Source organism: Ambystoma mexicanum, chromosome 2p (genome assembly GCF_040938575.1).
Source record: "Ambystoma mexicanum isolate Mex_15411 chromosome 2p, UKY_AmexF1_1, whole genome shotgun sequence".
Lineage (NCBI taxonomy): Eukaryota > Metazoa > Chordata > Amphibia > Caudata > Ambystomatidae > Ambystoma > Ambystoma mexicanum.
Window position 1 is genome coordinate 1,087,335,160 of NC_090923.1, and position 72,089 is coordinate 1,087,407,248.

General features: G+C 45.6%; 1 long non-coding RNA gene across 1 annotated transcript; it reads left to right on the top strand.

Annotated features, from left to right (window-relative positions):
- Positions 1 to 27,138: 27,138 nt before the first annotated feature.
- On the top strand, positions 27,139 to 58,578 carry LOC138566000 (uncharacterized). The gene is made up of 3 exons (XR_011301771.1): positions 27,139 to 27,223; positions 53,667 to 53,742; positions 57,717 to 58,578. It is a non-coding gene; the product is annotated as an uncharacterized lncRNA (long non-coding RNA).
- The last annotated feature ends 13,511 nt before the right edge of the window (positions 58,579 to 72,089 follow it).

Below are 72,089 nucleotides of genomic sequence, written 5' to 3' on the forward strand. Positions count from 1 at the left end.
TAGACATTTATGTATAATAGATAGAGCTATAAAGATGACGTGCTTTCTGATTGGGATCCAGTGGATATTTTTCATGGTGGCAGAGATATGTTCACATCTTGGGATGTTCAGTGCAGCTTGTAGCAATAGTGAGGCAGCTGGCCTGGGAGAGGAAGGGCCTGGTGGCATTAATCAGCTTGGTAGTGTGTGCCGCAGACAAAGCAATAGAATTCACTTGTCGTGTGAGGGAGAGTGTAGAGTCAAGGTAGACGCTGAGGGTTTATACTGAGGGTGGCACAGGGATTTGGATGCCGTCAATGTGGAAGGAAGAGTATTGGGCATCCAGATTCTTGATTGTGCCCGGAAGACCCATCAGGAGGAGCTCTGTCTTCTTGTGATTGAGACAGAAGTGGTGAGGGGCCAGCCATGCTTAAATTATGACGTAGACATTGTTTAGTGTATCCGAAATCTTCAAGGTAGTTGCCGGAGAGGGGTAGCAGGACTTGGGTGTCGTTGGCGTAGTTAGTGTAGGATATCCCAATAGAGTCAAGGAGATTAGAAAGGGGTTTTGTAAATATGTTATAGAGTGTGGGGGACACACAGGAGCATTGGGGGACCCTGCAAGGTATAGGGTCAGGTGGGGCATTGTGGTTCTCATCACTCTAATAGATCTGTCTTCAAGGAATGAGACCACTTTGGCAGTGGCTTCCCAAGAGGAGCATGCTGTGGTGGTCAAGTGCTGGCAGAGGATGTGGTGATTGACCAGATTGAATGCAGTTGCGAGATTCAAAAGCAGGAGGTGGGCTGAGTTTCCCTGATCTCTGATCTCATCCATCTGTTTTTTTAAGTAGGGCAGTTTCTGTCCCGTAGCCTGGCCGGAATCCAGATTGTCATGCTCCCAGTATGTGGTGTGTTTCAATACATTGTTGGATCTGTAAATATGCCGCTCTGTCTAGGATTTTTACGAGAAAAGTGACGGTGGTGATTGGCCAGTAGTTGTTGGGACTGCTGGATCAAGAGATGGCTTTTTGATCAAAGGAAGTACCCATGCTCTTTGTGGTTGGCTGGCACTAGACCTGAGGAGAACGAGGCATTGATGAGTTTAGTGATGAAAGGGATCAGTTCATCTGCACAGTCCTTAGTGACTGGAGCAGGGCAGATGTCACCTTTGCATCTGGAGGGCTTCAGACTTCTGAGGATTGACGCTACTTCAGAATGTGTGACGTTGGTGAAGTGGAACAGTGGGGGAGGGTTAATCTCGGGCGTGGGCACTATGTCGGTCTGGGCAAAGGGGTGGCTGCATACTTTATCATGGCTAACATATGCCGATTCTTTACATGCAAGGTCTCTATCTTCTCTAACATTGCTGTTTGGATTTTGGTGCACCAATCCAAATCTTTGACAATGGTGGGAGTGGCTGGGGATTCTAATTCCCTCAGGATTGTGAAAATCTCACTGGTATCGGATTTGGTGTTGGCAATTCTCTGATTGTGTATAGCTGATTTAGCTGAGATGATGGCTTCCCAATATTGTTTGGCTGCAGTAGCAAATGTCAATTGTAGAGATGCTGAGGGCATTTTTTCCAACTAATTTCAGCCAGGCATTTGGTTTTGTAAAGTTCTGTGAGTTCTGGGGTGTACCAGGATTTAGCATGTTTGGCCTTTTCGCCTTTTCTAGGTGCAAGTGGGGCTACTGCATTGACTGCTGTAGTGAGGGTGCTTGTGTAGAGGCCAGCTAGTGTGGATGGATTGTTGGAGAACAGGAGTGGAGGTTGAAGAGCTTGAAGTAGAGAAATAATGCTGTCCCTTGGAAGAGTTTGTGAGCTGCGTGTCCAGACTGGGGGCACAATTAAACGAGCATGTTGGGTGGTCTCCAGGGGCGAGATAGTGAAGGAGACTATGTGTTGGTTGGACCATGGGCAGGGCGTGATTGCAAGGTTGGTTACCTGGCAGCTGGGGTCAGCTACCCAGTCAAGTGTGCAATCTATTGTGTGAGTAGGATTATGGACACATAATCCAAAGGCACTGAGCGAGTTGGCTGCTGTTGATGCATGCGAGTCCAAAGGATTGTTAAGACCCAGGTCCAGGTCTCCTACAGGGATAGTTCTGGAAGTGGGCTTGATGTTAGCTCCCACAGCAAGAATGAGGGCCTCTTCGAATGTAAGGATAGGGCCACGGGGTCTGTAGACAACGAAGATGGTCATGGTGTCAGTGTGTCACAATGACACCTTGGCAGAGAGGATGTCACAGTTGTCCACCATGGGTATTGTGGTATGTCTAATGGGGATGGACTCTCTGGCAATTAACACCACACCACCGCTCTATCGGATGGCCTGTCGGTTCTGCATATGACCTATCCTGGAGAAATGGCAAGTGATAAGGCTGGGCCAGTGGAAGGGTGCAGCCAGGTTTCCGAGACGGCCAGGAAATCTACGTTATGGCCGCTGATGAGGTTGGTTATGTCTAGGGCATGTGCAGCAATGGATCTAGCATTGATCAGGGCGTGTTGGAGGGTGTGTCTGACTTGTTGGGTGCCAGGGGTTTGTTAGTGCTAGGGTTAGAAGGAGTCTGTGGTTTAACTTTGTGAGACCTTGGAGGGCCTTTCCCTGTTGACTTGGGGATCTTGGGGCACTTACAAGGGCGTGACCGTATGCCTTCCAGGGGCAGGGTGGTCAGATCCTTGTGTCTGTGCCGGGTAGTATAGATAGACAGAGCTTTAAAGATGACGCGCTCTCTGATTGGGATCCAGTGGATATTTTTCATGGTGGCAGAGATATGTTCACATCTTGGGATATTCAGTGCAGCTTGAACAGCATTGGTTTTTAACACCTGTAACTTGGTAATGTTCTTGCAAGAGGTGGCTGAGAACAGGGCATTGCAGTAGTCCAACCTAGAACCTATGATTGCCCGGTCAATAGTGAGGCTGCTGGCCTGGGAGAGGAAGGGCCTGGCGGCGTTAATCAGCTTGGTAGTGTGTGCCGCAGATGAGGCAATAGCATCCACTTGTCGCATGAGGAGTGAGGGAGAGTGTAGAGTCAAGGTAGACGCTGAGGGTTTTTACTGAGGGTGACACAGGGATTTGGATGCCGTCAATGAAGAAGGAGGAGTATTGGGCATCCAGATTATTAATTGTGCCCGGCAGACCCATCAGGAGGAGCTCTGTCTTCTTGTGATTGAGACAGAGGTGGTGAGTGGCCATCCATGCTTAAATTATGACGTAGACATTTTTTAGTGTATCCGAATCTTCAAGGTAGTTGCCGGAGAGAGTTAGCAGGACTTGGGTGTTGTTGGCGTAGTTAGTGTAGGATATCCCAATAGAGTCAAGGAGATTGGAAAGGGGTTTTGTAAATATGTTGTAGAGTGTGGGGGACACACAGGAGCATTGGGGGACCCTGCAAGGTATAGGGTCAGGTGGGGCGTGTGGTTCTCATCGAACACTGTAATAGATCTGTCTTCAAGTAATGAGACCACTTTGGCAGTGGCTTCCCACGAGGAGCATGCTGTGGTGGTCAAGTGCTGGCAGAGGATGTGGTGATTGACCAGATTGAATGCAGTTGCGAGATTCAAAAGCAGGAGGTGGGCTGAGTTTCCCTGATCTCTGATTTCATCCATCTGTTTTTTTAAGTAGGGCAGTTTCTGTCCCATAGCCTGGCTGGAATCCAGATTGTCATGCTCCCAGTATGTGGTGGGTTTCAAGAAATTGTTGGATCTGTAAATATGCTGCTCTGTATAGGGTTTTTACGAGAAAAGGGACGGTGGTGATTGGCCAGTAGTTGTTGGGGACTGCTGGATTAAGAGGTGGCTTTTTGATCAAAGGAAGTACCCATGCTCTTTGAGGTTGGCTGGCACTAGATCTGAGGAGAATGAGGCATTGATGAGTTTAGTGATGAAAGGGATCAGTTCATCTGCACAGTCCTTAATGACTGGAGCAGGGCAGATGTCACCATTGCATCTGGAGGGCTTCAGACTTTTGAGGATTGACGCTAGTTCAGAATGTGTGACGTTGGTGAAGTGGAACAGTGGGCAAGGGTTAATCTCGGGCGTGGGCACTATGTCGGTGTGGGCAACGGGGTGGCTGCATACTTGATCATGGCTAACTTATGTCGATTCTTTACATGCAAGGTCTCTATCTTCTCGAACATTGCTGTTTGGATTTTGGTGCACCAATCCAAATCTTTGACAATGGTGGGAGTGGCTGGGGATTCTAATTCCCTCAGGATTGTGAAAATCTCACTGGTATCGGATTTGGTGTTGGCAATTCTCTGATTGTGTATAGCTGATTTAGCTGAGATGATGGCTTCCCAATATTGTTCGGCTGCTGTAGCAAATGTCAATTTTAGAGATGCTGAGGGCATTTTTTTCCAACTAATTTCAGCCAGGTGTTTGGTTTTGCAAAGTTCTAGGGTGTACCAGGATTTAGCATGTTTGGCTTTTTCGCCTTTTCTAGGTGCAAGTGGGGCTACTGCATTGACTGCTGTAGTGAGGGTGCTTGTGTAGAGGCCAGCTGGTGTGGATGGATTGTTGGAGAACAGGTGTTGAGGTTGGAGAGCTTGACGTAGAGACATACTGCTGTCCCTTGTAAGAATTTTTGTGAGCTGCGTGTCCAGGATGGGGGCAGAATTAGACGAGCATGTTGGGTGGTCTCCAGGAGCGAGATAGTCTCCTTCACTATGTGGTCGTCGGACCATGAGCAGGGCGAGATTGCAAGGTTGGTTACCCAGTCAAGTGTGCAACCTATTGTGTGGGCTGGATTATGGACAGTGTCGGAAGCCAAAGGCACTGAGCGAGTTGGCTGCTGTTGATGCATGCAAGTCGAAAAGGATCGTTAAGAGCCAGGTTCAGGTCCCCTACAAGGATAATTCTGGAAGTGGGCTTGATGTTAGCTCCCACAGCAAGAGTGAGGGCCTCTTCGAAAGTAAGGATAGGGCCAGGGGGTCTGTAGACAACGAAGATGGTCATGGTATCAGTGTGTCACAACGACACCTTGGCAGAGAGGATGTCACAGTTGCCCACCATGGGTATTGTGGTATGTCTAATGGGGATGGACTCTCTGGCAATTAACACCACACCACCGCTCTATCGGATGGCCTGTGGCATTCTGCATATGACCTATCCTGGAGGGATGGAAAGTGTTAAGGCTGGGCCAGTGGAAGGGTGCAGCCAGGTTTCCGAGACGGCCAGGACATCTAGGTTATGGCCGCTGATGAGGTCGTTTATGTCTAGGGCATGTGCAGCAATGGATCTAGCATTGATCAGGGCCCCTGTTAAGCACTTGGAGGGTGTGTCTGACTTGTTGGGTGCCGGGGGTTTGTTAGTGCTAGGGTTAGAAGGAGTCTGTGGGTTAACTTTGTGAGACCTTGGAGGGCCTTTCCCTGTTGGCTTGGGGATCTTGGGGAGCTTACAAGGGCGTGACCATATGCCTTCCATGGGCAGGGTGGTCAGATCCTTGTGTCTGTGCTGGGTAGTAATAAGTGGGTGTTTGGTTTGGAAGGGGAGAGATTCCTGCAGGGTTTTAGTGACATAGCGCGATAGGAGCGTTCGCCCACATGGCTGTTTCTGAGTTGATTAGTTTGAGGGCAAGATGTGGCAGGTGCACGATTCCAGGTTCTAGAACTGAGCCTGTAGTTCTGATGTGCCAGACTCCAGAGAGGAGAGCCATAATGAGACCCGGCAGTGAGATATTGAGCAGCCAGTCTGATAGACTTTAAAGGGGCCATGCCCTGGTGTCTGGTTAGGTTGGTGGATACGCTGGCGTTGTGAAATCAAAAAGAAGATATCGAGGCTGAGTACCCCAAAAGGAAATACACCAAACGCGGGTTACAAAGAAAGATACAAAGATCTTTATTCTATACTGAACAGTTTCAAAGGACAACGCAACAGATAGCTCTTCGGCCCTCAGAACGACACAGCAAACTCCAGCCCTGTTCGGTGTGCTCAGTGAGTGGGGCTGTACATTAGAATAGTCGCACCTTTTATACATTTTGAAACATGATGTCCAGCCCACCTACAAGTTAATACATCACGGATCTAGAGTTCATGCATCTATACATTTAGGGTTTACCATTAATACATTCACCAACAAGTTACAATGGCAACAGTGTGTCTTCGGATTTCTCGTTGAGCCTTCTCATACATCTTTATACAATGCAGTTAACCAAGTGTTCACCTTTCAGTATTTGAATATATTATGTTTAACATGTGCTCGTGGATTAGCTTCATTAGCGCAAGTAATCCTCTATATACAGGTCAACGAAGGACAAGGTTTCAGTTCATGACTCCAAAATGTGGCCTGCAGGCAAGTTACATATTAGTTTGTACACAGAGGTCAAGACGGCCATGTTACATTCGGAATGACACTGTCCACTATCTTAGAACACAGGGTGACTTTAGAGAGAGAGAATCTAAAAATGGCGGGTGAACCTAAAATGGCGGCTTACACTGATCTATGGTCAAGACCTTGTAACGCGGATTTCTTCACAAAGCGGCTTGGCTTAGCCCAATATACATATATTCATACTGTATAGGAGGCACAATATGATTTCCCGTTTGACAAACCCTCATTTTGGCCTATGCCAAGCGCTAAAACTACTTCTGATCACTTTACGAACAACTCCATGTCTCAACGTCCATACACCCTGAATCACTATCGGAAATATCTATTGCCATTAGATCAGTTATCAAAATTTCTTTCAGCACATACTCATTGGAGTTCTTGTCTGGTGCATATACCTTGCGTCCTAATGTACCCATCGCCAGTGCGCAACATCCTCCCAGCATCGAACATATACCTGGATGAGACTGTATACAGCAACAAAGAAACAACAAAATTCCCAAAATTATCAGCAAGACCGAAAGTACCTTCCAACCCCAAGATCACAAGAAGTCCCAGAACCAAGCGCTAAGATCCCAGTTTCCCTCGGGAACGTGCACTTCTGAACTTAGGACGTGCACATTTTGTATTGCCTTGAAGATAGTTGTGGAGGAATCTGGAACGAAAACGCAGCAAGCGGGCCCCACTAATTTACACACTCCACCACGTTCAGCCAGAATGACATCTAATGCCATCTGGTTCTGAAGTGCTATTAATCTTATTGCTTTCTGTTCTAATGTAATATTATAGAGTATGTCCGTGGTCCGGCTGATGGTTCTTTCCAGTACTCTCGCTAGTCTCCTGATATCTTCAGAGTTCATTATTTATCCCCAAAATGGCACAAAGGATTTCGCTATATCTCCCAGAACTTGTGCTGGAGTTTCACCATCCTCGTCCCGCCGTGGACGAGCTTTTGAAACATCTACAGTACTGGCTATGAATACCCCGAGTAACAGGATACCTACATGTTCCCTGCCAGTCCCTGGGTAACCATGGAAATGCTACATTACCGCAAACAAAGTAGACAGGTTTGCCTACATACAAAGGTCTGTCTTCCCCAGTCAAATCCGCAACGTTGGCACAACCTTTAAAATCTCCCATTGACTGAGTACCATTCCTCTGTATGCAGAAAGAAACTGAATCAGGGCTATGGTTAACAGTGTAAGAAGGAGGCGTGGCATCCTTATTGCCTATAGGAGCCATTTTAAAAGAAATCAAAGATTGGAAAGGACGAGACAGTCTATCAGAAGGCCTAATAGAAGCAACGTTGAGTTTACTCCCATTTGCAAAAAGCGAGCATCCTAAGGGAGTCAAAACACGTTTCTCGAACTGATTCAAATTAGTCCCATCAAAGTTCCCTGAGATGCTGTCGTTCCAGCGGCCAAAGAACAGTGCTCTAAGAGAAGCATAACAAGCAGTTGTCAAAGGTAAAGGATGAATATACCAACCTAGCCCCTTATCCCCATGTTGCGGTATATGTGAACAGACCCAACAGTTGGATTTATTAAAAATAGCATGTGTTGCGTTCATGATGAGCAATAGTGTATTATTGTAGTATCTCTGTCTATGCTGAGAATCCCTAGGATATAGAGTGTGCAGATGCACAAAAGGAGTAGAAACAGTAGGTACATTTTCAGTCCATAACAAATGTTCTAACGGATGTACTTCTTCTAGATACCAGAAGCCTAAAACAATGACTATTATAAAACCAATTAACATTATAAAAAGACAGCAGTACGTTCTCGGGGCCCAAACAGTTTGTTAATTTTCACGGCTGGTCACACGTTCATTTATCAGTCCTGTACGAGCGGTAGCGGTTGCAGGCATTGTAATCTTCAAACAAACACGCCAATGTTATTAGCTGGCGACCTCCAGGCCGAGCGACTTCTTAGTCCTTCCACAAACCCTAGCCAACAGAATCCCCGTGTAAAAAGTAGATTGGGCCAAAAAGGCAAGCCCTTGAGATTTTCCTCGATCGCACAGTCGAACCGTGCAGTAGGTCTATTTCCTAGGTCGCCGATCGTACCTCGTGCTTCCTGGTACTGAGTGATCTGAAAACAACGTGTTGTCACTTCCCATTGGAAGCAACGTATCAAGAACAGGAGAGGGTGCAAGATCCGGAACAACAGCTTCCGGAGACAAAATGGCTGTTTCCCCAGGCCTCACAGGCTTAGAGAGAGTCTCCGATGCACTCTCGATGCTGTTTACTGCTTCGGGATCGTTGATTGCAGTACTGATGAGGGGTTCTGTTTCTTCTGTATCGTATGGCACTGGGTGTGGGACCTTCTTGGTGTGGGTTGCATGGATCCAATTTTTCCTGCCCGACACCCGCACCGCCGTTTGCGTGACCAGCAGGACTTGGAAGGGTCCCCGCCACCGAGGTGCAAGGCAAGACGATCGCTCAAAAGCTTTAACAAGAACCCAGTCACCGGGCCGTGTGCTGTGACCGGGGCCCTCGTATCGTACAGGTAAAGCCTCTCGCACCTGGTGATAAATCAAATACAAGTTTTTAGTCAACTGGCTACAGTAATCTGAAAGAAGTACATTTTCAACATTTCTCAAAGAACAACATTTTGGAAGGTTCCAGATATTAGCAGGTCTCACCATTACCACCTCAAAGGGAGAGAGCCCAGTCTTAGTTTGAGGGGTTGTACGCATGGATAACAACACGATCAGTAAGGTGTCCGGCCATTTTAATTTGGTGCCGGCACACTTCTTAGCGAGCTTGTTCTTGATAATGCCGTTGTGTCTTTCTACTAGTCCAGCACTCTGAGCGTGTTCCGAATGGAACCGTTTGTCGATCTGTAATCCCGCGCATATCTGCAGAATTACAGCAGCGACAAAATGTGGACCATTGTCCGACCAGATGACTCTTGGTAGCCCGAACCTCGGAAAATATTCCTTTAACATTGTCTTTGCAGTAGTCATGGCTGTAGCGTCTTTAACAGGAAAAGCCTCAACCCATTTACTAAAACCACAAATGACAACTAGCACATATTTCAAGTTATTACATCGTTCCATTTTGATAAAATCAAAGTGTATGACCTCGAAGGGGACAGAAGGTAGACCAAAACTTCCCCTGGGAGTTGATGTTCCCTTTCCCACATTATGCTGTAGACAGATCATGCAGTTCTGGACGAAACGTTCAGCTACTTTAGAGATTTTGTCATTCACCCATACATTTTCCAGCATTTTTGTAATCTTGCGGGCACATATATGTGTAGGGCCATGAGCCATAACAACCATCATCATGATGTACGCGTCGGGAAGAAGCCATTTTCCATCAACTCTGTCCACCCAACACCCAGCATCAAGTTTCCCCAAGCCCTCAGCCCACTTTTTAGACTATTCCAATGTGGCATCGGCTTGGATATCTCTCACAGAATCGACACCCTCATCCATTGCATAGGCATTTACGGTCTCCCTTGAAGTGTACATGTCTGCAGAGAGATCGGTGGCAGTCTGTTTAGCTATCTGATCAGCGAAAGCGTTCCCTTTTCCTATATCATCTAAAATCTTTAGATGCGCTGCGCATTTTACAATAGCTAACTGAGTAGGGAGTGCAAGCGCTGAGAGTAGCCGTACTATCAAGGAGCCATCCTGGATCTTTGTACCGTGTGAAGTTAAGAACCCTCTTTCTGACCAAAGTCTCCCAAAGTTGTGAACCACCCCAAAGGCATACTGACTGTCAGTGTATGTATTCACGGTAAACCCTTCGGAAAGTTCGCAAGCTCGGGTCAATGCTATAATCTCTGCGGCCTGCACAGAGGTATGTGTGATTCTCTTGGTCTCCACAACCGTGCTCAAAGTAATGATTGCGTAAGCGGCTATGGATGTACCATCCGGAAGTTTGAAGCAGGAGCCATCACAAAACAGCTCCCCTTGTGGATTGTTCCAAGGTGCATCTTTTAGATCAATTCTGCCCTTTGTCTCTTGTTCGGTAGTGTAAAGACAGTCATGTGACTCTTCGTCACTGCAAGCAGTACCTTGCGGGAAAGGTAAGAGTTCAGCCGGATTAAGAACACAACACCTCTTAATTTGTATGTGTGGTGCAAACAAGATCAATTCATATCTTGTCAACCGTGTGGATCTGAGGTGTTGCGTTTGAGTTCTATTCAGTAGAACATCTACAGAGTGAGGCACCATCAGGGTAAGATCAAGGCCTAGGACCATTCCCTCACTCTGTTTTACAGACGCAGCTGCAGCAGCAGCGACAGCTCGCAAACATCTTGGCAAAGCACATGCTACAGGATCCAGGGCGGAAGAAAAGTAACTGCATGGCCTATTCTTCCCTCCATGTTCCTGCGTTAATACAGCCAAAGCACATCCATCACATTCATGCACAAACAACACAAAGGCCTTTTCATAGTTTGGTGTGCCCAAAACCGGTGCCGAGCACAATGCAGTCTTGAGCAAATCAAATGCACGCTGGTGCTCCATGTTGCACGGCAATGGCGAAGAAATGCACTTCGTCAGAGCCAACATCGGCTTAATCGTTAACGAAAAGTTGGGGATCCACTGCCTACAGTAAGAAGCCATTCCTATCAAGGCTCTAACTTCCTTCTGTGTATTTGGGACAGACATGCTAGAAATGAGTTTTATCCGTTCAGGTGTCAATCTTCTTCCCTCCTTTGACAGGAGATAGCCTAAATAGGCGACCTCCTGGCAAACAATATTGAAACTTTTTAAGCAAAACTTTGTGACCATGTTTAGCCAGGTGAATAAGCAACAACCCAGGGCCCTCCTTACAAGTGCTCTCTGAGTCAGCAGCTAAAAGCAGGTCATCAACATAATGAAGCAGTGTAGAAGTAGAGGGCAATTCAAGAGTATCAAGCTGTTCTTTCAAAGCCCTACTATAGATGCTAGGACTTTCCGTGTAACCTTGCGGTGCACGGGTTAAGGTGAACGAGCGTTCCCCTAGGGTGAACGCGAACAGGTATCTACTGTCCTTGTGTATAGGAATACTAAAGAAAACATTCTTCAGATCCACAAGACTAAATTAAGTAGCTGAAGCCGGGATCATGGTTAATATTGTCGTCACATCAGGCACAATTGGAAATTGTGGAGCGATGATCTTATTGATGGCACGTAAATCAATTATGAATCGAAAAGGAATTGCATTATCGCCTTTTTTGTACACGGGCAAAATCGGACTATTGCACAAACTACCTGCCATTTCCTCAATCATCCCTCGATGCCCAAAATCAGAGATGATGCATTTCAAAGCTTGCTCACCCTCGAATGAAATCTTACATTGTGGAATACGTGGCAGCTTTACTCCATGTTTCAAGACTATTTTAACAGGCTCGATCTGCAAAACGCCGACATCATCGTCATCGATTGCCCATAAACACTCCGGAAAAATACTAAATTCCGGCGGCAAAGGTCTAGTCAAGAATTGAGAGACAGAAAGTTGCTGTGGTGAAATCGTCAAACGCACTCCATTAGAAGAACAATAAATTACTGCATTTAATTCCTTCAACAGATTCAACCCCAGCAGATTCTCTCCACAATTCGAAGTCAAAAGGAATGGACAGTGGTCCGTGAAGGGACCGAAAGAAATAGGTACCGGTTAAGAATCCGACCAGACAACTGGTGTGCCAGAAAACCCTACACAAACATTGGTTTGCCCTGACATTGGAATGTTTGGAACCCGAGAATCATCAATGCAACACTTTTGTGCCCCTGTATCTATCAAGAATAGATGCTTCCTACTTCCCACTATCATTTCAACGTAGGGACCTTTCTGATCAACGGGAATAGGTCGACCGTTCCAAACCCTGCTTCGGGCAATCCTAGCGAAACAGAATATCATCAAAAGGAAGCTCTTCAGAGAGGTAAGCGGCAGAAGGATGATCAAATATGTTTCTAGTATCCACACTTGGTACCCGATTATCCTGTGAAAAAGGTTGCTGTGGATCCTGTGCAAACTGACCTCTACCAGGGCCCACTACACCCGGGCGACCTCTGGGTCGTCTACCCATACTCCCAAAAGTGTTATTTGACCTTTGTCGAAGGACCGGGCATTGTGCACACCAATGACCCTCTTGCCTACAATAGGCACACTGGTTAATGTTTATAGGACCCAAGGGCACATTTCCTACTGACCTCTAATTTGCGAACTACCCCCTCTAGGGTCCCTAACAATTTGCTGTAGTAACACTTTCGTCTTCAAGTCACCTTTTCTTTTTTCGACTCTTTCCTTTTCATTATTGACACGATTCTCATAGTACTGAGCCATGTGCAGTACTTCTGATTGAGACTTCGCTTGCCAAGCGCTCTCAGAAGACATAATATGCGACTGGATGTCAGGCAACAATCCACGCAAAATTTGTCTACGAATAACCTTTTCCCAGACTCTGTGCCTAAGTCTTGTCCACTGAAATCCGAGAATACCTGTTCGAAGCGATTAAAGAACTCGGTAGCACCCTCAGACTTCCCTTGGACACAGGCCGTAAGCTTGTCCCAAATAATTCTCTTTTTGGGAATTATAGTTTTCAATTTTGCAACGATTCTATCAGGTAAAGTTAATATCACCTACGGCGGTCTCTCACCAGCTTGACGTTCTCCATCGAGTCTAATTATGTTAGCCCATGTATCTCCTAACCCTGCTACATCATCTATAGTCCTAATCTGTTTCAACAAATCTACGGGCAGGAGTACAGGAAATAACAAATCAATATCACTTAAGGTGAATACTGAGGATTGCAAAACAGACTATTTCTTTATAAAACCCTATCGGATTCTAATGTGCAGGAATTTCATAGGCCGGCGCACCTGTTCCAACATCTGCCGGAACCTCGACTTTTGGGACAAGTGTCGGAGGAACCTCTCTCATAGGCAACTGAGAAGTAGGCAACTCCGAACGCTTACTAAGCAACAGGGCCAAATCGAGCGCTAAGGCAGCCGAAGAAGTGTCAAGTAAAAAAGCTCTCTTATAAATCCTCAATAACTCTGCGGGACAACAAATCTTTCTATTTACACACTCATCCTGTAGGTACTCTACCATTACCTGTATCACTTTCCTCTGCATTTCTGGTGCATACTGACTATATGTGTCATATACTTCAACTGGAGTTATCGACGTGTCTGAGATCCATCTAATCTTGTCTTTCTTGCAAATTCGTGTTTGCTCAGATATCGATTTACAACAAGGGAGGAATCACTTCTGCACACACATAATGCCCAAACTATCTTCATCTTCATCCTCATTCTGTAACCCTTCCAACTCCTTTCTATACTCAAATACCCTCTCAACATGCTCTTGTACTTTCTCCACAGTGTCTCTAGAAAACGCTAAAGTTTTCAGATCCCTCAACCCTTGTGGGAGATCTGTATTTTCTAATCTGTCCCACATTACACACAAGTGGCGACCTAATCCTTCAATAAAAACATTTTTATCAGGAAAATTGTCCATATTAGAAAGTGTGGCGAAAACATTAGCTTGATCATCCCCCTCCATACAATGCTTATCCCATGCAATTAACTCACGTTTCTTCTCTGGAGGTACAGTATTGCGAGTGACAACCCTCGATCCTGCTCCCTGATCTACTACAAGCGGTGCAGGACCACTTGGAAGAGAGAGAGCAGAAAAGTTCAACGGAGGTGTTATCACTGGTACAAAAGGAAAGTGTGGAGGAGCAGGCGGAGGAGCAGGCGGAGGACCAGCAACAAAAGGAGGAACAACGACTGGAGGAAAAGGAACAACAGGAGGAATGGTAGGAACAGCAGGAGGAGCAGGAATAACAGCAGGAACAGGAAAACCAGCAGGAAGAGGAACATACAGAGGTGGCGCAGTGGCACCAGGCCTTTGTTCATTTAACAATTTATCGATAAATTCTACGGAAATATGAAAATCTTTAGAAGGATAGATTTTCTGAATGCCAAGTGAGACAGCTCTATCCATATTCCTAGCTGACTCAGACGGTTTATCTTGGTCATATAACAATGCTTTTTCGGCATTCGTTTTATGACGGTGCGCATGTTTTTCCCTACTCTTAAGCTGCTGTAAAGCTTCTTTTTTCCAATTCTGTAATACATCGTCTAGCCTTTTTCTGCAGATCTAGCCTTTTTCTTTAATAAAATTGACTCTAAATACTCATTACGAGGGATTTCAAAACTACCATTGATCGGCCACTGAAGTTCGGAAGCATGTCTAGTTTGTCTGTGCCAAATATCATTAAACACTATGCTACCAATGCCATGCTTACAGTACATAGTACAAGGCCGGCGACCCCTCCTGTGGTGCCGGACGGCTGAATTCCAAAGATTGTGGTCCGATCAGATTTACAAAGTTCCTCTCTAACAAATTTTACCTCATGTTTGGTGATTTCGGCAAATCTGCCCGCCTCGATAAGTGGACCCTCGTCAAGATGCCGACTCGGACGGCGAGCTCACCGTCCAGGGATCGGGCCGTGCAACGCTGTTGAGGTGTCGCGTCTCATTCAGAAAGGGGCCCCTTTTTATTTACACCGTCCGATCCCGGTCCGATAGCTTGCGTCAAACTTCAACGAGCTGGCATCAATCTTGAGGGTCCCTATTCGGGTGCCATCTGTGAAATCAAAAAGAAGATATCGAGGCAGAGTACCCCAAAAGGAAATACACCAAATGCGGGTTACAAAGAAAGATACAAAGATCTTTATTCTATACTGAAGAGTTTCAAAGGACAAAGCAAAGGATCGCTATCGGGCCCTCAGTACAACACAGCGAACTCCAGCCCTGTTTGGTGTGCTCAGTGAGTGGGGCTGTACATTAGAATAGTTGCACCTTTCATACAGTTTGAAACATGATTTCCAGCCCACATACAAGTTAATACATCACGGATCTAGGGTTCATGCCAAGTTCATGCATCTATACATTTAGGGTTTACCATTAATACATTCACCAACAAGTTACAATGGCAACAGTGTCTCTTCGGATTTCTCGTTGAGCCTTCTCATGCATCTTTATACAATGCAGTTAAACAAGTGTTCACATTTCAGTATTTGAATATATTATGTTTAACATGTGCTCGCGGATTAGCTTCGTTGGCGCAGGTAATCCTTTATACACAGGTCAACGAAGGACAAGGTTTCAGTTCATGACCCCAACATCTGGCCTGCAGGCAAGTTACATATTAGTTTGTACACAGAGGTCAAGACGGCCATGTTACATTCGGAATGACAGTGTCCACCATTTTAGAACACAGGGTGACTTTAGAGAGAGAATCTAAAAATGGCGGGTGAACCTAAAATGGCGGCTTACACTGATCTAAGGTCAAGACCTTGTAACGCAGATTTCTTCACAAAGCGGCTTGGCTTAGGCCAATATACATATATTCATACTGTATAGGAGGCACAATATAATTTCCTGTTCGACAGCGTGGCGGCTAGTCGAGGTGACGGCTGCCGTGGCTCTTTTCCTGTGGAGGGTGTTGAGGCAGTGTATTTGAGAAGGTGAGTGATGATGGTGTGTGGGTGGGAGTGCCATGCAATGTGTATAATATGTATAACCACATTGGAGAAGACCTTCAGCAGATTAAAAAATTCACTATGCAATTCACCCCTCCTCATTATGCTAGATTTTAACTAGCTGTATACAATTGCAAATGGATGCATCGCGAGTGGAGACGTGGTACTCTTTTTCTCCAGAACATATTTTTCCCGAATCGTCCATCTTGTATATCAGTCAGAAGCTCTTTCCTATAGAAAGGAACCATGATGCCCAAGAGTTAAACTGTCCAGCAATGAAGTGGTCTACTGTTGCCCTAAAGCACTACTTGAGAACCCACAAGTTCAAACTAATTACAGATCATGCGCTCCCTACCTTACTCACAAGAAATACTGGCACAATCACATGACTATTAAGGTGAATGCGTACTTAACAACCATACACTTGTTGCATCACGCAACCCAAACCTTCTTGATGCCCCTTTGGGTGAGCAAGAAGTAGGGACAAGAAATATGACAAAGGGCCCTGTTTGTGCTTGGTGTCGGATGGTCTGAAGGGCTGAGTGCCACTGCCCATGGTGTGAGACAGGGCCTGGAGAGATGGCCCAGATGATACCCACCACCAGTCTCCACAAATCAGGCAGAGGATTACCATTTGGGATTTACTGACTAAAACAGGTCCCTTTAAGAAATGCTCCTGGGTGTAGCTTAGAAGAGAGTCCCAATCCTTTGGGAGGCCATGCTGCCCATTTGAGGTGTATACATACACATGGGGGTTCCACCATGGGGACAAAGAACTTAATTTGCACTTGTTTGTAAAGGTACGGGTATCCACAACAGATATCCCATGGAGCATTTCTTACATGATGATCGAAAAGGACCAGATATTTTGAGCAATTATTGGTTCGGATGTGCTATTATTAATTTTAAATCGCACAAAGTTTTTATAAAAAAGAAAGAACAATTCTTAGGCATGAAATTAGCAAAATACAAAAACAAAGAACAGAGTACACCACATTACGAACACGCTTGACCACATTAGCCCCAATCAGGCCCCGTTCCGTACCTAATAAGGCCCACATTTGTTTTGCAGACGGTTGAGCTTTTCCTAGCTTTCTTTTTGCCAGCCAACCACCTTGATTTGCTCATTTTACTCACAAGTATGGACTGCCCCTCCACCCACTGCCGCCCTACTGGACAGGGAGGTACATGCTGGAGAATACCACTTCCCCTACACTTTAGGCTACTTTGATCATTTTTGCCAGGTGATTAAAACACACACACATACTGGGCCTTTCAATGGGTCCATGAAGAGATGACCTAGAACATTCCTTGCCGAAACGTGACCTGCCATGGATCTAATTTAACCATTACAAGATTCCTGTAGCAGATCACTTAGATTTGTTACTAACACGTTGGCAGACCCCGATTTAGCTATATGGACTTTAGGACTTTCAAGCCCTCACTCAAGACAGACTTCAACTTAGGGGAATAAAATCTTTGAACCTTTCAGACTCCAAGTTAGGCGAGACTCACTAAGTACTAACCATGAGGTAAATGGTTCTGTCTAACCATGAAATAATTATCTCTGTTTACACATACGTTTCACAAAATTAATGTACAATTTTCCTTAATTAAAACAACTTTCTTTAATGTCATCTCTCTGCTCTGCCTTCTTTCGGCATTGCACCTTGTGAACATCTTTAATCTTTTCTATGTAATAACTATGACCTTTTCCTTCAAATGTATTGTCCCATGGTATACACCTACATGGAAGAAAATGTTTTCACAGAAACGTGTATAGTGTCAAATAGATTAATAACTATAGAGGTCTGATCTGTTGGTGTACTCTGTTCTTTGTTTTCTGCATTTTGCAAATTTCATGCACATGAATTCTTCTTTCTTTTTTATGAAAACTTTGTGCGATTAAAATTAATAATGGCGCATTCGAACCAGTAATTGCTCACAGTATCTGTTCCTTTTGGATCATCATGCCAGAAATGCTCCACGTGATATCTGTTGTGGATACCCGTACCTGTACACTTTAATTTACAAACAAGTTTGAAATACGTTTTTCCCCCACGGTTGAATCCACATGTGTATGCATATGTATCTTACTCTAGCCACCAGTGGGAGTAGGGGGTAACCCTACCTATGTAAACATAGTTAGCAACTCAGTTGCTCAGGGATATTCTGATAAAAATTCTAGTGAAGACACAACTACTTGTCTTCTCCACTACTCTAGGGGCCCTCCATTTCTCCCTCTTGCCCCTTTTGGGGTGGTAGCGTGTGCACTGGAGGCAGACAATACGCTCTCCTTAATAGATCCCACAAGATCTCTTTTTCTCTTAAACACCTAACAGACATAGGATGTCTGAAAACACAACCCTAAGCTATACCGAGATACACATCTCAGAGGTTATCAGTGGCCCTTCTCCTTTTTACCCAACGGGTACGAACCAAACATTTACCAGTTCCAATACCAGTGATGAACTACTAAAGCCTAAGAAGAAAAACTTTAGAATGGAATTACATTGTCACTTCTTATGTGAATATCTCAAAGCAAATATTATTCTGGCAGGATTGGTGGCAAGAAATGAATCCTGTTTATTTCTAGGAGACAAACAGTACACAACTAATTTCAGCTACATAGCTACGAAATGCAGCAGGGACCTTATGGTCTTAACCATCACCACATCACAACAAGTGAGCGTAGTGATACAGGGAGAACTAGACACTGAGGAAGAAAAATTCATTTCGAACACAGCGCTAAAAAAAACTTGTTAGCAGTTAAAAGACATCAATAAATTGTTTGATGACTTCAAAGCCTCCACCATAAAAAAAAGACAAGAAAACTGATGAGGGACCTCAAAGAATTTAAATTGGAAGTTATATATCTATATACAAAAGAGAACTACTTGGAAACCCTAAACAAACAAGGGAGGACATCCACACAGCCAAGATTGTTTGGCAGAAGAAGGTGGGTGACATTTTCAGACTCAAGTAATGACTCTGCAACGGAAGACACCACTAGATATAATCAACAACCAATACAAAGTAACTGCCTACTACCACCACCCCCACCCCCTTTTTTAGGCAGAGGAGGGTTTGGCGGAGGCAATTGGGGACCACCACCAAGTGTATTACCATACGGAACCGGGAGGAGACAACCGAGACAGAGGAGACGATCATTCCAGTAAACAATGACCAACAGAATATAGCCATCTTCAATCTCTCTTCTATTGAATTGTCCCCACACAAATATCTATACTGTCAAAGGGCCTTATGTTTGTGCCCTCTAGACACACTGATTGGTTCAACACAGAGATACGCAGCTTCCTCAGGACGATATGTTTCCAAACTTTTTTTAAGGATCACTCTGAACAAGTTAGTGAAATGTACTCAGGACTACACCCACGCCCCACTTTCACGACCCTGGAGATTCAGATACCTAAGGATATTCTTACCTTCGAAAAATGTATTCTGAAGGATCTCAACAAACTGCAACATGAAAAAGTGACTCTCCAACACAACATTCAAAAGAAGGGAAGCCCTGAAGAAATTAGGATCCAACAAGAACCTTATCATCAAACCAGCAGACAAAGGAGGGGAATAGTGATTATGTCTACCCAACAATACCAGAAGATGGTATACACACTAGTGAATGACACGGACAGCTATACACCCCTAAGAAAGGAACCCATTAAAGTAATAAGCCTGAATATTTCAGAGACAGCAACATCTTATGGACTCCAAAGAGGATGGATCTCCAAAAAAGAAGCAGAATTTCTCAAAAGTACTGCAGCATACTTTAGGGACACCACATACACCATAAAAATCTTTATGAAACTAAACTTTGTAATTGTTGATTTGTAAAGCGTTTATACACAAGTGAAGTGCTTCAAAGCGCTTCAAGGCCAGAAGGGAACAGTCAATATTAGGCCTTGAAGATTACAAATGATCTAACAAAACATTACTAGCTTACTAGGCATTATTATTAGTGAAGTGCAAGACAGGAAGGAAGGCAAACAGGGGAGAAGACATACAATCCAAAGACTACCATACTAGGCCAGCGACGTTTCCGATAGTGCAAGTGCATGACAAAATAGCGGGGTGATATGGGAGGGGAGGAGGACATACAGATATACTACTGTACTAGGCCAGGCAAACTAGGCCTAGTGCATTCTATGTAATGTAAGTGCACAGACAGGAGGTGAAGGGGAGCAGGGAGGGGGACAAGTGCACCCAGTCAAGCAGTGCCCAGTGCCCTGGGTTAAGTGCAAAGAGGTTACCCTTCTCATGGAGTGAATTCAAGAAGCACAGTAGTGGTGAGCAGAAGTGCAGAGGTCCGGGGGCATGTGCAAAGACTGGCGGGGGGGGTTGGGACCTGTGAGGCTCTGTAGGTGCACCAGGTGACCAGTCAGCACGAAATGAGCTGACTTAGGGAAGAGAAGGAGGAGGGAATTGAGAGGAGGGTAGCAAGGGAGAGGGAGAGAGAAAGAGGAAGAGAAGAGGAAGGTCTTAAGGAGTTTCCGTAGCTTAAGGAGATCAGGCTCAAGACAGAGAGGGGCAGGGAGGTTGTTCCAGAATGAAGCACCTGCTGAGGATAAAGATCTACCCCAAATCTCTGTTTGGAAAAATGGCTCACCCGCAGAGAGTTGAAAGAAGATGAGAGGAGGGCTCTACAAGGAGAGTATTTAGGGAGAGAGAGTTGTAAATAGTGGGGGCCCGGCCCCAGAAGGCCTTGTGGAGTATGCAGAGTCGTGAACTTGATCCTTGCAGCCACTGGGACAGAGTGGAGGGATTTCAGCACCGGAGAGATGCGGTCCCTGGGCTTGAGGCCAAGAATAAGTCTTGCAGTTCTGTTCTGGATGAGTTGTAGAGGTCGGAAGGTAGAAGTAGGCAGCTTGAGAAAGAGACTGTTGCAGTAGTCCAGTCTAGAGAGGACCGGGGCTCTGGATACGGTAAGCCTCTGGGGGAAAGTGAGAAAAATAAGTATAACTCTTAGGAGGTACAGCTGGTAGTGGAACTTTTTAGAGAAGTCTGAGATGTGCAAGGAGAAGGAGAGAATGGAATCGAAGATGACCCCCGATTTTTTGCCTCACTAATGGGTGAGAGCGCAGAACCCAGGGAGGTCGACCAGAGTGAGAGTGGGAAGGCACTAGTCCCAATCAGGATGATCTCTGTCTTGCTGGCATTAAGACAGAGATCTTTCGCAGCACACCAAGACTGAACTGCGACAGACAGTCAGGAATGAGCGAGGAGGAGGAGGCTGAAGGTAGCATGAAAGAGCTGTGTGTCATCTGCATAACACTGAAAGTTGGAGGTGAAGGCGGAGATCCTGAGGGCCAGAGGTGCCATGTAAACATGGAAGAACCAGGGGGATTGGTTAGAACCGTAGGAGACACCACAAGTAGAGAGAGGAATAGCAGAGAGGAAAGAACCAATTTCCACTTTGGAAGGACGGTCAGGGAGAAAGGAGGCTAGCCACTCCAGGGGCTGATCTGTGATGCCCAGGGTATCACGAGACGGGAGATCAGGATGCTGCTGTTTACCGTAGCAAAGGCAGAAGAGAGATCAAGAAGAATGAGGACAGAGGAAGAGTTAGAATCAAGATTTGAGAGCAGGTCTTCATGGGTGTTCAGAAGAGCAGTTTCTGTGCCTCTGGATGCTCTAAAGCCAGACTGATGGTCATGGAGACAACCAACAGATTCAGTATGCAAGGTAAACTGAGAGAAAACCAGCTTCTCCAGGAGTTTTCACAGGAAAGGAGTGATCGACATATGGCGATGGCTTGCCGGAATAGAAGGGTTGGCGGAAGTTTTTTTGAGGAGAGGGAGCAGAAGAGAGTGCCTGAGAGAAGTAGAGAAAACACCAGTAGTGAAGGAGAGGTTACATAGGTCTGCCAGGGCTGAGGCGAGAGTGTCAATGTTGTCCTTGATGGTTTTGGAGGTGCATGGGTCCACCTGTTTGGAATAGGCTTTCATAGATTGAACCTGTGTACAGATCTCCTCAGGTGTGACGGGGGAGAGGGACGTGAGAAGAGGCGGACGGTTGGGGCGACCCAGGGGGGCCCAAGAAATGTTGGTGCATGAGAGGGTGCGAGAGAGGTCAAGATGTCCTGTGTTTTGGCGGTGAAGTGTGCAGCTAGGGCCGAGCAAGGGCCTGGGTGGGTGCAGTGGAGGATGTGGCTGCAGTCTGGTTGGCCAGTTCCTTGCAGATTTTGAAAAGTTTGGCCATGTTGCTCGATGCAGCAGAGATGCAGGCTTCAATATGGACTCTCTTTTTGGACCAGATGAGGAGTCTGTATGGCCTTTGAAGAAGGCGGCAGGCCAGCTTGTCAGAGGGTGCACCTTAGGATCCCCATTTCCGTTCTGATGCTCTGCACTTGCGTTTAAGGGCAGCCAGATCAGAGTCGTACCAAGAGTTGCACTTTTTTGGCAGACTTCAGTCGGATCCTCATGACAGGGGCAAGAATGTCGAGCGTGTTGGAGATGGAAAGGTGAAGGTTGGAGAGGGCTGTGTCAGGGTGGGAGTCAGCCACAGGAGTTGAAGGAGGAGAGTAGGCGGAGGCAAAGGCAGCAACCAACACTCTTTTCATGGGTCAAAAGACCTTGAAGGCGGTCAGCGGTGCAGGATGTGCCAGTGCTAAAGGAAAAGAGAGCTTCAAGTATGAAGAGAGAAAAGAGTGATCTGGCCAACAGAGTGGGGTAGTGAGAGGGATAGAGAGAGGGATGTCTGTGGAAATTAGAGTATCCAGGATACGGCCTGCGGTGTGCGTCGGGCCTGAAGGTAGAATGGAGAGAGAAAGAGAGTCACATAGGTTGCGGAAAGGACCAGAAGAATCGGCATAGTCAAGGTGTAAGTTAAGATCCCCCAGCAGGAGGAGTTGGGAGGAGGAGGAAAGGAGAACAGAGGCCAGGTCCGCCCATTCTGAGAAGAAGAGGGTAGACTGGCCAGGCGGCCCATAGAAAGTGGCCAAAGTACGAGAGGAGACAGGAGAGAGAGCCTGCAGACCAGGCATTCAAAATTGGCCTGGCTAGGAATAACGGAAACAGGGATCCACTCAGGAAAGGTGAGGGCTACTCCATCTCCTGGCCTACTGGGCCTGGGCTTGGAGAGGTTCTGGTAGCCTTCCTTAAGTGTGTCAAAACTTGTGACAGGGCTATCCTTAAACCAAGTCTCAGTGAGAGCAAGAACATCAAGATCAAGGTGGCAGATGTCAGAGGAGTGCTTGACAGCAGAGCCAGAGTTAAGCGCGGCAACATGGAGCAGGTTGCCATTTTTAAGAGACTTACTTGGGAGTGGAGGGGTACAGGGAACAGAGGTCCCCCTGTAAGTGGCCAGAATGCCTGAGAGATAAAGGAAGGAGGAGGTGTAGGACCAGGAGATGCAATCTGTCCAGCCTAGAGCACACCTTTTTTTAAAAACAGTGTTGTCGGGTGTTAAGATAGTTAGAGGGGTGCGGGGGAGAATATCAACCCTGACCCTGGGTTGTATCTAACAATGTGAAGACAGCAGGTGTCCACAAACTTGTGGAACACTCCCGTCCCCTGCACACCCTAATGTTTCAACAACGACCAAACTCTTGTTAAGTTTTATCACATGAAACTTTATGTAAATTATAAGACCTTTTCCTAAAAAAGGATTTTTCAAACAAACAAAACTTTTTTTATAAATTCATGACAATCTGTTTAAATATCAAATAAACTAAATTTCTTAAAGTTCAGGACCAGGAGATGACAAGGATGTCAGTGGAGTGAGTTCAGGCAAGAGAGACAGGCATGTTGCAGGCAGCAAGGGAGCCATGGTGTGCAAGGACATACTTTCAGGAGGACGTGAGTAAGCCAGGGAGGCAGTGGAAGCAGATGGCAAGGAAGCCCGTGAGGAGGAAGGCATAAAGTTGATAAGGCAAGGGAGGAGTCCATCAAAAAGTAGGAGGTTGGATTGAGGCCCTTGTACCGGGATGGTACCATTCCGATAAACATTTAAGATGACCCTGGAAGTGGAGAAGATGTCAAGAAGGACCTCCCAGCAGGTGCCCTCATTAATGTTTGAGGAAGGGTAAGGAGAGAGCAGAGAAACCATATGAAGAGTCCATAGATCGGGTGAAGGAACGACAAAGGGGATGTCAGTGACAGGCTCTCTGGCGGAGGCCCTGATGTAGGTTTCAGCGACAGGCAGGCCTGGGTTGGAGCCCAGTGTGTCCGTCTTAAGTTTCTTCCTGCCAGACTTAGTGAGAGGTGAAGGATAGGAGATAGAGAAGCAGTTAGAGAAGATACGAGGGATAGAAAGCGCCATAGAGAGAGCACAGGGTGTGGTACACTTAATCATGCAGGGCAGCTGAGGTACTTGGGGGGAGGGTGTAGGCTGGAGGCGCACAGAGGGAATACAAGCAGGACTGGGGAAATAAACAATGGAAACTGAAAGGGTAGGAGAGCAGAAAAACAGAGAGAGCAGGGTCAGAGGGAGTGATCAGTAAGCACAGTCACAAGCAAAGCAAATGAACGCACACCTGAATTCAATTTTAAACTATTCCATCCCAAACAGTGCAATGCAGGGTGGAAACACACCTGAATTTGATTTTAAACTATTCAGTCAAATAGTGCAAGGCAGTGTGAACACACACCTAAATTCAATTTTAAACTATGCAGTCCAAACAGTGTAATTCAGGATAAAAACACACCTCAAATCGATTTTTAAACTATTCCGTCACAAACGGTGCAATGCAAGGTGAAAACACACCTGGATGAGAATAATGTGACACCAGTAATGCAGCACAGCAGTAACAAAATGGTGGCGGTGGAGGTGATGGCTCAAGGAGTGAAATGCAAAGTAATAGTTTGACCATGAAGTACAGTGGATATGTGTCAGAAGAGATAGAACAGTAAAAGTGGCTGGAAGGGCAAGGAAGGAAGAGGCAGGCAATGGAGCAATAGTCAGCACTCACGTGTTGGCAAGAGGGGGAATACTATAGTCCAGAGGAGCAAGGATGAGGCACCCAGTCATAAGAAGCATGACTAGCTGTGACCGCAGTAACAATTAATCGAGTCTGCAATTCCGGTGGCCCAGACAGGCTTAGACAGGGGCCTTGGAAACGGGCCTTTGGAGGCGGGCCAGCCTTTGCCTGCCGGCTTGCCTGATAGGGCCTTAGATGAGAAAGGGGCCCAATTAGCGCTAAGCTTCCCACAGCAGGGAAGGCCCCCCAAGAACTGCAAATGCGCTGGAGACATGATGTACAGATGTCCCAATTCTGTACCACAAAGAAAGTTAAGGCACACAGCAGCTGTGGAATGCTGCAATAGCGTTTAAGTATTTTTTTTCTTTTTTTAAAATATTCATTTTTTTGATGTGACTGTCTCAAAATGGGATTTGCGACCAGTGCGCTTCTTCTTAAAGCACCAAGTCCAGGAGAGCCTACCTTATGTGTGGGTGATGGGAGGGAAGTCCTTGAGGCACTGTGGTGGAAGGGGAAGCCTGTGCTGCTCCGAATGGCTTCGATGGTGAATGGAGCCCAATAAACAACTCTTAAAAGACTATGGACATAAAATCCCTTTATAACAGAATCCTGCAAAACCAGGCAATTGAATGTATACGGCAACATTTGAGCACTTATAATCTGCAAACTAGGGTTCCACTCAATTTTATAGTAGAACTCATGACCTTAGCTTTATGCAAAAACTTTTTTGTATTTAACCAGCAATTATTTCTTTAAAGAAAAAGATTGTGCCATGGGCACGGCATTTGCGCCGAGCTTAGCCATTGTGTTTATGGCCAGCTTTGAAGCAGAACATGTTCTGTCCGATCTGAATCCTTTCCATGAATATATCAACAACTGGAGAAGATGATGAAGTTATATTCATCTAGAACGAAACAGAAGAAAAACTCAAATCCTTCCACTGCTGGCTAAACAAGCAAGATGAAAACATCCAGTTCACAATGGAATACAGCACGTCGGAACACCACTTCCCGGAGGACCTGATAATTAGACATAACAACAAGAGTTTGGAATGTAGCCTTTAGTGCAAATGTAGTGATAGAAATAACTTACTACACTCTCAAAGTAACCACCCTGCACATGTCAAAGAGAATTTGCCTTATGGCCAATATTTTCGTATCAGAAGAAACCGTAGCTCTCTTGAGAAATTGTGCAAACATGCAGAAGAACTGGACACTAGGTTGCAAACACATGGATACCCAAATAAACTACTATCAAGGTCTAAAAAATTAGCAAGCTTCACCGATAGAGAGTCCCTACTAACTACCAAAAACAGCACAGAGGAGGATACCAACAAACAAATGACTTGTGTGATCACCCATGGCACACACACCTTTCAGTTTAAGAAACTAATCAGTAAATATTGGTCACTAATACGCCTCAATCTGCCAGGAACCATTAGCAATATTTGCTTTTAAAATGGCTAAAAAATGATGTGACAAATTGGTCCACTCCCAAATTACCAGGGAGACACTTCACACTAGACTATGGAACCTCTGAGTGGTGACGGGCCACATCCATGCAGAAGCTGTGTGGCCTTCCAATTCACCCAAAAAATAGAATCATTCAAGATAGGAGAAACAACCTGGACACTTCGCAACATGACCAATTGCAAAACTAACCAAGCCATTTATTGCATCGAATGTCCATGCGGACTTCGATATGTTGGTCAAACAATGAGAACAGTAAACAGAAGGATTTCGGAGCCCAGATCTACAATATGCTGCAAAAATGCTTCTGCTCCACTGGTGAGCCACTACATGGAATACCAACACTCGCCAAACGATTTACTCTGGTGGACCCAACGTGCAAAGAAGCCTCTTGGAGAACGAGATCCATTGGATACGCAAATTGGACACATACAATCATGTCCTTAATGAGGAATTTCTACCACTGTTTAAAATGTCCTTCATTGCGCACCAGAGACCCATCAGACGCAGTGACCTCAGACTTAGATGCTAACACCCACATGCGCGCAATACCTCTTGCTAATAATACCACCCGAGTATTCCCAGGAGACACTTGTTACAGTGCACCCCCAGGAACACGCCTGTTTCCTGAAGATTTAGTCAGTGAATGAGCGGCATTGCTCACACAGCATCAAGCAGATTTCCTTATGATGCATCACATTACCTCCAATTGTATCCCTGAGCTATATGCCTTTGGCAGCCGCTTATCTCCAAGGACAAGAAATTCCGAAATGCATAATTGTTCCCATACCAACAGGAAGTTTTGCACACACGTGACACAGCTCGAGCAACACAGCCGTCTCCGACCAATGTGGATACAGCCTCTCCGGGCACACCTCCACACGCAGTAGCTGCACCGGTTCCCATGACGACGACGCACAGACTTTCGGCTTGCATATATTTCTGTGCGGCGAGAGAAGGAGCGTTTCCTACTACATTGCAAACGCACAACTACCGATCCAGGCAGCTTTGGTCCACAGGTAACAACACTTATAGTTTTAATTTATTTATTTAATTTATTTGTAAAGCGCTGGACGAGAGCCCTAAGGCATGCGAGCGCTATTTATTTAATTTATTTGTAAAGCGCTGGACGAGAGCCCTAAGGCATGCGAGCGCTGGAACAGACAAATAACAGAAACACATAAAAAGTCAGAGGAACCCAAGGGTGAACAAGTAAAAGTGTGGAGTTATTGAAGGTTATTCAAAGAGAATGGTGTTCAGGTTCTGTTTGAAGCTGACGAGACAAGGGCAAAGTCTCAGATCAGGGGGCAGGGTATTCCAGAGACGTGGGGTTGAGAATGGGAAGTATCCACTTTCGGTGTTTCCAGTAGGCCGGTGTTATTAGACCTAAGGCTGCATCTATCGGGAACACATTTAAGATGAGCTGTCTAGCAATAGTGCTATTTCACCACCGTTTCATGCTATCATCGGACTGAGTACATCTGACCAGGACTTCTTTCTTCCCACTGCCCAGACGAACAAACTTTACCAGGGAGCTCCGCCTCCAGCATTAACACACTGAAAGAATGTTGGTACGTAATGACCTGCTGCTAGAAATATGAGAATTTTGGCATACACTGGATGCCACGTTTTGTGTTCGTTCACAGGGTCCGGATGTGTGCAGATTACACCTCAATCATCACAGTTCAACTCTGGCCACCTATGCGGCCACTGTACGCCAGGCAGCTCTAGGGACAGTATTTTCAACCTTGCTGCCCTGATACACTCGCTCCTTTCACAAACAACTATGTCAGGGTGCATTCCTGACAAAAAGGGTGGTCTGACTCATACAACACAAGGGACCCCAGCTAAGAAACGCCTGACCACATTAGTCCACGTTCCATATCTAATATGGCCCACATTTCTTTTGCAGACAGTTTAGCCTTTCCTACCTTTCTTCTTTCCGGCCAACCACCCTGATTTGCTCATTTTACTCATGAGTTTTGACTGCCCCGCCACCCATGGCCACCCTACTGGACAGGGACATACAAGCTGGAGTCTACCACTAGCCCTACATTTTTGGGTAAGTGTGCATTTTTAGCTCATATGGCCCCTTAAAAATTATACTTTTATCATTTTTGGCATGTCACTAACACACACATACTGTGTATTTAACAGGGTCCACGAAGATGCCCTGACAAAGGCGCGATGACCTAGAAGTTTCCTGGCCGAAACGTACCCTGCCAGGGATCTCACTGAACCTTTACGAGATTCCTGTAACAGATCATTTTGATTTTTTACTAACACGCTGGCAGACTCTGACCTAGGTATATGGACTTTAGGACTTTGAAGCCCTACATCAAGATTACCTCAACCTAGAGGAATACAATCTTTGAACCTTGGAGTCTCTAAATTTGAAGAGACTCACTAAGTACTAACCATGAAGAAATTGGTTCTGTCTAACCATGAAATAATTAGTTCTGTTTGCAGAGATGTTTCACAAAATCAATGTACAATTTTCTTTAATTCAAACAACTTTCTTTAATTTCATCTCTCTGCTGTGCCGTCTTCTTTCGGCATTACACCGTGTGAACATCTTTAATCTTTTCTATGTAATAACTATGACCTTTTCCTTCAAAGATATTGTCCCATGGTATACACCTACATTGAAGAAAATGTTTTCACGGAAACTTGTATAATGTCACATAGATCAATGACTGTAGATGTTGGTGTTCTCTGTTCTTCGTTTTTTGTAAATTTCATGCAAATGAATTGTTCTTTCTTTCTTATAAAAACTTTGTGTGATTAAAATTAATAATGGTACATTCGAACCAGTAATTGCTGACAGTATCTGTTCCTTTTGGATCATCATGCCAGAAATACTCCATGGGACATCTGCTGTGGATACCCATACCTGTACACTTTAATTTACAAACAAGTGTTTATGCATATGCATCTTACCCCAATCACCAGTGGGAGTAGGGGGTAGCCCTACCTATGATATAATATGATAAGATAGGTTATTTATAACACGCTTAATACCCAGAGGTTTCTAAGCGCGGAGCCGGGGATCGAACCTATGTTGCTCCGTGTTGTCTTGCTTCCAAGGCGAGCACGTTGCTGCTGAGCTATCCTGCCAAGACCTATGTAAACGTCCATGCGAGGTGACCCGCAGGAAGCAGATTACTTGAGAAAATAAGTGTAATTAGGCTAGTTGATAGACCTGGCAAACTAGCAGCATTCGGGCATATGTACCAGCTGGAGAAAGGGACGGGAGAAACAGCCTATGCAAGGGGGGACCGTGTGGCAGCGTCCTGTATGCACATGTGGAAACAAATATGGCAGACAACAGTGAAATAGGCTCCATTTGCATTGCCATATATCTTGGTAGAGGGACATTACAATCAGGTGTTTTCAACTGTCAAAATCTGCCACTCCAATTCTGTTACAACATCAATCACAAGACACATGACTATGCATTTCGACATAGGGCAACTCAATCAAAGGGGCTAGGATCCTAGGAAAGTGTGGGCAGTGTCGGACTGGTTTGAGGAGAAGGAGTTGGAATGTGAGCTGCTGCTCTAGACTGGCGGTTGAGGCAGAGAAAAACCAAGTGCCTGGAGAGAAGAGGAGAGAGGAGTTTTTTCTGGAGACATCAGGTGAAGGCTGGATGAGATAGCAGAGAGGAGGACAAAGAGGATGGCTGGTGACATCAGGGGTAGCTTGGGGGGGAATAGATAGGAGGTAGAGGAAGCTGGAAGCAGATATCAGGAGGAGGTAAGCAGAGTTAACAGAGAGGTGGCAGAATTTGGAAGGTGACATCTAACTGAGGTTGGAGGAGATAATAAAAAAGGAGGATGGGTGGGAAGGAGACATCTGGAGGTGGCTGGAAGAAAGGAAGAAATGCTGCGAGGAAACACCAGGAGAGACAATCAGGAGCATGCTCCCAGGGGAAGTTAGAGACTGCATTCAGGAGAAGGGCGGAGAAGTGTTGTGTAGTTTAGCCATTCATGAGATAGAGCATTATCTCAAGCCATGTAGTCTTTATGTATGATAGCATGTAAATAGTCAAATGCTTTGAAATGTATTCATGCAGTGAGCATTGTGAGAAAAATAGAAGTATTCTCACATGTAGACCCAGAGAATCCTCTATTCAGCTGACCAAGGGAGGGCCATCGCTCTTGGATCCCAACCCTGGGGGTGGACAAGCGTGAGGCGCGGAATTCCAACGGGATGGCATGCAGGGAGGAGAAAGTCCTCGAAGCCTTCATGGGGCATTCAGGTACCAGGATCCCTAATTCAAGAAGGAGGTGGAAGTATCGTAGTAGAACAAAAACAGACAAGGAGGAGGATCAGATAAGACAAACACATAGTCTTCCCCAGGCTTAGGCCAGAGAGAAAGGAAATCACCCCAGGCAAATACAGACAGGGCTATGGGACAACCCTCTTTCCTCTATCGATCACCTTATAATGATGTAGCCCCTAAATATCAATTTCCGTCTTTCCCTGTCACCCCCTCCCCAATTCCCACAAGTACCAAGACGAGGAAGAGGCAACAGAGAATAATGAAGATTACCCATAGAAACAACCTACGGATACAAAGTGATGCCTACCATATAACCATATAACATATGAATTGTCCCACTAATAGAGTCAGGCAAGGTCAGGCACTTTCCCCCATCTGTGCACACCTGACTCCAATTGACTCACCTACAGTATATAAAGGGTGATTCTGCCAAGATCATTGAGCAGGCTGGGGTTGCTGGATGGAACCAGGGGGCCAAGGAGCAGAAGGCTGGCAGGAGAGGAGCCCAGAAGGACCAGTGGAGTACGGGACGCCGGGGTCCTGGCCTGGTGTGTGTGAAGGGCTTCAGTGTGGTGAAGGAACCGTGTCTCCAGGGAGCCAGAGCGGACGGAAGGCAGTCTTTCGGCCTTGTTCAGGCCAGTGCTCATTCCCCTGGGATGTGTGCAGGTCCCAGCATTTCTGAGAGGCAGGTGGTGAGACCCTGACCTCAACCCAAACCCATTTGAACTGATTTGACCTACTTGCCAGTGGCACGCTACTGCTGATGATTTTCGTGAAGTAAAGAGAAACTCAGTAGAGTGCGGGTGGCCGGAGCGGGAGCAGAAGCGCTGTGAAAGGAAGAACCCGGTGAGCAAAAGCGGAAAGAAAGCAAAGCAAAGTGGAAAAAAAAGGTAAAGGCAAAGCGCACTGGGGCGAAAGCTGGAATGCGACAAGAGAAAGAAAGCAGAATGTCAGAGAAAGTAAAGAAAGACAGAGCTTTGCAGCACGAAAGCAGCTAAGAGGGTGTGTGAGTGACCCAAAAATAAGGAGAGGGACACAAGCAACCCAAAACAGAGAGACAGCGAGAAGGAAAATAGACAATAAAGAGAAGGTGAAAGTAACCCAAACATGAGAAAAGGGTGCAAGTGACCCAAAGGAAACACAGAGGGTGTAAGAGAGCACAGTGAGAAAAAAAGAGTATGCAAGAGAGCACAGTGAAAAGTACAGAGAAGTGTGCAAGAGGCACTGAAAGGTGGAAAGAAGGTGCAAGTGTGCACGACAGGAAAAGAAAGTGTGCAGGGCACACAATAAAGTAAAGAAAGGACACAGTGAAAGAGGCACAGAAGAGCAAAAGGGTTAGAGGTCAGAGTGGTGACGTCTGGGAGGAGCAGAGACCCCAGCGTTTTCTCTGATACTTCCCTCATGAAAGAACTGCACAGTGAAAGGTACATCCTGACAAGAGGAACTTTTTTTTGCTTGAGACCAGAGGGGCCTAGACTTGGGGTGAAGGAACCCTAAGAGGCCCATCAGAGACATTGGTGAACTTCGTAAGGGCCTACACTTGGGGAAGGGAACCCTGGGAGGCCTGAATGGAGCTTTGAATCCTCAGTTGAGTTGTAAAGTAAGAAACTGCAAATCTTCTGACCCAGAGGAGCCTAAGCTTGGGGAAGGGAAGCTTGGGGAAGCTTGGGGAAGGAGCTTAAGCTTGGGGAGCCTGTGGAAGGGAAGCTAGGGGAAGGATCCCAAGCTTGGGGAGCCTAAGCTTGGGGAGCCTGGGGAAGGGAAGCTTGGGGAAGGATCCTACGCTTGGGGAGCCTAAGCTTGGGGAAGGGAACCTTAAGAGGCCCACTAAAGACATTGTTGAACTTTGTGAAGAGAGGCCAAAACTTGGGGAAGTGAACCCTGAGAGGCCTAACAGGAACTGTGTCTTTCTGTTTGGAACTGGAAAGATCGAAGCTTGGGTAAGGGAACCCCAAGAGACACAGAAACCTTGTGAACTTTATCGATTTGCTGTAAGAGCCGTAAGTGGAAGCTTCCAAGAGCAAACCTTTTGAGGTGAGTGGAAGGAGGGGATATTTTAGATACCCCAGTGTTAGGGAGAATTCTCATTTATGGCTAATTTCCCTCACCTAGTGAGTCCCCCAGCAGCTTTGCTGGACTTCTGGAGTTTATTTCTTTCACTTGGTAAGAGTGTGAGCTTTTCCCCCACTCTTACCCATGTTTTGCCATGTATCTTTTACCTGTTTTATGATTGTGGACTCTGGAGTACACCACTTCAGTAGCCCCCTTTTGTGTGTTAAACATGCACCTTCAGTGCAGTGACACAGGGTTATCTTTTAGACTTCCCACCGACTCCATTTCTGGGGCTGACTACAGTCCCGTAGAAAAGGGTAAAGTTGCCCTTGACTTTACTTAGTCAAATTACCACAGATCCAGTACACCCCATCTTCCATGAGTACTGAAAGGGTTACTTTGAATCCCCTTGTATCTGTACCTTCTAGAGCATTGTTTCGCTCTATTAACATTTAGACTTGGCTGGTGGCAGTGGTATCTACCCTAACTTTTCTACCGCGATTATATTAGATAAACGTGGTATTGTTTTAGGCTATTATATTAGCCTCAAACTTAAACCCGCTTGACCAAAAACTTTTTCTTTTGGCTCCGGTGGGGTTTATTCGCCATTTCTTTTTGTTAAAGTCCTTCTTGTGTCTTACTTGCGCGGCAAACCAGGTTTGCCTCCTTTGTTCACCGTCTTTTGGCGGGCTTCTGCTCAGAAGCCCTCCTCCAGGCGTCTGGGTGTCTAGGTGGGCTGAATGTGAGGGAGGGGTGTAGTCAACCCCTGCACAGGGTATCCGAGGAAACCCCAGTCACACTTTGCCATGATTGGCTGAGGTGGTTGTCCTGGCTGGACAACCCCCCTGCTGCGTGATTGACAGCCAGGCTGCGTGAATGGGGGTTTTCGCATAAAAGGCAGGTCTCTTGGGCTGGAAGTCAGAGAGTCGCCACTGGAACTACAAGGAACCGAAGAGAAGCAGAGAAGAAGTCGGCTGCTGCAACTACCCCGTCCCGGTGAAGCCCTGCTGCAGTCCTGAGCTATCTACCCTTCGACGACCAGAGAAGATCCAGTCTGGAGTCTTCTTCCCTTGAGCTTGGTGGGGATAACCAGCTCATCTTCTACAGCCAGAGGATCCTCTTCTTGGTCAAAATCGCTGCACACTGCTGTAGTGGTCCGGATAGCCATCTGAAGAGCCTCTCCTGTTTTTAAGGAGCGCACCTTTTATTCATCGTTGCTGCTGCCGGCCTCATCCCAGTGTGGTGCAGACCCCTCCAGACGTCCTCCTTCACATCGAAGCTCCAGGAACCGTTGGTCTGCGGGAAACCAGCAGGAACAACTGCCAGGGCACCAGCTTCTCCATTGAATAAGGTACTGTGTCCTGCTTGAGGAATTAGGGTGAATCCCTTTTCTTCATCTCCAAGGCTTGCCCCCGTCTTCCCTCCTTCTTATAACTTTTGCTTCCGAACATTGACAATATCAAAGTACTCTTGGCTACGTTGAATTGTGAACTGTTCGACCGTGTGATCCTCAACAACAGGTACCAGGTGTCACTTGACCCTGGCTCAGGCCCTTTGACTCTTGAATTCCTGTCTATGAGTTTTCTTCGATTCTGTCTGCCTAACTATAATATTGCCTATTATTTTTGCCTCCAACTCCCTCTGGGTATCTCAGGCGCTAAGTGTGTTTTTGCCCCGGTAGCAATCTAGTTTCGTAACACCGGTCCATTCAAACACAGGTCTTGAGTCATACTGTACAAAGTGAATCGGTTAGTTGTAGTATATTTTATGTGTGGTTTTGAATTTAATAGAAGTTTTGTGTTTATAACAAATGGTTTAAAAATAAATGTACTTATATTTTTCTACCTGAAACCTTGAGTCAGTGTTTGCTTGAGGCACAGTAATTGTGGTCCCTTTGGGCAATCTCTACTACTGCTCATATACTCTTGAGATAAGCCTGGCTGCTCCGCTACTGCTACCACTTTAACATAGTAGTACGGGCTTGTACCAAAGGTAAAACTTGTCTTGCCACCTGTGGTCTTAATTGTGTGTAGTGGTCCCTAAGGGCACTGCACAGGATTCTGCCTAACACCCTCTCCCCTATTCCTGCTCTTCCTCGGTAGGCCCAGTCGCGGCTGCTCTGGGTTCCGGGTTCCAGTCCCCGGCCCCCCCGTCTCCCTGGGGCATTCGCGCGGGAATACCCTTGGAACAGTCTCCCCCACCCCTTTGACGTTCCCCCAAGTAACGTAGAACTAGATGTGGACAGGACTCCATTTTGTAAAGCACCAACTCCATTTTGTAATTCTAAAACAATTGTGTGATTCCAATGCAAGCCTGCAGCTCGCCCAGTTAGGCGCACACCGCGAGCAAGCGCCTCCCCCCACCTCCTCCCCCTGTTCGCCATCCCTGCAATCGTTCAGTTCCCATGAGAAGACTGTCTGCGAGAATGCAACAAAATGTACACTGTATCTTCTGCCTTCCGTCTTACTTCACTTGCCCAGATACAGCCCTGAGCAGAGGCCAGGGCAGAAGTTATTTGTCTCCATAAACCTGACTGACACCCCCATAGACCCTGACCATAAAAACATGATGCCCCTGGATAGAGTCAACAGACAAGAATGACCCCCTGAGGCTTTGATCCATTACAATTATAACAAACAGAGCCAGTACACCTTCCGCGAGCATAAGTATGTAAATTTAACGTGGGCCAACGTGTATATGAGTAACCAACACAATATGCGTGCATAACCAGAAATGTTTATGTTAAACCTTAATAACAAATGTATAACGTACACTAATACAGGTTATAAGGGTACTCATGGAAATCATGTTTTATGCATGCCAGCACAGAGCTACCTTGTGTCCAGTAACCTATGAGTCTTAAGTGTAAATATTTATGTGTCATAGGGCCTCATTACACGGAAGGCGGTAATGGTTAACGGCCACCGTTAATGGTAACGGTGACCGTTAACCATTACCGCCTTACTATGAGGTCCCTTAGCGGGTAGGTGCTTTAACGCCTGCTTTTTGCAGGCGTTAAAAACCAACCCGCTAAAGGACCTCGGAGCTAATTACGGCACCGCAAAATTGCGGTGCCGTAATTAGCGCCTTCCCCATTCCCATAGAGCCCTATGGGGCAGAAATGGGAATGGGGAAGGGCAATGGCGGAAGGGGGATTTACCGCCCCACCAACCTTGGAATGGGGCGGTAAATCCCCTTTCCGCTTTGGCGGTGCCGGTATTTTACCGGCATGAGCCATGGCGCTAATAGCGCCATGGCTCACCGCCTTCCGTGTAATGAGGCCCATAGTCTGCAAGAATAAGGTAGTGGCAAGTTTTTCTAATAAGCCTTAGTATGTGTTAGAGGTGCACACGCAGGCCGCAGGTAGCAAGCCATTCTGTTCTCTTGTATGTACAGAAGATGAACATTGAATTAAGTATGTGTTTTTAAACTTTGATGTTTCTTTGTGCAATGATAAGTACGTTGAGCCAAACGAGTGACATAGTATGCTTTAATCTAGTATGACTTAATTGCAACTCAGCAAGCCACATTTAAAAAGTCTGAATGTAATATCGTGTTTTAAAGAGCCACGTTACATAATGTATCAGAAAACGAACCAGTTTACGAGAAAGCCTCAACTCTCCCATGCCATCAGGGTGTCAAATGAGGTCAGCAAACGAGTTAAAGGTATTTGGACACTTGATCGAACCCGCAATGAAAATGTAATTCCACAATGATATGTGCCTTTTGTGACCCAGCCCTTTTTCAGTCGTATATTCAACATTCCTTTTAGTGCTATCAGGTGGACACCCTAAACCCTGCAATGACTCCAAGGACCCTACCCTTCAGTCAGTATATCCTGAATTGTTTAAACAGATCATGCACAGTGTTTGACAAGCGAAATCAAGTCTATGACCAGTAGTAAATAAAGTATCTTTGAACCATGTTTTGCAAGTATTAGGATACAGGCCTCTGAGGTCACCGGACAAACAAGTCATGGTAGTGAATGGATGAGAATGTGTGGCCAAAGTCTATTGTATTCTGAAATGCACGGAATATCAGCGTTTATTTTACTTGCATCAAAATTGATTAGAAATAGACTGTCAAGTGTACGTAAGCGTGATAGTGCTACATAGCTCATGCCTTCTTTAAAAGACTGTTACCAATGTCTATCAATACTTTGTCTAGGGTAAGACCTTGTGATTTATGAATGGTGACTGCGTATGCAAGAGTTAGAGAAAAATGTTCTCTGCGTACATACATGTCTTTGAAGAGAAGGAATCGAGCTGTTGAGCGTCCTATCCTTTTCACTTCTGAAAGTTTGTCAAAGAGAATATTGACAAACTGAATGTTGTTGTCATGTGGATATGTTTGAAGGCCAACAACTGTACCCAGAGCTCCATTAACTAGTCCTTGATCCACGTCAAGGTTACATTTAAGCATTACTCTGCAATTTAAGGATAATTTTAATATTTTTTCCAATCCAGCTGTGTTGGTGTCAGGATTAGTCAGGCGAATACAAAGGCAGCGAATATGGCAAGGGAAATGTGCACACAGGAACAACGACTCATGTATGCTAGAACCCAGGAGTGCAAATAGAGTGTGACATCAAAAACAATATATGAAAAGGGATGTCGGGTAAGCACCTGACCGCGAGGAAAGTCGGCAAGCGCCTTACCCCCAATTGCTGTTACAGGTACTGACAGCGCTAAACCCACGTGGAGGGCAAGCAATGACAGGATCTGTGAACTAACACTCTTGATGGTATTAAATAAGGGAACTAAAGAACTGTACTCACGAGGACGAGATAAACCTCTTGAATGTCAGCTAGCCCACGAATCCTGTTGATGAAACTGGGACCCCGAAAGGCTAGAACAGCAATGGGAGGAAAACTAAATACCTAAGTTGGAATAGTGATTACAAATTAGTGAGGAAAACATAAGCATTCACACAGGAGCTAGCTACAACCGCACACCACACCTAATAATCAAATGGGAAATAAATGCAGAAGTGCTATGGAAAACATGGAATGGATCCCAATAGAAGTAAGGATCAGGACCAGGGAAAAACGAAATAACCAATGCAAACTTCTCCCTACCCCTCCAAGGAAAAGACAGGAAGCTAATCTAAGAGGAAGGCTAAGGCATACGGGTTTACAGCAGCAAAGGACAGAGTCAAAGAAATATAGAACACAGACAAACTGGGCTGCATCTAAAAGGGGAAAGCACTGAGAAATGCTGCCTGCAAACAGAGAAAGACAAAAGGGAATCAAGGGAGCAGAAATCAATTAGCGCATGAATCCGAGATTCAGGGCGGAGGAACAAGAAAACAGGAACTAGGAACTAGGTACAAAGGCAAGGAACAAGGGACTAGTCACAACAGGAACACTGCAAACGATGACCAGCGCTGGACTGAAGTAAGACTGAGGCTTTTAAAGCTGCTTAACGAGCACACGCCTCAGGTGTGCTGATTGCTGCACCTGCAGCCACAGCTGTTGCCTATCCTCCACCCAACCTTGTCCTGCAAGGGTGGAGGTGGAGCAGTGGGCCAGGCATTCTGGGAAGCATAGTCATTTGGTTAAAGGAGCATGCTGGCTGCCAAAAACCTGGAATGGATCCGGAAGGGAAGTAGCTTGGAAAATAGGGATTTAGCGCTCCCAATTCATCACAGCACCGTAGCATAAGGTTCGGAGGAAAGGTCCAGTAGGGAATATACCCCAAATCATGCCCCCAAGTGGTGGGAACGGGAGCGAAGGGAGCGAGTCGTGACAGTTGGAGATTGAATTTTCTAAACTATTTAGTCTCGTTGTGGCTTGTTCACACATGGGTAGTGTCATGCCATGTATGTCTAGTTTGTCTGTGGCGCTAATTTCAATTATTGGTTGCTTTTCTTTTTTTAACATTGTTTCATTGAATTTGAAACAGCTTGCAAGAGTTGGCATTAAGGCCATACAATTGACATTTTTGTGGGATAATTGTTCCATAACATCCGTAGCACATGCATTATCGCCATAAAGTGCATGAATGTGCCGGGTTTTCAATATTGCTTGTGCTTCTTGAGATAATATACCAACTCTAATACTTTTTAAGATGTTGGCATAAGTGAGATCTGCAGATTGGCGCATGTTTTCTGTTAATTCTCTGTATTGGAAATGTTGCCAAAGGTTGACATTTCCAATGCTGCCAACAGTTTTACGGCAGAGTTTGTGTCCTAAGGTTTTAAAAATAGGCTCACCTTTCACTGGTGTCAATTGAAGAAGATCTCCGAAAACAATAATGTGTTTTCCTCCAAAGAGCTCTTTGTAGTTTGTTTTGAGTACTTCTTGTAATCTGAGGTAAATCAAAGCCAACATTAGGTTGGAGACCATACTCACTTCATCTATTAGCAGCATTTTCATTTGTTTTAATACTCTGCGTAGTTCCATTGCAGCTTCTGTAGAAAGTTTGTAATAGTCTAATTTGTTTTGGTGTTCTATTGGCAGGAGTAGTAATCGGTGTAAAGTGACACCGCCTATGTTGTAGGCAGCTAAACCTGTGGGGGAAGTGACAACAGCTGACAGTTTGTTGTTCGTCAATTGTTGAAGGAATTTACTGATGATTTTGATTAAGAATGTTTTGCCAGAACCAGCTTCACCACTGACATACAGTAGTATAGGTTTGTAATTTTGGCAGTTGCATTCTTTGTTTTCATGTTGTACACCATGTGCAATTTCTTTTGTTACTTCTTCAAAAATGCTACGTTGCTTATTGTTTAGTTTTGATTGTAGTATAGTTAAGTTTTCTTTATCTTCATACTGACGCATGGTGTTTTCTACTTCTGTCATAGCTAATTCTGCCTCATTTGTTATTAGTGGCTCTCCCAGTGGTTATTGGCTTCCTGTTACAGAAGGTTGACTACTGTCAGGAGTGTCCTTATCTAGTTGGGCCTGGAGTTCTTCTTCGTGTTGCTGTTCATTGTGCAACATTGTTTTGTACTGTGTAAAGTTTACATCAGTTATAGTGCTTTAATTTGCTTTGAAAGCGTCTTCATAGGAGTCCTAGTTATCTAGTGTTTCTTCCTCTTTTCTCCATGGTTTAAAGAGTTGTAGCAGGGACATGTAATATAGTTCTTTATTTTCAGGAGTCTTTAATGACAATTTGATATGATTAACTAAATTTGGTTTGGTGAGTTTTACTAAGCTGCCTTCACAATTTGTCACTCTGTATTATCGGGTTTTATATTATTTTTGTATGTGAGGTTTTGGGCTATGTGGTATAGACACATGGTTTCCAAAGTGGTACTTCTGTTTAGGTAGTATGTGCTCAGTAAATTGTTTTTTAAAATGTCTTGGCTGTTGGGATCATGTTTGGCTATTGTTTCTATATCTTCGTATGATTTTAGAACTCTTTTTCTAGATTTAGCAGGACCAAGACTTAGCCATACTATATTTTCAGATTTTCCATACAAAGCAGTACCAGTTAAATGATCTGCTGCTTCATAGGAGCCACATTCTCTATGGGAGAGCATTTTTATGCCCAAGCTTTATAATTTCTGAGACAGTGTTTTGTCTGATGACAGGTCATTCCAGAGGTCTTGGAGCTCTGTTTTGTCTGCTTTGGTTAAGTATGTTGTAACATATCTTGCAACTGCAGTGGAATTGTCTGCAATGTACTGCACATCTATGTTTGCATTCCATAAGTGAGCAATGATTGCTTTGTAATCATTGATATATTTTTCTTCTACTGTTCTTTTTATGTAATATGTATTTTTAGGTAATTTACCTTTAACAGTATGTCTAACTGATGACATGAAGTTGTTCACTTGACCTGTTTTTGTAACCGGTCTTGGGAAACCAAAGCGGCATTTGGTGTAGTATTTCCCTTTGTTTTTGTATTTGCGACAATATTTGCCACATTTGTGTCTTTGAAATTGTAAAATTTGTACATGAAGATCACTATTTGTTGCTTCTGATGGAATTTCACAAGTGACATATTTTTCAATAAACTATAACACAGTGGCGTCATTGTCTTGACCAAATTTAGGAGCATCTTTAATCCATTAAAGCATGTGGATATGTGGTGTTCCTCTGGCTTGGTATTCTTTTCTCCAAAAGAAGTGTTGCACTTCTCCGAGGGGAGGAACAGTTTTATTACAAATAAGGTGTAGCATAGCAATGAAGCGATAGTGAAAATATCTTGAAACATTAACAGGATCTAGAGAACAAAGTTCTCCAGGTGTTCGTGTAACTGTTTGTTTTGTTTTTGTTTGATATGCGTAGGAAATCATGTAAATCTTCCCATGCATATTCTGTACAACTTAATGTAACAAACCAAGTGGGTGGGCCATGGTTTCTTATCATAAAACGTACATCTCCATGACGTCGAAACCAGTACTCTTTTGTACCACGCATGTTTGCTAATAGATTTGTAATATTTGATTGTAAAACCTCATCTTTTTGTTGCACTTTTTGTAATAATTGTGTAGCTGACATATTTTGAAAGTGGGATACTGATTTTAATGTGTGTGCAACTCCGTAACATAAAGTTGCTAGTTCACTTTCAAAGAGTAGGTGGAATATGTATTCCACATTTTGTCTAAATCTGGGATCTTCAGAATACATCCGTAACGAGCGGTATTCTCATGCTGTTATTTGAATAGGTCTATCATCGTACCTTCCTCCTTTGCCGGTAGGAAAGAGTAGAGGAAAAGCACGTGCTTCTATACTTTTTTCGCATATGCTGATTGGTGATCCTTTTGTTTGACGCATTTGGTACGTTTCTAGTGCATTTTCTACGGTGTCATTAGAGTGCAATGGATGAATTGTATAATGGTCTAAAGTATTGGATATTGTAGCATGATCTAGGAGCTCAAATTGACCAGTTTCAGTGGTATCCTTCAAGTTTTCTTCAATATTAATTTCTTTGTAGTATTCATTATTGTCTTTTAGATATTGCAAGGCTTGTCTAACTTTATGTAAATCTACCAGTTGTTGGCAAATTTTTTTGTCTTTTGTAGGTACACCATTTACTAAGATAAATAAAGATTGTTCCATGGGACGTTGCACTCCTAGAGTGTGCACATTTTGTTTTAGATCTAATGGTAAATACACTACTTTTCCACAAATACTTTTCACTAATTCAGAGGAAGGTAATTTTGCTGTTTTTGGTTGAAGGCGTATTATTGCTTGAAAAGGGTGCACGGTTTGAATTATGATGCTCTCATATAAATTGAGTTGTTGTAGGGGTTTTGGTAGTGGAAATAATTCCAAATTATTTGTGATAGCACGTGAAGGAGTTTGGTTGTTGTCAAGTTTTGTAGGGCAGTAACTGCAAAGTATTAAGGGGTCAGTTATTTCATATTTGTTTTCTGCTATAAGGTAGAGAGCCAATTCAAACCATTTAGAATCTTCATTGTCTTCTATTTTGTATGTTAGGTCTACAGTGTTTGTGTTACTTTTATAAAATGTTCTACGGCAACATACACACACATGGTTTGGTAATTCAGCAGATGTACTTTTCCATTTCAGTATTTCGTTTTTGTATGTGTGTAGTAGAAGGTTGCAATGCATAGAATTGTTGCTAATTTGCTTTAAAGCCATTTCATTCTGTAAGTGGCATTCACTTCCAAAATATTTTTTCTGGATATAGTCGATTTCTTCAAGTAGGTATTTTGCTGTACCATGTAGAAGAATCTTATTTAAATTGGCTAGTGCTAAGCAGGACTTTTAGCATAATACAGTTTATAGACTATATTTCTTATAGTTGAATGAGGTGTTGATATCATTTTGATATAATGGAAGGTGGCTTTGCAAGTAGGTCCTGAAATGCAGACCAATGAATGTCCTTGTAGTCCTGTGTACTTGCGCACTGGACAGGTATCCATATTTTGCAGTAGTTTAATTTTGATGTTGTCTTTGCCTTTGACATATTGATTGAGGAATTGGCGTAAAGACTTGAAAGTTTTTTTGGGAATGTTACACATTGACGTGCATGGCCATTTGTATACTAGACGTTCTTATTCAGTTGAATGGAGAGGTAATTCTAAGTTTTCTGGGGATATTTTTGGAAGCAGTATTTCTTGTTCCATTATGGTATTATTTACTTTTTCATAACCTCGTCCACTGCTATGTATGGCAATTGTATTTGTTTGCTTTTATTTTTATGCTTCTTCAATTAAAATATGGTTCAGTGATTGTAGTGTGACTCCATTCACCTCCACAGATACTTAAGAAGTTATTTCTGTTGACATTTCGTTTATTGAGAAGTCATTTTTGTAATTTAGTCATTAGTTTTGTTAGTGGTTTCATTTTGTTTAACACTAAAATAAATAACTTTCTTCTGAGAAGGATTGCACTGTCTATCAACGCTTCCAAGATTAATTTCCTACGATAGGGTTTAAGGGTTGTGCCTGATTTCTCTCCTGTTTTTATAAGATTTTGAAGGATTCTGTGACGGAACATTTTTGCTAAAATACTTTTTTGGTATGCTTACTTTGCACTATATCAAGATTTATAGGAGCAGTTTTATCTGTAGTGGTAGCTGAATTTTTGTTAATTGTTTTCTGGTTCGTTTTACATTTTGATAGAGGAGGCAAAGTTTCTGTACTTGAAGCTTGTTTTGTTTCGGTAATGACTGTATTAGCTGTTTTGTTTGAACTTTTTTTACAAATTCTGCTAGAGATGGATGCTTATTTTGGACGCTTCTATTTTCATTTGCTCTGCTTCTGCGTTGCTTTCTACGGACTTGATTTTTGGTAGGCATTCTTCAGGGTCTGTTGAAAAAATAAAGAAGGTATGGGTTGGGGTGTACTGCAATGTATGTGTGCTGTGTGCATGAGTGACGGAGTAAGATGATAAAGATGTACGTGATGGTGTGTGATCGTGCATTGGGCAACTACAACTCGTTGGGATGGGTATTCTTGAATTTATGTGCTACTAAACTGCGGTTCAGATGACAGTAGAAAGTAAGCTAGTGGTGTGGAGAAGTACAAATAGTAAATCTAATGATATACAATTAAAACAGTTGTTTGTTCTATAATATCAAAATTCTAGGTGCTGTGTTGGGTCATTTGTGTGCCGAAAAATAGGAATTTGTGCGCCATTCTGCTTGTAAATCTCTGTTTAAGAAATGGGGATTTGTGGACAGAATGGTGCACAATCTCTATTTTTAGGGGCAGAAATAGCATGAATTAACCTTACAGTGTGTTTGAGTAATAGTACAAATATTATGGTGGTATTCAACTTACTTTTTCTCTGGAATGAGCAGGTTTCTTCTTAGTTGTTCTTTGTACTTCAAATTCGGCTGCTTCTTTTCAGGAGAATGGTCTTCACTGCAATTGTATAGGAAACACATTAGTAATTTTGTTTGTATATAGCACTGTTTTTAACTTAGACATTGATTTTTTTAATTGACATTGACCCTCAGCACCTTCCGCAAAACCATGAAAACTATCTTATTCACATAAGATGCGTCACACCAGTTGAATACATATCATATGTTCTTAATGCATAAGCTGTATTGTAATGACTAACTGTACCAAACAAAATATCAGTTCTATGCCTTGTGGAATTCATAATGTACCACTGAATGCCACTATTCCTATAACTAAGATCTTGCAAGTAACAGCGCCCCAATGCCCATGGGCTGCTTGCGTGCTATATCATTTTCATGTTTTTGTACAAGTATTGTTGTTTGACATTTGAACATACTTTGTGCATGCAATTTTGTTAGAGTATGTTACCTCTTTATATTGTACTTTAAATATGTTAGTTCAAAACATGCTTTGCAAATGTGTGTGTAAAAAGAAATTAAATAGCAGATAGGTTTGGAAGTGACAGTTGATTATAGGAGATGGACAAAATGACAGTAAGTTCATTTTATAGATTATACAAGCTAAAAGTCAGTTAATCGGGTTTATATGAATCTATAAGAATTGTACATGTACTATACGGAAAGTATGCATACCTGTAGTTTGTGTTCATGCATATGGATATGCATGCAGCTGCAAGTAGAAATCTTGGAGACGGGTACAGTATTTCTTGTAGAAGGTGTTTTCCAATGATAGGACACTTGTACTTAGAGAGATTAACAGTACATTTGAAGTGCTGATCTATGATGATGCAGTTAGATGTAGAGGTCTTGGATGTGACTGGTGGATGGTCGTGTAACTTCTTAGCTATATCCAATGAGGGAATGGCACAGAAAGTGAAATGAAAATGGTAGAAGGACTGTCCATGTTACGATATGTCCGCGGACATGGCGGTAGTCCGCAGACATTGCGTGTTACATCTGGGGATTTTGGGGTGAGGAGGCATGCAAATGAGAATGAGCAGAGCAAGGAATTGGTCAGTAAAGTTTAGTGTGTGTGTTGTGCCAGGAGAGAGTTTCTCAGATACTCTTTTTGCTGAGAGAAGAACAGATAGCTATGGCTGTGTGTTTAGAAAACAGATTGTTTGGATTTTGGGAGACTCGTGGATACATTGGTTGAGGGTGCATGCAGAAAGCTGTGGAGTAGCTGTAGATCTTGGATTCCCACATGTGGAAGTGCACTGGCATGGAGTACGTGGAATGAAGTGGTTGGACATGCTACCTCTCTGTGCTACTTTGGAGACAGAGCAACATCCAGACATAATTGTAATTCCTTGTGGAGGGAACAGTTTAGGACATGTGTCTGGAATTTCCTTGCAATTTGCAATGAAAGAAGGACTTGGGAAGGTCATGCACATGTTTGCAAATTCTCAAGTAATTTTTTCACTGATTGCGCAGAGACAAATGTGGCTTCGTTCTTCTTCATTTGGTCCACAAATGGAGAAAGCAAGGCGCAATGTCAATAAGGCTGTTTGTGCCTTTCTAAGAGATTTTGGCATGTCCTCTTTTCACAATGAAAATATTATGTTTCGTAGCACATACATTTTTCGCAGAGATGGAGTCCATCTTACTTATGCTGGCAATCAGATTTTTCTGAGAAATGTACAAAATGCATTGCAACCTTTTTTGGAATTACAGCATCCATTTTGTAGTAGGTGTTGAGCATTTCAAATTTTTCAAACACAAACAAACACCACCAAAAGGCTCTTTTCAGAGCCACCACTTCCTCTCAGACAAAACTGCAATGGTTATGATAGGGCAGCACCCCAAAATGTTAGATGTTCGCGGACTGTCCGCAGACTTCTAAAAAATACACAGGGCCCTGTTTCATTTATTTTCACTTCTATTTTTAGACTGTGAAAGGCGGCTCTGAAAAGAGCCTTTTTTTTTGGATTTTTGTTTTATATTTTTTTGTTTTTTTTATACACGATACACTAGGAGAGGAGGGAAGAGGAGAGTAAGGGGGGACACCAACCACAGGGATAAGAAAGGGCGGGTGGAGAGAGGAAGATGTAGAGTGGGTTTTACTTGGGTAGTGAGCAGATCTTCTCGTGCTCTGAGACCAACGCCTCAAAAGCACTTTGAAGTCTTTCCCCCTGCAGAGTACTGCGTCACAGTACATACACACAACTGTGACCCTCGAAAGGTAAGGGTCATCAGTATTGCGTATGGCCTGTGAGGCAGTTTGAGGAATACGCTGTCCCACAGGAGTGTTCCTTGTGGTGACAGGATCGGAAACGGAGGATGAAGTAGAGGAAGTCAACCTACTATGCTCCTCGCAAGGTACAACCTTGCGAATGGCCCCAGTGTGGAATGACTTTAGGTGTCGCTTCATGGTAGTTGTCCCAAAGCTGTATGAACCAGGCCTCCCGCGACTGAGTACCATTTTGCACTCTTTGCAGGTGACTCGGTTCGCACAGGCCTTAGGAACATTACCATGAATGGTAAATAACCACCACACCCAAGACTCACGCCGAGTGCTGGTAGTAGGGAGTTCCTCTACCTCATTCTCGTCATCCTCTTCATCCGCCTCTGCATCCTCACTCCTGTGCCCCTCTTCAGGCCCTTGGGGAGGTAGTGGAGGAGGTGGGGGTGGTGCTGAAGCAGATGTAGCACCAGGTGGTAGTACTGCAGCCATGGATGCCATCAGGTTTCAGATGAAAATCTGGAAAGTTGGCAGGGAAATGCACTGGGTTCTGTAAGATAGCCAGAAACACAATGAGAATGAGCTCTAGGGTGTGGCCTTTTATAGGGGTGCTTGTGCCCGGTTCGCAGACATGCGCGCTGTCCGCGGACAGATCGAACACCAAAAAAAGTTTTTAAAAGTCCCAAAATGTGTGATGTCATCTTTGATGTCGTGGGTGTTAGTCTTAGCAGTGCACGGTGGTGGCGCGAGTTATGGTTGCTTAGCTTACCATAACTGGCGAATTTCAGGGGTTTTTCGGTTTTACTTGGAACCATAACATCCCTTTAACAAAGTTTTTTCACTGAATATATATGAACTGGGAATTGATTTACATTGATTATAACATACAATGGGTGCGGGGGACTCCCCTCGCTCACATTTGTAAGACCCTACCGGGATATGTTGATAAAATAAATAAATACCACGACCAGTGGGTTGTGGAGCTGAAAGGTGAAGGATTGCCCCAGGTCTGGCCACAAGGAGGGTCTTTTGATAAAACGGTAATAGATATGGTTGCCACGTGCTTGTTTATTAAATAGAAGGGAAAATAGTTACAGAATAGAAGAGAAATATTGGATTTATGGCGCCTGTTCGAGGAGGTGCCTCCGGAAAAATGTAATGAGAATAACACATTTCCGCTGACATCAGCTGGCAGCGAAGGTTCGACCACGCAGAGTGAGGGATTGGTAGAAGTAACACGTGTTTATCCCTTATTGTCAAAACCAGTGCCTGCACTAGGATATATTGATCCTGAATATGTAGCACAGCCCACAGCACCCCCCACAATTAAACCATCCAGCACAGCGCCACCCCCTTATGAGAGCCAGGGGACAATCAGACAGGTAAGTACCCCTACAATCGACATTGACAAATTCACACAGGATCTAGATTCACGGTTAACGATGGCTCGAGCTGAGTTGGCTCGTTTGAGAGCCATGGGTGAACAATGGGGGTCACTTACCCCCCGAACAGAACACGATGAGACGCCCCAACCAAGTGTAAGGGCAGAGGAAGATGGGTGGAAAAAGGGCGAGATATTATTTCGGATAAATGACACCCCTACACGAATCATAGAAATAAACACAGCTGATAGTGAGCGCGAGGTAGATGAGGGAGGAGTGGCATCAGATCGGGAAGAGGAATATTGGAGTGACTTAGAAGAACAGGAAGAAGAGGGAAGGAGGTTGGGGATTACCGCCGGTGGGGCTGGGTCAAGAGAGGGATTGCCTGCCATGGAGTAGTGGAGGGGAAGGTTAAGGAATAGAACAGGGTGTATGGCTGTGATCGGGAAAAAAGGGAAGAAGGTAAGTACTACGAAGAAAGAAAAGGGGTTGCAGTTGCCACTGATACACAGGGGATCTAGAAGGCCAAATTACATACCGCGGGCTCAGATGGACAAGGCTAACTTACTCAAACAGCTACCCCCGCTGTCAGGAGGCAACAGCCAGTGGATATATGCATTTGAAAAACACACAGCAGGAGTGCCCTTGGCGGTGGGAGATGTTAAAAGCCTGCTGGTATCTGCAGTGGGCGACCAAGCTAACAGGGTCTGGGCTAAGGCGGGATTTCCCAGAATAACATTAGATTGCGACCGCCACAATGGGGCCTCGTTCAACACTTTGCGAGCACGTGTGTGGGATGCATTGAGAGAAACATTCCCAGACACTCCAGATTTACAGTCAGTGATGCAATGCACAATGAATGATGAGGAAGATGCAATGTCCTTCATTCTCCTGGTGCAGGAACGGGTACGGCCTGGGACCAATCAATGTCCCTGTTTTATTTTATTATAAAGTGGGGGCTCCCAAAGGAGGTGCAGAAGGCCCTTGATAAAATAGCTGGAATAAAAGCCAAGGGGTGGCCTGAAATTCAAAGCATTATAGCATTATAGTGCACCACTGTAAGAGGATCAAAGAGAAGGAAAAGGAGATAGCCCAGCGGCGGTTGGCATACGAAGCTAAATTAGTGCAAAGCAAACTATTGAAGGTCAGTGCAATAGCAGCAACTGGCGCAGCAGGGAGGGAGCGAGAAGAGGAAGACGGCCAGACAGGAATACCAATTGAAATGGTGGCAAATTGGACAGGTAACGGCCCAGAACAATGGTTTTGGGAGAATCAGTACGAGGGACCACAATGGCCAATGAGAGGAGGGAGGGGCAACAGAGGCGGATTCAGGGGGTCAAGAGGAGGAGGTACAGGGTACGGAGGTCCCAGAGGAGGAGGGCAAGGACAGTGTTGGAATTGTGGGAGGTGGGGACATTTTATGAGAGAATGTCGTAGTAGGCCCAGCAACTCCTACCCAACTGAACATCAGATTGGACACCCCCACCCGGGAAGCCCCTACAGGCTACCGATGGGGGGGGGGACAGAAGAGACAGTGAGCCAGACCTAAGACACATAAGCGAGCACCAAACGCATACACAGAACACGTTGCCACACCCCCATTCCCATGACAATGCACGCAATTACGCTTACGCTACAACAGCCAATGGTGACCCGACCACACCTTGTAGAGGGACAGCAATGGTAACAGGAAATGTTTTTGATGTAATGAACTCCCGTAGCATTCAGCATAGGACAGCCCACAGGGAGCACTTGCGTTTTCAGTACTGTCGATGACCCGTAACGAACCAGAGGAACCACTGGTGGGGGCGGTGATAGGAAACAAACAATTCATATTCATGGTGGATTCGGGAGTGGAAAGATCATGCCTCTGGGAAGGCAGGTTTCTGCTTTCTAATTGGACCTTGGAAATGCAGTGGTCGAGGTTCCATACACTGAGGAGCCAGACATAACCGTGGGGGGTAAAACGGTACGTGCACCCCTGCTGTATTACGAAGAGTCACCCATTAATTTACATGGGAGGGATCTCCTTAGCAAACTCAACATGACCATTTATTTTACTGAAAGAGGAATCGTGTGTTGCACGCCAGGCATATGCGCGGTTCGTGTAATGCTAGTGATATATACACAAGCTGACTTCCCTCAAACACGCGGCATACCAGTGAACCCAGACATGTTTGTTCAAGGGTTGAGAATACATGCGAGAGTAGGGCCAGAGTTGAAGGATAAAATATGGAGAGTACGCTCAGAATTTGTTTTCCGCCCAGTCGCAGACCCGGAAATAGTGCCAGGTTCAATAATATCATTAGACATACATGCAGTCCAGGTGTCCTCCCAAAAAATAACAGTGATAGCGATGGACGTGCAGGAATGCCAGTGGAGAAAAGTACTGTGCATCGACGCCAATAAGCCCTGCGAGACCTGACGGTTTAGGAACTCTTTTACGATACAGAAGATGATGGGGAAATAGTGATGGAAATTGCAATCCCTGTGATGTCATGGCCCAAAGGAGAAGGTGCCACTACCCCTCGTAGCGGTGATCCAAGCTCCACCAGCATATTTTGAAGAAGACATGTCCCAAGTGCCACAGCAGCTGTGGACCACAGGCCCACACAATGTAGGGTTGCTGCACGAGGTGACACCATTAAAGATCAAGTTCAAACCCCTGGCCATTTTCCCCCGGGTGAAGCAATACCCCTAGGGAAGCTGAGGAAGGAATAAAAGACAAAATATATGCACTAATGGTACAGTCATAATAGTTCCATCTAACTCGCCTTGCAACACATGCATTTACCTGATCAAAAAAGACAAAAGAGGGGCATGAAGGATAATCCATGACCTACGTCCCCTCAATGACGTAGTACAAAAAGAGTTCCCGCTTGTACCAAATCCTGCCTCAATGTTATGTAGCATTCCAACAGAAGCAACTCATTTCACGGTAGTGGACCTAAAAAATGCTTTCTTCTCCATCCCACTCGATCGAGGTTCATGGTACCTAACAGCATTCACGCTAGGGGGGGAAAGATATGAACACTGCAGACTGCCACAAGGGTACTGTGAAAGCCCTAGTATTTTCAACAGCATATTGCATGAAGACCTTGGAAACATACACACAATGAGTCCCATAATCCAGTATGTAGACGATTTGTTAGTGTGCGAGAGGAGTGAAAAAGAGTGCAGAGAGGACTCTATTACCCTGTTAACAAACCTTGCACAGAAAGGGTACAAAGTAGACAGGCAAAAGCTGCGGTACTGATTAACAGAGGTACTATATTTAGGACAATTGATTTCCAAGGACGGTAAAAGAATCATACCCGACAGAGCAGCGGCCATAAAAGCAGTAAAAGAGCCAAACAGATTCAAGGAGATGCAAAGGTTTCTCGGTATGTGTAACTACTGCCGCGCATGGATATTGGATTACGCAGCATACACAAAGACCCTTTTGCAGGCGCTCAAGGACACGCAGCGGGAAAACACAACCCTACACTGGACACAGGAAATGCATATTGCCTTCAACAGTCTTAAGGAAGGCCCTTAAGGCCCCAGTTCTTGCAACCCCTAATTATGAGCAGGAATTTTACCTGTCCTCACATTGCAATGGCACACTCATGACGGCCGTGTTGACACAAAAGACTTCTCTGGGTCACAAACCCCTGGTATTCTACAGTGGAACCCTAGATGCATTAATGCAGGGGCACTTCGGATGCAAACAGGTTCTCGCAGCCACAGCGTTCGCAATAGAAAACATTTCCACCATTGTGATGGGATGCTCTGTCACGTTGTACGTAGAGCACTCCCTGTTTGCTATCCTTGAGTGATCCAAAAGCACATTAACTACTCAAAGGGCCACAGCATATGAATTGATCATTTCTAGTGCTAACATTCACATTGTGCGGTGTAAAAGTGTAAATCCGGCCACGTTCATTACAGAGGCATGCACAGTGGAAGATATGCCACAGCACGATTGCGCCACATACACTGGAGACGATGATGACACACCCAAAGCACATGAAAATGCATTCTCAGAAGGGGAAATCTACTTCGTAGATGGGTATGCCTCCATAGATTGTGAGACGGGAGAAAAATATGTAGGAGCAGCAGTAGTTCGGGTGGAGGACGGGGAATTTGAAATAATTGTGCAGAAGAGTTTGCCACCACATTTCTCGGCCTAAGCAGCATAATTGGTAGCACTCATAGAGGCACTCAACACTGCAAAGGGGTGCATAGTCACCATCTATACAGATTCTGCCTATATGGCGACAACAGTACATGCAGGATTAGCACGGTGGGGGAGGAGAGGATTCAGGAGGACAGACGGGTCCACAGTACAGCATGCAGCATTGTTAGGAGAATTGATTGATGCATTGAAAGAACCTACACTCATAGCAGTCATGAAGTGTCAGGCCCATACGCGAGGTGATGACGTCATCTCACTGGAAAATGCGGCGCCGGATGCGGCCGCGAAAGAAGCCTCCTATTTGCCAAAGCCCCTAACAGGTGAGTACGTGTTGCAGAAAGTAGTGGAAGACACACAGCCAGGTGGGTTTAACTCATTGCCGGTGTCCCAAATCATTGAGCTTCAACAAGATGCATCAAATGAAGAAAAGTAAATGTGGGTAAAGAGAGGGTGTAGTCAGTCAGCCACAGACCTACTATGGAGACAGAATAATACAGGCAAGGTAGTGATGGCGGTGAAATTGTTAGAAGTTGCGTTCAAACAGTTGCACTTCCCCGCCCACAATGCCAAGCAGCACATCATAGCAGACATTCAAGAAAATTGGTTTGCCCCCGGGGTACAGGAACAGGTAAGTAAGTTGATAATAGAATGTACCACCTTCCAAACGTACAACTCTGGCATGACGTTACGAACCCTGAGGGGAGCATTGCCAAAACCTGAAGGACCCTTTAGAGAACTGCACATAGACTATGCAGATATGGGAGACCGCTGTAACGTTGCTCAATATTTGATTGCTGTTGTGTGCCCTTTTTCTCGGTGGGTGGAGGCCGGCCCCTGCGCTCACCCAGACGCACGGTGCGCTGCCAAGTTCTTGGTGAGAGAGGTGTTTCCCTGCTGGGGTATTTGTGATGTCATACGATCCGACAACGGAATGCATTTTGTAAATGACATGTTCAAACACATCACTGCGATGCTAGGGATAACACACAAGCTCTGTGCTATTTATCATCCGCAATCGAATGGCATTGTGGAAAAAATGAACGGATTACTCAAGAGTAGGTTGTTAAAACTATGCCACACCCTTAAGAAAAACTGGGTGTATTGTTTGCCCCTGGCACTCTTTGAGGTGAGAAACCAACCCAGCAATGACCACCACCTGTCACCCCATGAGACTGACAGGAAGGGGGATGCATACAGCCCACTTTCCCATGTGCAGGCAATCAGATGCACACCAAAGTGTGATAGTTCTAGAAAAAGAGTTTCATGAGTACCTTAGAAATTTGACAAGAGCGGCCCAAGCTATAGCAAGACAACTAGCATCCCCATTCACAAAAGAAAGTGCTACTGACACATACAGCCACAGATAGCCCAAACTGCCAGCTGATGACAGGCGACATGGTGTATGTGAGGAGCTTTGTATGGAGATGGAATGGGCCAAGGTTCCACGGCCCATATAAAGTAATATACTGAACGCCAACCACAGTTAAGGTTCAGGTCTTAAGGTACTGGATACATTTGACAGATGTTCAAAAAGCCCATGGAACCACAGACTGCATGGACCATGAAGACACCAGGGACGAGCACAGCACCCAAACATAAAAATTGAAAAATGTGGGGATGTAAGAGAAAATTAAAATGGGTGAGATAAGAGTATATGGATGTATCTGAAAAAAAAAGAGAAAAGGTGGATATAAATGTACGGGATTTCAAAACATTCAAGGGTTGTGACAGGATGAAATGTAAAATGAAATGACTTTCGCAATTCTCTTTTTCTCTCTCGTCCACCTTTCTCTTTCCTGTCCCAGTGGTTGAAAATGCTCATACTAATGAACTTTCTTTCCTGAGTAATAAATTGAAAACAAAAGAACTTGCCTCCCTCGGTTTCCCTCCACCAGACTTGTGGTGTGGAGGAGGAAAACGGAAGGACGCGAAGTACAAATACAGTGGTCCCTGCGAAAGGCTCGTCCAATACGAGTAAAGGGGAATAAAAATGAAAATGAACAAAGACGAGCATAAGAGAATTAATTATATGATATATATGTAAAATGTAAAAAGGTGATATTCGTAATTAACAAATACTTCATTTCACCTATTAGGAGCTACAATGGGCATGGATGAGGCCCCAACTACCACAACTAATAGTGAAGATAGAAATAGAAGAAGGAGACATATGTATCCTAGTTATTCATTTGAGTGCATGTTGTTTGTGTGTGCCGTGTTATTTTTTTACCACAGTTTGGCCTGTTTTTATATTGGATCATTGTATACATCACAGTTAATACTGGCCAGGAGGGTGTGAGCATAGAGAGTATCAAAAAGGGGACACATCTGATTTGGGATGGCACAAAGTAGGTATGGGCGTATGGGGATCAAGAGAGGGAGTACAATGGCACTTCAGGTATCACACCTAGTGAAACAACGCAAGCTACACCCCAGTCCCACTATGTGAACAAATCAGACTTCGATGTGTACACAATGAATGACCGAACTCCTGCCGAAATTGCTTGGGTGCAGAATCACCCGTACCCAACAGCCATGCTAGTCTCTGAAACGGCCACCAACGATAGGAGTGATAGTGACAACCAGATAACAACCACAAATTATAAATTATATACACCACAGGAGGGGGGGAAGATGGTATAGAGGCACTTGGAAGTGGGGAAAGGGGATCTAGACGAAAGAAGCGGGAATCGCAACAGGGAGGATGGGAGGTAAATTACAAAATTGGCCTCGATACAGTTGAAGACCCTCAACACCCCCACCAGTCAAATAAGTGGTATGCAGACATGAGCAACACAGCTAAACAAACAACTAACGAAAGTTGTTATGTGTGCTCCTTGATACCCCACGCCTCAGGCACGCCTAAAGTTTTACTGCCGCAAGAAATTCCATTTGCAGAGGCCCAATGCCTCCTACATCTTGCACTGTGCCGAATTAAAAATACTTTTCAAGCACACACAGTTTCATTTGAACTTCTGCAGAACGAACGGACATGTTACTCCCGGCCGCAAGGAGTGATTTGTGTAAAAGAGGCTTTTCTGGTAAGAAAGGAAACATTGCACATGGACAATACATTTCAGAAGGAAGAGATATTGTGCAAAGCATAATCATTGCGAGGGTTATCGGAAGAAACACTTTCATGGGTACAGAGAACATGCGCTCCCATATGGACTGAACATGTAACTAAACTCACTTGGGTCACCGCCATCGAGAAACCCTTGAAGCTACAAAGAAACATCAGTTATGAACTGTGCTTTCATGGAGAAGGGAAGAGGGACATGGGGGAGAACATAAATTGCAGTAAAACGCTCATAATTCTTGACATGAAGAAAGGAACGGCCGCAATGATGGATAAATACTGGGTTTGCGGAAACATGGCGTACCTGCATTTCCCGCAATCATGCAGAGGAACGTGCTCTCTGGCAATGCTGCACTCCGCACTTATGGTAATCCCAGCCAGCCATAGTCGCAGCGAGAGCACACACGAAGCAGCTTCAGAAGGACCATCGCCAGCAGTGCCTGAAGGAAGTACCGTGTACACCGTAGATGAGGAAGGTGTGCAAGAAACCCGCCAAAGAAGGAAATTATCCTAAAACTATATTTCGGCCAAACCCCAGAGCTCCTGGGCCAAATACCCGACAGGTTCCGATTGTTCAGCTGCGTAGAAACTTTCTTCGCATCCCTCGTTCCCAGCATCCAGGCAAGGGCAAATGCTTACAAATCACTAGGTGGGAGTTAATCCAGCTGGCCAGCGACAATGAAGAAGGGTTTAACGCCATCAAGCTCGAAATCAGAGCCCTGCGGTTGATGACAATGCAAAACAGATATGTTCTGGATCTGTTAACAGCAATTGATGGAGGTGTTTGCCTAAGAATCGGGAGCGCATGTTGCACATTTGTACCTTCTGCAGATGCTGAAAACGGGTCCCTCTCCCACGTGATAGTAGCGGTACATGATCTCGGAGAACAGATGAAGGACGAAGAAGGGGCACAGACCAGTGCTTGGTTTGACAATCTTTTTTCATGGGTACCTTCTTGCCTAGGAACGATGGTAAAACTTCTCGTACCACTCATCCTCTTTTTACTCCTCATTTTTTGTGTGTGTCAACTGGGACTCCAATGTTGCGCAAATGCGGTGCTAAATGGTGCAATGATGATGGTAACAATGGTCGTGCAAATGGTGTGGCACAAATAAAACACAAAGCAGAAGTACAAACAGGGGAAAACTCGGAACCCAAGTATAGGATGACTGCCATATATAATACAGGGCATATCGTGGACAGTTTATATCACACAACCATAAAAGAACACAGAGAATTAGAATGGTACAAGGAAGTATGGGTAGATCTGGAAGGTGAGGGAGGGTGTATCTATATGAGCTGCACCCCAGATGAGTATGCCAGAAGGGGACACAGTCTCAGAGCAGTATGTAGGGCATGGATGCCAATAAAGGGAACACCTGCATGGGACGAAGCAGTGGCTGAAGAGGAGGAACATAAGAGATTGGGATGATTACATTATTTGTTACTTAAGTAACGAAAGGGGGGAATGAGTGGAAGGAGGGGATATTTTAGACCCCCCCTCCCTTATTCCTGCTCTTCCTCAGTAGGCCCAGTCGCAGCTGCTCTGGGTCAGGGCCCCGGCCCCAGGGCACTCGCACGGGAATACCCTTGGAACAGTGTCCTCCCCTTGTGATGTTCCCCCAAGTAATGTAGAACTAGAGGTGGATAGGACTCCATTTTGTAAAGCACCAGCACCAACTTCATTTTGTAATTCTAAAACAACTGTGTGATTCCAATGCAAGCCTGCAGCTCGCCCAGTTAGGCGCACACCGCGAGCGCCTCCCCCCACCTCCTCCCGCTGTTCACCATCCCTGCAATTGTTCAGTTCCCATGAGAAGACTGTCTGCGAGAATGCAACAAAATACACACTGTATCTTCTGCCTTCCGTCTTACTTCACTAGCCCAGATTCAGCCCTGAGCAGAAGCCAGGGCAGAGGTTATTCATCTCCATAAACCTGACTGACACCCCCATAGACCCTGGCCATAAAAACATGATGCCCCTGAATAGAGTCAACAGACAAGAATCACCCCTGAGGCTTTGATCCATTACGATTATAACAAACAGAGCCAGTACACCTTCCGCAAGCATAAGTATGTAAATTTAACGTGGGCCAACTTGTATATGAGTAACCAACACAATATGCGTGCATAACCAGAAATGTTCGTGTTAAACCTTAATAACGAATGTATAACATACACTAATACAGGTTATAAGGGTACTCATGGAAATAATATTTTATGCATGCCAGCACAGAGCTACCTTGTGTCCAGTAACCTATGAGTCTTAAGTGTAAATTTATATGTGTCATAGTCTGCAAGAATAATGTAGTGGCAAGTTTTTCTAATAAGCCTTAGTCTTTAAGAGGTGCACACGCAAGCTGCAAGTAGGGAGCCATTCTGTTCTCTTGTACATACAGAAGATGAACATTGAATTATGTGTTTTTAAACTTTGATGTTTCTTTGTGCAATGATAAGTACATTGAGCCAAACGAGTGACATAGTATGCTTTAGTTTAGTATGACTTAAGTGCAACTCAGCAAGCCACATTTAAAAAGTCTGAATGTACAATCGTGTTTTAAAGAGCCACGTTACATAATGTATCAGAAAATCAGCTCACGAGAAAGCCTCGACTCTCCCATGCCATCAGGGTGTCAAATGAGGTCAGCAAACGAGTTAAAGGTATTTGGACACTTGATCATCGAACCCGCAATGAAAATGTAATTCCACAATGATATGCGCCTTTTGTGACCCAGCCCTTTTTCATTTGTATATTCAACATTGCTTTTAGTGCTATTAGGTGGACACCCTAAACCATGCAATGACCCCAAGGACCCTACCCCTTAGTTAGTATATCCTGAATTGTTTAAACAGATCATGCACAGTGTTTGACAAGTGAAATCGAGTCTATGACCAGTAATAAATAATGTATCTTTGAACCATATTTTGCAAGTATTAGGATACAGGCCTCTGAGGTCACCGGATGAACAAATCATGGTAGTGAATGGATGAGAATGTGTGGCCACAAGAGTAAAATGTTATTTCAGTCTAACAATACAAAGAATAAAACCTTGATTCATCATGCCAGCCTGATGAGCCCAGCTGACGGAGTGACCCCGGACACCACGTCGCCTCATCACGTGCCCTCGGACCAATCAGCCATCGCCGACCTTACAGCACCCATAGGTGCCTACTCTTAGTGTCCAATCCCAATCTTTCTTGCGCCCCCTAGGACTTCCCCCAAGGATGATGCTTTTGTGTATAAAACCAAAATGTAACATGTTTTCTGCAGAGCGTTCTCGGTGTGAGCAGAGTAGATTCTGCATGCCCTATTTTAGATAAAGAACTTTCTTTACCACCAGCACTTGGTCTTGGTCTCATTCCCTCTCGGGAGGTGACCTTATTGACTCCATTTGGAGATTTAATTGTATTTTGGGGGTCTCTCACTTTCAGAGGTGAGCTATTTTGAACTGGCAGAACTACATCTTTTGGTATGACTACCTGAAACCAGCTGTGGTTTACATTTCCTTTTGAATCACGATTGTTTCATAAAGAAGACCTCTATCGAATTTGGTTCGGGAGTGAGGGCAAGCATAGGTTTGGACACAGACAAACTTTGGTTTTGGACTCACGGACATTGACGGCCCTTAGAAACATCAGTTGAGGGAACATACCCCTTAGAGTTAGGGCCAGATAGGCATTACACCAACCCCACAAAGTTTGATAATAAAGGTTATGAGCCTGTGGGCATCATTCCGAGATTGGAGGTAGTCATGGCGCTATTTGCGCCATGACTGCCTCCAATAACAGGTCCGGCACCGGTATGGTTCAATGGGGACTTACCGGTGTAGTCCGACCTATGCGGGACCGGTTAGTCCCCATTGAAAAAGCCATTCCCCATTCCCATTTGAGCCCCTATAGGGCTCAAATGGGAATGGGGAAGGCGCTAATAACGGTACCGCAAATTGCGGTATTGTTATTGGCTCTGAGTTCCCTTAGCGGGTCCCGTCCATAACGCCTGGTCTGACCAGGCGTTAAAGGAGGGACCCGCTAAGGGAACTCGTAATAGGGCGGTAAGGGATTACCGGCACCGGTCTCCTTACCGGTGCCCGGTATCCCTTACTGCCCCACTCGGAATGAGGCCCTGTGTCTCTTGATACCGTACCTGTCTCACAGCATATATCAACAAGTATGAAAAGATTTGAACAAACAACTATTAGGGGATACTACCCAATCTACTGACTAGGTGTTGAGACCCTGGGTCTCAGCGGGGATCCTAGTAGGTGGGACGTTTCCCCAATGTCCCAAATCCAAAAAGAAAGAAAGAACTTAGGTTCCCTGGGCGTTCTCCCCAGTCAAAACAAATATATAATGCATCGATAATAAATATGCATCAACACATGGACTTGTTTTATGTGTTTAATGAAGACTTACACCTTCTCACTGTACCCCCAGCCCCTTGTGCCTCCTCACGTTTCTGCTCCTTCCAACTCTTGGCCCCCCCTCCACTGGAACTCCCTACCCCTCTCTATCCGCTCCTCCCCCTCCTACCCATCTTTCCACTCCTCCCTGAAAGCCCTTCTTCACCACTCCCCCCTGACTCTCCTTCCCTACCACTCCCCCCTATCCCTACCCATCCCTTCCCCTCCCTCCTTCCACACATCTCGATGACCTCACATAAGACGCTGACTGAAAGCCCTTCCTCACCACCCCCCCCTGACTCTCCTTCCCTACCGCTCCCCCCATCCACTACCCATCCCTTCCCCTCCCTGCTTCCCCCTCATCCCGATGACCTCATTCAGGAAGCTGTAACCACCTAATGGTGTTAAGTTCACCTGTGAACTCCCCCCCTCCTTCCATTCCCCACTTCCTCTTGAGTTAATTGTTCCATATACTGTACCACTAGTTTGTTTCAAGTTTGTAAATATGCTTCTTTCTTATGTACTGTTGTTATTCTGTAAAGCGCTTTGGAGCAAAGCGCTATATAAACTCAATAAACATAAACATAAAACAAAATTAGAGTACAAATTAAAATTAGGTCTGAGCTAACAGGTGTTTCGAGCCAGCGGGCCCTTACTCAGGGCTCTTTAATATCAAAGTCTCAACTCAAATGTCAACAATTTTATGTTGTATAGTGTTTTCAGGTTAACTTATTCACTTTTAATTCATTATGAATGGCCATTCAGGGACCTTATACCCTGCTAGGCTCTACTTGGTAGGCTCTAATAAAGACGTGCAGTACGTTAATAGCACCAGTTACACGTTGTGGCGAGAATATTGAAGTTAGCGCATGATAACGCACACAGAACAGACCGCTCCTTAGTAACAGAGATGTCTGGTCTCACCCCGGACTCTCGTCCCCAAAAGAACAAGATTTTGGACCTCATCAGGAGTCTGGCGGTATCCCAGCATTAATTCCGCTGAGCAGAATTAGCGTTACCACTGTGTCCTCCGGCGCAAGAGGCAGCGGATCACAACCTGTCATGAACACGCACACCACTTCGACGGTTACACTAATTCCGTCTCGTGGAATTAGCGCAGAAACACGCACCCCGCCCACAAACCGCCAAAAACCAGCGCAATTACCATTACTGTTGGACAGTAGTCAGTGCTAATATTAGCGCCGGAGGAAATAGCGTCATGCCGGAACAGACAGCATGGCAGCAGCCATCTTTAAAAAGAAAATTCACCCCGAATCCCACACTTCCTGCAGCCATCCGGACCCAAAAGCCACTGGGATCATGTTGCAGGACAGGACCAGAAGGAAGGTGCCCGAAAACCAGCTCCGGCAGCCTAAATTCAGTCAGAGGGCGCTACAAGTCTTCACAGGTGAGGTGGTGGGACATTGTGATGAGCTATATGGGAGCACGCAGAGGGAAACATTGGACAGCGGAAGTCTGCAATCTGGCAGACAATAAGTCACAGCGGTTGGCATGCTGCCCCCCACCGGATGCTGAAGATTGTTGCAAATGGTGAAATGATCTAAGGATCAGAGTGCAGGGCCTCCTCCCCCAACACAGGCAGGAGCCCATGTCCACAGGAGGCGACACCACAGAGACCCTTGTCCTCACATTGTGGGAGGAGAAGGCAAGCAGCATCCTCGATAAGGATGGGATCGAGGGAGTTGGCGAAGCGGAGGCTGGTGCCAGCAGCCAGGAGGCAGGAGGCGAGTCATTCCCCACTCCCCAAATGCACATTGCAAATGACCAACCAAAGAAAGTGTCCCTTAGCATAAAATGTAACAATGGACAGGGACACATGCCAGCAAGCACAGCAGCTGGCCCGGGCAGTCACGGTAACCTGATGGGGTGCCACATCAGCCCCTCTCCACAGCAGCCTGGAGGGCTATCCAAGCGCAATGCACCCCACTCCCATGCTGGGGTTCACCGTGCCAGCAGGAGTGTGGCGTTTGACTATCCATGACACCGCACAGCCGTCACACCATCATGTGCTGGGCCTCATCGGGCAGCCCCATGCTTGTATGGCAGACAAGTCCCATGGCACTGTTTGACTCCCTGCACCTACATGGGTACAGCGAGCCAAACAAAACCAAACAGAGCAGTGCTGCTGGCTGCACAGCAGCGTCCCATTGAGCCATGGCAGTGCCCTGGATGATTCAACTAAATCCACTACCACCAGGTGTGTATCACCAGGAGAGGGGCTGTGGGGGCCTGAGCACATACGATCATCCAATGTGCTGATAAACATAAGGCTGGGCCTGGATGCCAGCAGATGACTTAGAGTATGCCACAGTATGCATAACCCTGCATGGCCCTTTGCATCCATGTTTGACTCAGCCACCTGCACCTGCATGGAGAGCCTGCCTTGGTCGCAGAAGGGCCAAAGGTCACCTGACCATGGGTCACAGACACGCAGCTGCAAAAAGACCCACCCTGCCGTGGGACATGCAATGGGCCATGTACATCCATGCCCTTCTCGCCACATGGGTGGGTGTCACTCTGATCAATAGCATGTGTGACTTGCATGCCAATGCAGGTCAAAGCACGATGCCCGAGAGCATGACATTTGTCCCCTACAGACTCTCAGGCGGCACAGGAAGAGGCTGAGGAGGATAAGGGGGAAGGCTCATCGGCGACTGGGACCTCCAGGGCTTCAACGTCTGTTACAATCCCTGAAGGATGACGTGACACGCAAACGCAAGGCACAGCAGGCCTCACCAGGCCCCAGCAGGCCCCAGCAAGACCAGGCCTGCTGGTGGCAGTGCAGGCCCTGCGCCCACCCCACATGCCTCATGGAGCACCAGCACTCTGCACCCAAACTGACAGCCACATAACCTGTGACAGATGACAAAGCTGCTGGCAGGCGTGACGAAGCCAGTCAGGAGCACACCACCTGACAGCCACAGGGCGTGGATGAATGGCACAGCCAGACAGCATGCTACACGGCCACCAGGCCCAGACACCAGAGGATGTTATGGACAGCCACTCATATGGGTCTCCAAGTTTCAGTCCCAGCTCACCCCATAGCCCCTAACCCATTCCCCAGCCCACACCTAGCCACATCTTGCAGAGGCTGGACACCATGGAGAGGCAGCAAGTCGAAATGCAGGCTATTGCCAAAGCCCACTCCCTCCACCTCTAGGCTATACAGGACTGCATACAAGAAGCTACACACAGGATTGTGAGGAGCATGGAGTGCAACCGGGCACAGGCGGTGGCTACAACTGCCGCACTGACAGTGTACGTCCAGCGTGTGAGGGAGTTGACAGAGGGAATGTCTGCCTTTGCAGAGGCCATGGAGCAGACCATGGAACTGACTCTGCAACATATCCGGGGGCCAGAGTCCAGTGCCTCGAGTTCTGCAACACCTAATGAGGGGTCACTACCAATTACCCTAAGGCGCCGGTCTGAGCGTAATCTGAGCACAATGTTACTTGGGGAAGCCCTGAGGAGAAAGAGGCCACAGCAGTGACTCTTTCCTACTTGTTACCCACAATGGGCATGTTGGGGTGATGTTGTGGGATTGGGGATAGGTTGTTGGGGTGGTGTTGTGGGGTGGGGCAGGGGGATAGTGTGTTTGGGTGTTGTGGGATGGGGAGGGGGAAAGTATGTTGGGTGGTGTTGTGGGGTGGGGGAGAGGGGTTAGTTTGTGCACTACAACATTAAACCATTGTTCAACTGAATCAATGTAAGGACATTCCTCATTGTGTCAAATGTGTTTAATCATAAATGTGTTACACTACACAATGGTGCATGGTACGTGCCATGTTAAAATATTAGAAAAAATTGTCCATCAGTTCCTGGCAAACCACTCATCCAGCTCTGATGTAATCTCTGCAAATGCTTTAAAGACGCCTCTGCCCCAGGCCCTCTGTCCTCATCCTCTGGAGATGGTATGTCCACATCGGGTGTAGAGGGACATTCCTCTGGAGGCAGGTATTGTGCAGCATGGCACACACCAGCACAATTTTCCACACTTTCTCTGGGATATACATAAGTGCACCTCCTGTACGGTCCAAGCAGCGGAAACAGGCCTTCAGGAGGTCAAAGGTACACTCAATGCAGAACCGGTCCTGACGTGAGCGTGACTGTAGGCCAATTGCTATGGTGTCTGTCGATCCCGCACAGGTGTCATGAGCCAAGGAAGATGCGGGTATCCAGAGTCACCTGCATGCAGAAATGCAGAGCAATGAGTCACATTGTATTGTGTGGGTGTTGCCCTTCACAACATCAGGGCAAAGGGCATTGAAAAGGGATGGGGAAGCTTGCCACCACCTCCCCCTTCTACTAAATTCATGACAAGGAAGAAGGCCAGAAAGCACTGCAATTCCCAATTGACCTATGATTGACAAGTATGTTGAGAGGTACCCCCTCAGCTAGCCATACCGATCAAGGGCCATACAGATCTATCCACACGTGGATGAAGAGCCACAGGCTATGATTAAAGACACCTGTACGGACAGCTTGAACTGGACACCAAGAAGTCATGTTGTTGACATCGTTAGAGACACCACGACATAGCAGCTTTAGACATGAAGCGCACGTGCCATCCGCACTCCGGGACACAAACATGCACCCGAGTACATGAAGAACACGAGCGTACAGTTCTATAATTACTGGACAGATACATATATATACTGTTATTGCTTTCATTATTTTGCCATTAGCCAAATGCAGCAAGGCAGAAACAGCAAGGTGCAAGGGATCCTAAGCAAAGTTTGCAGATGCTTACATGAGAATAACCCTATGGAACTGCAGGAGCACCAATGGGACCTGACAGAGCCAAGTGTGACTAAGCTATGGAGAATGTAGTCTAGCATGGGCACTGTGGAAACCACATTATAAGGTTTAGGAAAATTACAGCAGGCCTCATGCCTCTGAGCAAGAAACGAGCTGAGCCGATTCAGACTGGACAGAGAGCGAGAAGTGTGATACAGGGCCTGCAGCCAAGGTCAAGAGATACAGATGACATTCCAATCCCCAGACGACAAAGGGACTAGCTACAGAAAATACTGACAAATCCTCATAATTCAGAGCTGTGCAGCTCAAATTTGTGGTCTCTGAAAACTTGGCACAGCCGAAGCAGACAATGGACAGCGATCGACGGTGGGACAGAGAGACTCTCCCAGCTGAAAACAAGTGCAGACAGCGACATTTGTTGCAACGTGTGAGGCACATTCTCATGAGCGTAAGGTGGTACACACAAGTTACAATGTAGACACATAGCCATTCTCGTTACCTTGAAGAGGTACACAGCGAGCTGACAACCTTTGCGGATCCCAAGCCTAGTGACGTCAGCTCTAGCCAATCACAGTTTAGTACCCTAGGGGTGGATAGCAACGGGCAAGAACCAATGGTAAGTTCACCACACTGCAACAATGTTATTATTAGTGACTTGGGGATGGAACAGGCCAGCCATCTGACATGCGAGGGCCAGTAGAATAACATCTATAATGTAGAGTGCTAAATACACAATCGTGTGGACTGATAGGTTTTCTGGAAAGGGGCCCAGGTTGTGACGAAATCCTGATGATACTTGGAAGTAAAACCGGCCTGCAAGCCGAGGAAGAGTGATGGGCATGGATATTTCTTTGTTCCTGTGATGATCCATGTTGGTTTTGCCTGTCATAAACAGCAGTTTGAACTTGCCATTGACTGAGTCCTCTGTGTATTCTGGGGGAGGGAGTTGGGCCCTTCAAGTCTGCAGACTTCCAGTGTCCCTATGGCATACCTGGGGGGCCGTCCCCAACAAGTTGGAAGCCAAGTGGATGGTTGGCTGCGCTAGCCCAGGACCAGGCTGTCTCCTCAGCCACAGAACTTGAGAGGCTGCAGGACCCTCACATATTTCGAGAAGACAGGAAAAGGCATGCCTGTGAAAAGGTTGTCAGGAGCCCCTTGGAAATCATCCTGCCCGAAGTCAGCGAGGAGTCCAGGCAGACCAGGACAGGGAAGTGAGCACCTTCTGGAGGAGTCAGCAGCCGAGCAGTGCCAGCAGACCATAGAGTGCAAGTATTGACCCAGTCTAACGGCAACTGTGTGTCTGAGGGAGGGTATTGAGTATTGTGAATTATTGTTTAGTATCGTCGAGTATTGTCAAGGTATTGTCTAGTATTGTCAAAGTTAGTAGGGACAGGAGCGGAGGCAGAAGTCCTTCTTCCATGTTTAGGGCACATCCGGTCTTGGACGTAAACGGTTCTGGTGAATAACCTAGACCAGTGGTCTTCAAACTTTTCATGCCATGGCCCCCCCTGAGCAGAAAATAAATTGTTCGGGACCCCCCTACCCCACCCCTCTGTGTTGGCGTTATTTTGTTGTTATAGAGAGGGCTGCAGAATGCGTGTTGCCATAATTATGAAGGAATATGCTGTTGGGGAGACATTCCAAGACACTAGGACAATCACATCCAATCCAAACACAGAAACCGTGCAAGTAAACACAAAATTCTCCAGTAGAGCTTCCATTTTCTCAAAATACATTCCTATTAGTATATTCAGCAGAAGGCAATTTGATTTTACAGAGCAAGCACTAATGGGAAGGGTGGGCATGTCTCTCTGCAGAAAGTGAGTCAATGTGTGGCTTTATTTCTGAGACTGCCACTCTGAGGTTGTCCTCCACTTCCAGCCTTGTGCGGTATTTAGTTTTCAGTACAGCCAATGCTGAAAAGCCTATTTCGCACAAGTAGGAAGACCCAAAGGGTAAGATAGACTGTATAGCAGACCTTGCCAATGTAGGATACTCCAGGATTACCTTCACCCAAAAGTCACCCACTGCAATGTTCCTAAATTCAGATTGCAGAGTAGTGTCCTCTGCCAGAAAAGGCTGCATCACCCAGTCATTAATGCCAGCATTTTCTTCAGTGAAGTATTTATCAAAGCTGGACCTTAATGTTGTTAGGTGACTTGTGATTGGTTCTAGGACATGCAGCAGGTTGTACTGTTTCCTCAATTGCTTCTGCAAGCAATGGGAACTGAACTGCTACCCCAGCTCCAATTGTTAGTTTCCAGAGGTCTAGCTTCCTCTTGAAGACAAATACCTTTTTATTCACTGTAAATAAATTGGCATTGGCTCCTTGCAAAGACATACTGAGGGTATTTAGCTTATCGAAAATATCAGCAAGGTATGCCAAGAGCACAAGCCAGCGGGGATCACACAGATGGTTTGCCAGAGTCCACATCCAAAAGGAATTGCTGCACTTCATTTCGGAGTTCAAACACATGTTGCATCACTCTTCCCCTGGACAGCCATCTGACTTCTGTGTGAAAGAGCAAACCATCATGTTCTGACCCCATTTCTGCACACAGAATTGCAAAGAGACGTGCTCTTGTTAGCTGTGCTTTGATGGCATTAACTATTTTAACAGCTGAACTGAGTACATCAGAAAGTTCATTGTCCATATTCCGAGCAGCAATCGCTTCACAGTAAATTATGCAGTGTGTCCATGCAACATGTGGAGAGACTGCCAACACTTTGGCCTTCAACCCCGATCTATCTCCACGCACTGAAGGGGCACCATCTGTGCACATTCCTATGCAGGCTTCCCATCTCAAACAGTGGCTGCTCATAAAATCATTTAAAATGTCAAACAGTTCTGATGCTGTTGCCCTGGTTTTAATGGCCTTACAAAACAAAAAGTCTTCCAATATTGTGGTTGCCCCACAGTACCTTACATAGGCTATTAAATGAGCCTCTCGGGATATATATGTTGCCTCATCCAACTGTAAGGCAAAGAGACTCGTTTGCAGCTGTGTGATTGACCAGTGATATTTTCTGCCATCTCAGACTCACGTCGGCTGATGGTGGTGTCTGACAGAGGAATCATGTTTAGTTTGTCTGCTACACTTTCAGCACCCATTCTCCTGCACATTGCGATGGCTGCTGGTAGAACGACTTTGTCAGCATCGGTGAACGTTTTTTTATTTTTTGGCAAGGAGGTAGGCAACATCATAAGATGCCTTCAGTGCACTGGCTGGAGTAGAAGAAATATTTTCCACTGTACCTTTCTGCTGACTGATGACTTTTAACTTGCAAGCAAAGAAGTCTCTGCTCTTGTCAATGAGATCCCCATGTTTTGTTTCCAAGTGGCGTCTTAATTTGGTTGGTTTCATGCTCTCATTGGCTAAAGTTGCTCCACACACCACACACTGAGGTCTTGTTTGGAGGTAAATCCAAGGTATAAATATGTGCCATCATACTTCCTGGCATTTGCAGGTTTTTTCCTGTGTCAATGTCTCTGTCTGCTTTCTTTTTCACACTACCTTTTTTGGGCAAAAAGAAGTGCTCCATTTCAAAATGGGTTCCTCACCTATGAAAAAATGTAAACTCCCATATTAATGCCTTTTCATATGCTTTGTTGATACCTTCATTTACGTGCCGAATGAGGTACAGTAGGATTTGAAAACGATAATTCAAAAACAAAAATGCAAAACATGTAGCTGTGACAAAATCAAACATGCACCAGAAGGCTTTTGAGCAATTATTAGGGACTGAAAAAAACATGGTCCTCCAATAGTGCACCACATGTGTTGTGGTGTTCTACATGTCCTATGGGTCCCGCTTTGAAAATCTGGTTAGTTTTCAGAATCAGCAAGGGACATCGCTAACTGCTTGTGCTAGCCACAAACCATTGGGGCATTATGTGGTGGTCCTCTAAGAAAGAAATTCTACCTTTGCCTCCAATAAGCCTTCAGACAACCATAGCCGCTTCACCCATCCCTTCACAATTCACTATTCACTTGTACAGAGACCTCATTTCTCCCCCGCTTAGAGTGGAACCAGTCTGCGGCACACAGCTTGTAATGCAAAGCACACATTTTAAGCAGCAGCACAAAAGAAACAGAACTGAATACATCACTGAGCTAAATGAATTCTGACTGGCAACATGGGGGCAGTTGCTCCCCCTCCCCGAAGAATCAGTGATGGCCTCTCTCAAGTGAAAAGTTTGAAATGCCCTGGCGCCTCTAATTTGAAAAAGATGAAATGCCTTGGCGCCTTCCCTGGCCACTGCTGCTGCAGGAGACATGAGGTCCATGGGGTCTTTGTTCTATTGACTGAGTCCCCACAGACCTTTTCTCTCCCACTTAGAGTGGAACCAGTCTGCGGCATACAGTTTGTAATGCAAAGCGCACATTGTAAGCACCAGCACAACAAAAAAAACTGAGAACTGAATACATCACTGAGCTAAATGAATTCTGACTGAAACATGGGGGCAGTTGCTCCCCCTGCCCCCAAGACTAAGTGAAGTCCCCTCTCATGTGAAAAGTTTAAAATGCTGTGGCGCCTCCAATTTGAAAAGGATAAAATGCCCTGGCGCTGTCCCTGGCCACTTCTGCTGCAGGAGAAATAAGGACCGTGGGCACCTCTGTTCTATCAACTAGAACAGAGGCCCTCACGCCTCAATTTCCCTTGTGTTTCTGGGCACTTTATTTACTTATTAGTCATGTATGTAAATACCACTTACCTTTTAAAAGTAAAGGACTAGAAAAGCAGGAACCTTGTGACAGCATGCAACTCTGGAGTTGATGGACACAATCTGAAGTAGGATCACTGAAGCTGAAGGCGAATACTATTTATTGTTGGAAGAAGTGGCGCCTTCCATCCTCATTGGCTGTCAGTCAGCCAGATTGAGCCAGCAGCACAGCTTGAGGCCCTTGCCAAAAGCAAGTTGGGAGAAGCTGGCTGCCATGGATTGGCCCACTCTCCCTAGCACGCTTCCCATCTGAAAGTAGGGCAGTATGTCACTAATGAGCCATCATTAGTGGTTTCCTGCTCTGCATTTATATGGGAGGTGCTGGTCATCCCTGCAAAACAAGGTGTGCGCTTTACCTTGTTTCATGAATAGGCTCCTAATGGAGATTGCAGGGCCTCACAAAAGCCAGGCCCCTGTCCTTAGTGTGACAGGGGCTGGGCCTTTGTGGGGCCTCAGGCTCCATTAGGAGCCTATTCATGAAGACAAAAGAAAAAGTACACACCTTCTTTTGCCGTGATGACTTGTCATCACGGCAAACAAAGTGTGTGCTTTTTTTTTGTCTTCCTAAATAGGCTTCTAATGCGGGCCTGAGACCTTGACAAAGCCCGGCCCCTGTCGCACTAAGCATGTGTGGCAGGGGCCGTGGATCGGGCTGTTGCTCGTTGATGAAGCAACAGCCCGATACTTTTGTAATGGATGCTGATGTATACTTTCAAGCTGTGGATGCACGGCCCCCTGGGAATGAGGCTGCGACCCACCAGAGGGCCGCGCCCCACAGTTTGAATAACGCTGACCTAGACTATTGACTCGAGGGCACAGATGACAGAAGATATGTAAATAGTGGTATTCCTGTGGGTTGAGCATTTTAGCTCAGGTCATAGATGACGGTATCCCTGTGAGGGTTAGCAAGGGAGCTGGCCTAGAATGCGGAAGGTGAGTTGACTGGTTAAGTCTCCTAGAGCGAGACGTTTCGCACACCAGACGACGCAGCGGGTGCAGTTCGATCACAAGAGAGTATTGGTATACTCCGCCTGGAGGCGGGAAGACAGCTGTGGGGTTTTTGTGTGGGTTGGGAGTAACGGGCCATTACAGTGTGAGCGAGGTATTTGATTTGTCTGCACTACCTGGGCTAATAGATTGGTGACGTCACCCGTAGGTTAGTACATAGGAAAGGGAGAGCATGAGACGGTGAGGAGCTAGTATTGGAAACTTGGGATTGGCAGGCGAGGTAAATCAGTGGCAGTGCATGGAAGGCGCATGGGCAACATTGTGGGTGTGCAGGAGCACGCGTGATAAGTTGTGGAGCCAGAGAGTCTTGTAGAAACTGAAAATTATTGCCATTATACTGTACCTTTTTACCTAAACAGTGGACTGTCAAAACCCTCGACTTGAGGTCAGGTAAAGGTACTGAACATGTATCAGGGGAAGTGTGGAGGGGACATGCCCCTTCAGCACCTGTGTAAGACACTCCCGTTTTACAGGGAGAAGATTTGCAGGCATACCATAGAATGTTGCAAAAGCCCAGAGGGAAAGTTAACTAAACCAGGGCCACCTTGTGGAAGTTTCTCCAAAGACGTACAGCAATCACAACTGACACACATACAGGGTACCTATAAGGGGAAGACGTTAAAGCGCATGGACATATTCGAGTTGTGGCGCATGTTTCAAGAGGGCGAGGGGGATGCTGTGAGGTGTCAGTGGATGCTGAGCCAGCAGGAGGAGAAGGCGCCAGGGGCTCATGGCGCCTTCTCCTCCTGTCCCTCCGAGCGTAGCATCCAATGACACAGATGATGAGAAAGGAATGTACCCAATGCGAGAATTAAGTGCAGCATAGGGTTACTCAAATCCGACATATAAGCCACCAGCAGCAAGCTATCAAGCGAGTGGCGAGCAGTGAGGCGCAGAAGGGCACAAGGGAGGAGCTCGGGAGCATAGCCATGAACAAATGGATAGGAGGACAGATACTCCTAAAGCTGGAAGGGAAAACAGATTGAGAGGTAGAAGGGGCGACTAAGGCAATGGAGGGTCTGAAGAGAAGCAGCAAAGCATCCGACTGGGCAGAGACAGGAGGATAGGAGGGAGAAGGACCGGGAGGAGAGATTAGAATGAGAGAACAGGGAGAAGAGGAGAGAAGAGAAGTTGGAAAGGGAGGATAGGGAACAAAAGGAGGAGGAGAAGGAGCGTGCTGAAAGGGAGCAGGAGGAGAGGATCGAAAGATCTCAAGGAAAGGACGAGAGCAGAGCAAGAGCAGCGGGATAGAAAGACAAGGGAAGTGGAAGAGATCGAAAGGCGAAGAGGAGTAGCAGAGCAGGAGTAACGCAAGTTAGCTGAGTGGGAACAGAGGAAGTTACAGTTAGATAGGCTGGCAAGGGAATGAGCACGCAGGAAGGACGAGCAAGCAAGCAAGCAATAAGGACAGTAGGAACACAAGGGGCTCTAGAAAGGGGAAGCGACAGACTCGAGGATGAAAAATGGACAGAACCAGAAAGCACAAGCTCACGAGGCAGGAGCACAGTAGACAGGGAAGGAGTGGGCCTAGAGGCTTGGGGAGGAAGAAGCAAGTACGATTTGAGGGGCATCCACCTCAACACAAGGCATAACACAGACTCGATCTCGAGGAGGCTGAGTTTCGCAGACAAATTTTGTAGTAATATGAACACAGGGTCTGACAATGAGGACAGATACAGTGGGGACGAGATGGGGGACAAACAAGCGGCTGTCATGGGAGGTTAGGATGCACATGGGGGAGAAGGAAGGGGCAGCTCAAATGATCAGGCACAACTGGCAAATGACTCGCACACCCAACATGACACCACTTAGAGACCTCCCAGGACAGAGGAACGGGGAGACAGCAATGGCTTGTTCAAGGGGACGGTTATCAATGAGATAGGACGCTAGCATCAGAGTACCCATACTAGAGCCAATAGATGTATGCGCAGGCATCGAGAACGAGCAAGGGGACCAACAGGTTAGACTGACTATGAGAACGCATGTGAAGGTGGCGTTCAAGCAGATGCTCTTGTTAGAGAGAGGAGGGGTGCGACCTCAGTATGTACCATCGAAGCATACTGACAAGGAGAATGTGACCATCGTTGAGTGCAGGGGCCGGAAAATGGATCGATGAGATGGAGAAAATGAAAGCGGGACATAGGTTAGCTGTGGGAGACGTAAAGAGACTCTTAGTGTTGATCTTAGGAGATGCAGCTGATTACGTATGGAAAAGGGCGGGTTACTGGGGTGACGACACAAAAAACAGCACACAATGGTTCACCGTTTGCGAACTGCAGAGCAGCAGTATGGCAAGCATTAAGGACACAATACCGAAACACATCAGACATTGGGGCGATTACATCATGGAAGATGAGGGAAGACGTAGACCCTGTGCAGTACATTCAGGAGATTCAAGAGCTTTGGTACCTTGAAACTCGTGAGCTTTGGGACAAAACAGTAGCAATATTTTATCACATACTAGTACAGGGGCTACCAGAGCCTATCCAGAAGAGTTTAAGAAAATTGGTAGGGATGGAGGCAAAGG